Genomic DNA, 72,089 nt, shown 5'->3' on the forward strand with positions numbered 1-72,089 from the left:
ACTACCATGAAAGCATGTTCTAGTTTTGTAATTTCTCCTATTTGTAAAAGGGAATCCAACTTCCCCCTGATACGCTGTTTGAACTCCTGTGTGGGATTACGATTGAGTTTATTATAGAAGATCGTATTGCTCAATTGTCTCTGAATTTCACCATCATATGCTGTCCGGTCCATGATGACAATAGCACCTCCCTTATCTGCGCTTTGGATCACCACTGACTTGTCGTTTTTTATAGAGTTCAGTTCCATCCTCTGATCTTTAGACAGGTTATTGACTACCTTATAATCCCTCTTTTTGCCTAATAGGAGGGAAACATCCTTCTCCACTAATCTGCAGTAAGTATCTATTGAAGCATTTCTTTTATGAGGAGGAATAAAGGTGCTTTTACCTCTAAAGGGAGTCCTTGGTCCAGCAGGAAGCCTGGAGCTTAGTTCACTCTCCCGTTCTAACGCCACTAGTAAGTCATCTGGGTCCTCCGTACCCTCCATCACAGTGACCGCAGAATTGGAAGGGAACTTATTATGATTACTAAAAAATTCCCTAAGTCTCAACGTTCGAAAAAACTTATGAAGATCTACAATTGTATCAAAATCTCGGCAATGTGTGGTGGGAACAAAAGAGAGCCCTTTACTTAAAGCAGTCAAGCAAGTGTCAGATAATGGTTTGCTAGATAGGTTAATCACATTTTGTACCTGTACCGTTTCTGTGTCTGGCGTGTCCGATATGGCTCTCTGGCGGGAGGCGTTCTTCCCTCGCCTGCATTTTTTCTTGCTCCAGTATATGGAGGTTTCGGTTCGTTTCTTCTCACATCGCCTAAAAAAGAGCCACTTGTCTGAGAGTAGGCGCTAGATTCTGAGTCATATTCCAGGTCCGTTGTTGACTGGTGTAGATTATCCTTACGGATATTGTGTCTTGTGTGCTTTCCGCGTGTGTTGCCGCTCTCAGGCCTGGATCCACGACTTCTCCACGAAGGCGGGTTTCTCCATTGATAGATTCTCCCACTATCGTAATCAGCAGCGTCTCTCTCAAATTTCTTTTTCTTCGAAGCCGTGATTTCTTTAACCAACTCATTTTTATGATATTCACACTCGTCAAGGAGCTGTTTATATTTATCCGGATCTGTGTGCTCGCTCTCTAGTTGTTGTTTAACTGTAGTTATCTCCTCGCGCACTATCGCGAGATTGGCAGACGCTTCCTGGATGGTTAGAGCCATTAGATCAAAAGAGCATTTATTGAGTATTTCACTCCAGCGATCGCAAAATGTGTCCTTATCTTTGCTGATAATAGGACCTTTGTTGATCCTGAGGCCCCTTGGGATTCTCTTTGCCCGCATATAGTCGCTGAGTGTGACAGCATGTAAATACAAGCGTGTCTCTCTTTCTTGTAATCTCTCCAGTGTTCTGGACGACACTCCAGCAGGTTCTCTTGTTGAGCCGCTGAAGAGTGAGTCTTTAAAGATGATACGTGAGTAGTCTTCTCTTTTACCTAGTCTTCAGTGTCACATGATCCTTCAAAAAAATCATTCTAATATACTGATTTGCAGCTCAAAAAAACATTATTATTATTATTATTATTATTATTATTATTATTATTATTATTATTATTATTATTAAATCATCATTATCATGTTAAAAACAACCAAGTCAAAAAATTTGTAGGTTTCTTTGATGAATAGAAAAAAAAAACCTGTTTTAAATATTATTGATAATAATCATCATAATTATTATTATTATTATTAATCATCATATTAAAAACATGGTGTTGGTAACACTTTCTATGAAGCCCTATTTATAATACATTATAAGTGTATTTCTAAGGCATTATAATGAATGCATAATGCATTAAAACCTTATAATATGTTATATCATCTCATATAATCATAACAACAATTATAATACATTATAATACTTGAGTATTTGAGGTTATAACTTTTAAGATTATGATTATTTATAACACACAATGGACGCCATATTAAATCTATTTCATTTATAATGGACTATATCTGTCATAGTTCTGTCTGTTTTGGTCTTTGGTTTCTCCCATCTCCCATGATAATCGTTTGATGGCAACGTGTGTGGATGTTCTTCGTGTTCCTGCCTGTTATTCCAAGAAGATATTAAAATATAGTGTTTATTGTAATCTTGTCTTTCGCCTCGTCCGTCCAGCACGTCACACCCATAACAATATCATATTACATTTATTTTTTACATTATATTATGTTTTATTTTGCTGGTTCCCATTAGTCTATTTATTATAAGCTTACAGTCAACAGTCAACTAACACTCCTTAGAGCATTAGTAGACTTAGGTTAAGGTTAGGCTATAGGTAGAAGATTGATGTACGTGCAAAGTTACTTATAATATAATATAATAGTTTGTCTTTTGGGGAAACATGTGTTGCATATATTTAGCATACTACTAATAATGATTACTGCTAGCGGACATGGAGTTGCAGAGTTACTTATTAAAAGCTGTCTAAAGGGTACCATCAAAATAATCAAACTGATAATACAAATGTGTCATTTTACACATTCATCTGATCTGTTGCATGATTTTCTTTGGGAAATATTATTATTGTTACTTATACAATAAGTGGTATTTGTATGCTTTAAGTAAAGTGACATGAGTAACATGGCAAGATATGAGACTAATAATACATTATAACTATGAGGAGGTTATCATACTCTTAAAAGCTATAATCACAAATAAGTAAAAATTATAATAGAAAAACTGTTATTATGAATACTCATGAGATGATATAACATATTATAAGGTTTTTATAATGCATTATGCATTCATTATAATGCCTTAAGAATACCCTTATAATGTATTATAAATACGGGCTTCATAGAAAAGGTTACCAAATGTTTTTAGGATTCTTTGATGAATAGAAAAAAATCCTGTTTTAAATATTGATGATAATAATAATCTTTGTTCAATAATTCAATATTTCAATCAAATGAAATAATGTTTCTTGAGCAGCAAATCAGTATATTAGAATGATTTCTGAATGATCATGTGACACTGAAGACTGGATAGTAAAAATATATTTTAAAATATTACGGGTTTTCTTTATTTTGGAGCAAATAAATGCAGGCTTGGTGAGCAGAAGATACTTCCTTAAAAACATTATCTTACTTTTCAAAAACTTTTTAAATAGTAGTGTATGTAAGCTACAACAACAGAAAGGAAGAAACAACACTTTACAACATTTTGCAAAAAGTAAAAACAGTTTTACAAAAACAATTTACAAAAGAGTAAAATAGTCATTATTAAGTGCAACAATCTCTGACAATAGGCTGCAAACAGAACTAACCTTCAGATGAACTAACATTCAGACTTCTTTTGAGTGTAATACCTCGGTTTATCATGAAATCTCAGATGTTTTGTACTGACTGGTTTTTCAGTCCAGGCTCTTCAGCTTTTTTGCACTGAAGACATTAGGATTTAGAAGCCAAATGTCCTTTGGCGATATGCGCTTGAAATATTTAATCACAGCGGCAACTTCTGCTTTTGGCCACACCATCCTTCTCTTCCTAGTGTTCTCAGGATGTCCAACACTTCCAGCCACTAAAAACAAACAAACAAAAAAAGTACTGTAAACTGCTGTCATTAACTTTTACAATTTGCTTTATACAATGTTAATGAGTGCATGTAATGAAATAAGTCATGCACAGTTTAGAGGTTTTAAAAAATGCTTACAATAAAAGTCAGAGAAACAGGATTATAAGCTGGCTGCTTTTAATGAAAAACAAACAAACAAAAAAATGTGCTAAGCTTCACTCTGAAAACTGTTAAAATGAAAGCTTGATGGTAAAAATCAAGATGTAAATATAAGTATTGCAATTTTAGTTTAACTGTACAATTTATACAGTCTGTATATATATTTTATTATTTTGCTGTGTAATAGTATTACAATGGATTTATTACTGTCTGATACTTTAAATAATTTATTTCAAAGAATCACAGCTGTGCTGATATACAGCCATACATTATGTTTATATATATATATATATATATATATATATATATATATATATATATATATATATATATATATGGTCCTGTGTGAAAAAGTGACTCCATCATAAAAAAAAAACTGGGCAAAAATTGACGATTTACAGTGCCTTGCGAAATTATTCATACCCCTTCATTTTTTTTCACATTTTGTTATGTTGCTGCCTTATGTTAAACTACTTTAAATTACTTTTTTCCCACATCAATCTACACTCCCTACTTCATAATGGCAAAGCAAAAATTTGGTTTTTAACATTTGTGCACATGTATTAAAAATAAAAAACTGAAATGATCCTGTTGCATAAGTATTCATACCCCTTTCTGGGACACTGGAAATTTAGCTCAGGAGCATTCATATTGCTTCTAGATGTTACTACACTTCGAGTGGAGTTAAACTGTGGCAAATTCATTTGAATGAGTCTGAAAATGCATATCAGAGCAAAAACCAAGTCCTGAGGTCAAGATAACTGCCTGTAGAGCTCAGTGACAGACTTGTGTTAAGGCGATGATCTAGAGAAGAGTTCAGAAACAAATCTGCTGCATTGAAGGTTGACAGAAGCATTCTCCATAATGGAAGACGATTGGAACAACTAGGACTCTAGAAAATGTCTGGCAGCCCCCATCCAAGCTGACAGAGATGGAGAGGTGAAAAGGTGAGGCAAAGAATGGCAGATAATTGCCAAATGCAGATGTGCAAAGATGGTCACATCAGACCCAAAAAGACTTGAGGCTGTAAAGGTGCTTCAACTAAGGGTATGAATACTTATGCAATGTACTTATTTTAGTGTTCTATTCTTAATAAATTTGTAAAATTTACACTCCATACACCATAATAATGACAAAGCAAAAACCAGATGTGCAAATTTTACAAATTTATTAAAAATAAAACACTGAAATAAGTACATTGCATAAGTATTGTAGTAACATCTAGAAGCAATACGAATGCTCCTGAGCTAAATTTCCAGTGTCCCAGAAAAGGGTATGAATACTTATGCAACGGGATCTTTTCATTTTTTTTATTTTTAATAAATTTGCACAAATGTTAAAAAACAATTTTTTTGCTTTGCCATTATGGAGTAGGGAGTGTAGATCGATGTGGGAAAAACAAGTAATTTAAAGTAGTTTAACATGAGGCAGCAACATAACAAAATGTGAAAAAAAATGAAGGGGTATGAATAATTTCACAAGGCACTGTAGTTCAGTTCAGGGCTGATATGGATTTAGACCTTGAACCAGCTCTGTGTTCTCTGGTGTCACGGTTTAACTGGTAGCTGTGTTATCTGGTAAGTTTCTGCCTGTCCTCTGCAAAGTCTGTTTGGCACGGGTTTTCGAACACGCGTTAAAAAAGCCAAGTTGTGAAGCAACAGAAAAGCACTGAGCTATCAACCCGAACAGATTAAGCCACAGATTTTTGAATTGAAGTCAGGATTTGTGACCCGTTATGAAAACCAACCATAGTTTTATTATAGTAAAATGTATATTAAATTTTATAGTTTATGATGTTAACTTGCATTTCATGGAGTCTCAGACAATAGTAAACTCGAGGCTACTATGGTTTCATAAAAAAAAAACTATAGTAAAAACACGGTACAAATTCTTCAGAGACTAGCTGATGTCTCATTTGATTCATTTAAAAACTTAACGTTATTTCCACATTGTTTTCACCACTATTTCCTACTTGAAATACATTGGAAACATGATTTCATTTCTCATTTGACTGTAAAAGTGAATGACATGTAAACGTTATATTCTAATGGAAACACTGCTTATTATACTTAATATAAACGTATTAAACTGTGCTTTTTGTTCACAGGCGATCATACCAATAAATTGTAATCTTTACAAGAATCTGCCTTTTTTTTTTTTTAAATTTAATATCACGTCAGTTTTTGCTTTCAGAATCAGCGAATATGCTGTGGTCATTCCAATCCATCTGGAGCGGAGGAACAGGCAGGAACTATGTCACCAGATAACACAGCTACCAGCTAAACCATAACACCAGAGAACACAGCTGGTTCAAGGTCTAAATGCGTATCAGCACTGAGCTGAACTAAATCATCAACTACACGTTCCAAATGAAACAGAAGGTAGTCGCTTGGTGAATGATCTATATCTAGTAGTATCCTCAGTAGTACAGTCGTAATGATAGTGATCCTGTTTAACCAATCCTGCACTGAGCCTACCTTATTAACATATGGACACAGAAATACAGAAATAAGTAAATGTAGAAATAAATGTAGTATAACACAAATGGTACAAAAAAGCACAATTAAAAATTGCACTTTGACAAATTTATTTATATCTGCATTTATTTATTTCAGTATTCATTTATTGATTAATTTATGCATTTCTACATTTATTTATTTATTCCTTAATTTTTTATTTATTAATTTATTTAATCATGTATTTCTACATTTATTTATTTATGCATTTATTAAATTATTTATACTTTACTCATTTCTCGTCCTCCATGTCTCCGAGCAACACACACCTAAATTTAATTTCTTGATCCACATTTTGAATGAATTGGGTGAACCATTAGGCTTGTTGGATTTAAAGTGTCTTGCACAGACCGATTAGTGTATGTACTGCAAGAGTGATTCACAAAAAGTGTAAGTAAATTATTAATCAACTATTTAAATGTACATTCATACATATTTAGAAATATAGTAATAGCGTGTTAATAATTTTATAAATATAGTAATAGTGTGTTAAAAGATTTAAAAGCTCGGTGTGTGTGTGTATATATATATATATATATATATATATATATATATATATATATAAACAAAATTAATATACATCAACAAAATAAGCAACAACAAAAAAAAAAATAACTAAGATATTTTGCTGTAGTAAGGACATTTTCTTGTCTCTAGTTTCATGGCAGTTTTTAAATTCATTGCAAACAGTGAGTCACAAATACGTACCAAGTGTGGTAAATTTCAAATAAATTCTTTCAAACTGAAGACTCACAATTAGCTGGAACAGAAACATAAACTGTATATAAAACAAACAATAAAAAAAAATATTTTTTTTTTTAATTAGATTTCAGAGGATTAGGTTCATTACTGCTAAGTTATGTTTTTTGGAGGTGTACAGGAATTTTTTAATTTTCTGTGACATTGCAGAGGTTTATTTTTCATTTTATAACAAGTGTACAGTTTTTTTTTTTTTTTTTTGATTCTTGAGCCTTAAATCTGCTTTGTAAAAGTTTTATGAGGCATAAATGGTCTTCACTTTAGATGAGCTCAAATAATAGATACTGACAACAACTACCTGAATTAATCATGAACTACAGTAAGAATGTATTAATAAAGCATTTATTAACATGCTGAGTAACTATTATTACTATTATAGACACTATACTGTCTAAATATGTATAAATGTACACTTAAAGTTTATTAATCATTTAGTTGATCTTATGAACCTGACAACTCCTAAATAACTGGTCTGTTATTAATATAATATTTAATTTAGAAATTATAAATTGATCATTAATACATTATGAAAAATTCTTAAAAACATTACAGATATGCTTATAAATCAGGAACAAAACATTTATAGCTGCATTTATAAACTGCTTACTACTGTCTATTAATGTGGAGATAATGCTTTATAAATGAAGAATTGACTTTTTACTAAAGCTTTACTAATGGTTCATAGTGTATAGTTATTAGAAAGTGTTACAGAAATAATTTCTTATTACCATAGTAATAATAATAAAAATGATTAAAATATAGTTCACCCACACAAAAAATTAAAATGTTGTCATAATTTACTGTGTACTAAATGTTATATTGAATCAAACTGTATATTTTGTGCTGAAGCTACTTTTTGTAATGTCTGTTTGATGCTTTAGTCAACAATGAGTTTAAATTATCTTTCGGGAGTAATTTCTCAGCCAAATTTAATGTGTGATTAATTTGCGATTAAAGGGATAGTTCACCCAAAAATGATAATTTGATGTTTATCTGCTTACCCCCAGGGCATCCAAGATGTAGGTGACTTTGTTTCTTCAGTAGAACAAAGATGCAGTCTGTCAGTCATATAATGGCAGTCAATGGGCACAAAATCATGTTTCTCCTAAACATATAAAACATATTTGAACAATATGCTGTATAATAAAAAAAGAAATGGTATTTAAAAAAGTAAAGCTGACGCACATTACGCAACTCTTGCTTCAGGCAGTACTTATGCCACACACTGGAACAAACTGCAAGACAAAAGAAAGTTTATATAAATCAATATATCTAACTACTCCATATCTACTTTAGTTTCATGTTTGGTGAAACTAAAATGCCTATGGTTTCAATACAATGTCCTGGCAAACCATTCTGTCCTCACAATGCAGTGTGTTTTCTGGTTCATGTTTGGTGAAACTAAAATACCTATAGTTTCAATACAATGTCCTGGCAAACCATTCTGTCCTCACAATGCAGTGTGTTTTCTGTTAAACAGTGTGTAACTCTACCTCAAGTCTCTGTCAACTTTCTATTTTGCAGATATAAAGTAAGCACACTCAACCAAAATGACACTACCTGTTCTGAACTTGCTTCTGGGAAGGGTCTTGTCATCTCAGTAACGGTGTCTGCGTTCATCTGTAAAAGAGAGAATGAATGTACATAAATATTAATACCAAATATTTTCACAAGCTAAAAAAGAAAAAAAAAATACTGTGATTTCCTTTGAAACTTGCAGAATCTTAAAGTACTAAGATCCAGATTTTTTTTCCAACATTACTGTTGAAATACAAAATACTGCATTAAAAGGGGCTGTTTGAAAAGTGTTGTTTTATGTCTAACATCTGCTTCAGCATTTTCTGGTACAGAATTTTCAACCATGTAAAGCTTCAATGACCAAGCCTTATTGATGTCACTGACAGCACACTGCATTGAAAGGACAGAGCGGTTTATCAGTACATTATGACGGTTATAGTATCTCACAAAAGTTAGTATACCCAGTAACCATTTTAGTATAGCTTTTCAAGGGACAATACTATAGAAGTTAAACTTGGATATATTTTAGAGTAGTCAATGTTCAACTTGTATAGCAGTATAGATTTACTGTCCTCTGAATATAACTCAACATACAGCCATTATTGTCAAAATAGCTGGCAACAAAAGTGAGTACACCCTAAGTGATAACAGCAGTATGTTGTTTAACCATGCAAAGCCACATGTCCTATTCATCATGTTTATGTTTTTGTCTGTTTGACAGGACCATAAAAACTTGTGTATCTTGTATTAGAGCAGTTAAAATTAGGAGCTTTAAGTACAATTCTCTCATACTGACCACCATTGTTAATTTTGACAGCAAATTTTGATTTAGTTTTAGTCATATATTAGTCATATTTTAGTCATCTGAATTGTTTTTAATTTTAGTCTAGATTTAGTCAACTAAATATCATAAGATTTTAGTCAACTAAATCTAAAGTAGATTTAGTCAGCTAAAATTTAATGGGTTTAATTAAAGTGTAATGCATTTATTAAACATTTCTCTAAAATTACCAAACACATTATGTAGGTTTCATATTAAGGTTTTATCATGATAGACACAGATTTAACTGCTGTGATATGCATTTTATATTAAAATGAAATTAAACCACATATAGGCTAATTATGCATTCTTTATAACAACTGGTTTACCACATTCTTCATTCTTTCAATCAGACATTTAGTTATATAAATAAATTTAGATTAATCTTTATTAGGGCTACTAATGTGATTCAGCCAAGAGCAGTGAGTGATTTTCTGCCTTTCTTTAGATAACTGGGACAAACGGCCTTTGTGTGATACTGCACTAATTAAACAAAGACCCATACAGGCCATTTACAGTAAATATGTAAACACTTCATCAAAATGAAAACTTTTTTTTTTTTTCCTCTTTTGGATTATTTTGTAGGTCCTCTACATCTACTACATCTAATTTTTCTCCATGTTTCTTTAATAAACTTGTTTAATGTGAGTTAGCCATGTAGAGTTGTAAACCTAAAACTGGGGCTAAAAATGGCCCTGGACTTTCTGGCACGGAGCAGCGAACCACACCTGGTCCGCAACACACCACACCATAAACCCACCAGCTCATCATGCACAGAGCAATTTTTACCACTTACTAACATAAAAATATAACACAATGCAGAAATAAAATGCTATTTTTTAAAATGAAATTCTTATCATTAACATTAATGAATGACTGCTATACTTCTTTACATTAGAATTTGTCTTTCCTGGTGTATATGACAATTAGTAGATAATTTAGAAGAATTTGTACACCTCTCTTTTAGAGAGACAGTTTAATATCACTAAAGTTAAATACCTAACTTAATATCAGTCCATATAACACAATGCTCTGCTCTAGAAGACTTGGAGTGCAGAATGTGGGCTATATTTATGGTGCTTTTTTATTGTGCTATTATTTAGAAATCATTCTGATTTGCTGCTCAAGAAACATTTCTGACTGTTCTGAAGTGACAGTAAAGATATTTATACTTAATACAAATAATTTATATTCCAAATAAATGCTGTTAACTTTGTATTCATCAAATAATCCTGAAAAGGTTAAAGTATCACAGTTTCCACAAAAACATTAAACAAATGTTTTTAGTATTGATTATAATAATTAAGAACAATTAGTAATAACTGTCACAAGGAGAGTCAGACTGAGACGTGCGGATCCATTTGCAGCATTTATTAGAATCGTCAACAGGCCAGAATAATCACCAGAAAACAGGAACAACGTAGGTAATCCGGGAAACAGTTCGATAGACAGGGAATGGTCGCAATGGCAGGAAGCAGGAATCGTCAACGGGGTACACAGTCCAGAGTCATACACAGATAATCCAACACAGAGAAAAACGCTTAGAATTACGACCATAGGAACAATAAGACTTCGCAAGGTGGCTGTGTGTGTGAGTGGCTTAAATGCAGACAGTGTGATGAGGTGCAGCTGTGACCAGTAATCAGTAAAGTGAGAGCAGGTGAATGCAGTGATTAGAGCAGTGGCTTGTGGGAAATGAAGTCCATGATGTGTGGTGCAAGAGTTCATAATGACAGGATAGACCAGATACGTGACAGAGCCCCTCCCCAAGGAGCGGCTTCCAGACGCTCTAACCACCTAATACAACCTGGAGGGTGGTGGAGCGGAGGCGGAACAGGGGGAGGGATGGAGGGCCAGGTCCATGTAGGGGTACTGGAACCACGAACTGAGGCTGAGCCGACGGAGGGAGAAGCCATGGCGGAGGAAGGGTTGGCTCCTGCATGGGGCCGACCGACGGAGGTGGAGCCGGTGGAGCCCGAGGCGAAACTGGAGAGTCGATGGTCCTGGGCGACACAGAGGATCCGGAGGGCCAAGGCGGAACCCAAGGCTCTGGCGACCCCGGCGGAGATGGAGGTCCGGAGGTACGCAGCGGAGCCGGAGTGACAGAGGATCGAGGCTGTGCCCACGGGAGGGAGGAGGTCCACAGAGCCGGCAGGACGGAGTGACGAGGCGCAGCCGGAGGAGTAGAGTCCAGAGGCGAAGGTGGGGCGACGACTGACCGGGGCGGAGCCGGAGAGACGATGGAGCCCGGAGGAGCTGGTGGGCCGATGGCCGACAACGGAGACGAGGGAGCACAGAGCCGGGGTGGAGCCGCAGGGTCGGAGGGCCGAGGTGGAGTCCAGGACTTTGAGACTGGAGGTGATGGTGAGGGATCCTTCAGTCTGGACACCGATGGAGACTGGCAGTCCCACGGCAAGTCCTCTGCACCGAAGGTGGGATGTGGGTGAGCAGAGGGACTGTCAGGAGACAGAGGTGGCGGAACTGGAGCAGCAGGGAGGGTGGGTGGGAACAGTCCATGCATGAGCTCCGTGACCAGAACCGGGCAGACAGGAATCTCAGGACGACTGGATGGAACCAGCGGAGTCTCTGGAAGGCAGGGCTGAACCAGCGGAGTCTCTGGAAGGCAGGGCTGAACCAGCGGAGTCTCTGGAAGGCTGGGCGGAACCAGCGGAGTCTCTGGAAGGCTGGGCGGAACCAGCGGAGTCTCTGGAAGGCTGGGCGGAACCAGCGGAGTCTCTGGAAGGCCGGGCGGAACCAGCGGAGGCTCTGGAAGGCCGGGCCGGACCAGCGGAGGCTCTGGAAGGCCGGGCGGAACCAGCGTAGTCTCTGGAAGGCAGGGCTGAACCAGCGTAGTCTCTGGAAGGCAGGGCTGAACCAGCGTAGTCTCTGGAAGGCTGGGCTGAACCAGCGTAGTCTCTGGAAGGCTGGGCGGAACCAGCGGAGTCTCTGGAAGGCTGGGCTGAACCAGCGGAGTCTCTGGAAGGCTGTCTTGAGGAGCGGGCTCTGGACGACGCTCTTGTGAAGCGGGCTCTGGACGACGCTCTTGTGAAGCGGGCTCTGGACGACGCTCTTGTGAAGCGGGCTCTGGACGACGCTCTTGTGAAGCGGGCTCTGGAGAACTGGACGACCCCAGCGGAGATTCAGGAGGGCTGGGCGTCTCCAGCGGAGACTCTGGAAGAGCAGGCTCTGAGCGAGCGGTCACTGGAGGGCGCTCTGGCGGCGCAGTCACTGGAGGGCGCTCCGGCGGCGCAGTCACTGGAGGGCGCTCTGGCGGCGCAGTCACTGGAGGGCGCTCTGGCGGCGCAGTCTCTGATTTGATGGTAGCCATCTTGTGCCATGGCTGTGGAAGGGGGCCCATCTTGAGAGCAGACTCTGGAAGGGCAGCCATTTTGCGAACAGAGTCTAGAAGGGAGGTCATCTTGTCAAGAGACTCTAGAAGGGAGGCCATCTTGCTTACAGACTCATGCGGGTCCATATTGTGATGCTGGAGAATAAAGCTGCTGGATCCTTGTAGTGGCGAGGTCTTCTGTCACAAGGAGAGTCAGACTGAGACGTGCGGATCCATTTGCAGCATTTATTAGAATCGTCAACAGGCCAGAATAATCACCAGAAAACAGGAACAACGTAGGTAATCCGGGAAACAGTTCGATAGACAGGGAATGGTCGCAATGGCAGGAAGCAGGAATCGTCAACGGGGTACACAGTCCAGAGTCATACACAGATAATCCAACACAGAGAAAAACGCTTAGAATTACGACCATAGGAACAATAAGACTTCGCAAGGTGGCTGTGTGTGTGAGTGGCTTAAATGCAGACAGTGTGATGAGGTGCAGCTGTGACCAGTAATCAGTAAAGTGAGAGCAGGTGAATGCAGTGATTAGAGCAGTGGCTTGTGGGAAATGAAGTCCATGATGTGTGGTGCAAGAGTTCATAATGACAGGATAGACCAGATACGTGACAATAACTGAACATAAATTAGTAACTGATAATAATTAGGCAGCAAAACAGCATAATAGAATAACTTCTGAAGTGCTATACTATATTGCCAAAAGTATTTGCTCACCCATCCAAATAATCGGAATCAGGTGTTCCAATCACTTCCATGGCCACAGGTGTATAAAATCAAGCCCCTAGGCATGCAGACTGTTTTTACAAACATTTGTGGAAGAATGGGTCGCTCTCAGGAGCTCAGTGAATTCCAGTGTGGAACTGTGATAGGATGCCACCTGTGCAGTCCAGTCGTGAAATTTCCTCGCTCCTAAATATTCAACAGTCAACTGTCAGCTGTATTATAAGAACGTGGAATCATTTGGGAATGACAGCAACTCAGCCACAAAATGGTAGGCCACGTAAACTGACGGAGCGGGGTCAACGGATGCTGAGGCACATAGTGCGAAGAGGTCGCCAACTTTCTGCAGAGTCAATCGCTACAGACCTCCAAACTTCATGTGGTCTTCAGATTAGCTCAAGAACAGTGCGCAGAGAGCTTCATGGAATGGGTTTCCATGGCCGAAAGTTTGGAGCAAGAATCCAAGAAATACATCACCAAGTGCAATGCAAAGCGTCGGATGCAGTGGTGTAAAGCACACTGCCACTGCACACTGCTACTTTTACTTGTTTATAAAGCACTCAATGGCCTAGGACCTACATACATTGCAAATATGCTCACTGTATACAAACCTAACAGACAACTCCGATCACTAGGATCGAGTCAGTTAGTAATATCAAGGGTTCACACAAAACAAGGGGAATCCGCTTTTAGCTATTATGCCGCCCGCAGTTGGAATCAGCTTCCAGAAGAGATCAGATGTGCTAATACATTTGCCACATTTAAATGCAGACTCAAAACTCACCTGTTTAGTTGTGCATTTATTGAATGAGCACTGTGCTACGTCCGAACAGACTGCATTATTTTATGTATAAACATTTTACTGTGCTAATTAATTTCAAAATCAATTTAAATCATCTTATTACTATTTTAAATTTTTATGATTTTTATGCTTTTTATGTGATGTGATGTGATGTTCTATTGTGATTTTAATTCCTTTTTATGTCTGTGCTACGTCCGAACAGACTGCATTATTTTATGTATAATCATTTTACTGTGCTAATTAATTTTAAAATACTGTGTGATTGCATGGTTGGGCAAGACAGAGTATAGTCTGACTGTCTGATTAGTAATTACTGTTTGATTGCGTAGTAAGGTAAGACAGAGTATAGTCTGACTATCTGTACTGACGTAAGAATACCCTCAGCGAGAGGCTGGGAAGAGCGCTATACAAATCAAAATACTGTGTGATTGCATGATTAGGCAAGACAGAGTATAGTCTGACTGTCTGATCAGTAATTACTGTTTGATTGCGTAGTAAGGTAAGACAGAGTATAGTCTGACTATCTGTACTGACATAAGATGATTTTTATGCTTTTTATGTGATGTGATGTGATGTTCTGTTGTGATTTTAACTCATTTTTATGTACAGCACTTTGAATTACCATTGTGTATGAAATGTGCTATATAAATAAACTTGCCTTGCCTTGCCTTGCCTTGGACTCTAGAGCAGTCGAGAACTGTTCTCTGGAGTGACAAATGGTGCTTCTCCATCTGGCAATCTGATGGACGAGTCTGGGTTTGGCGGTTGCCAGGAGAACGGTACTTGTCTGACTGCATTGTGCCAAGTGTAAAGTTTGGTGGAGAAGGGATTATGGTGTGGGGTTGTTTTTCAGGAGCTGGGCTTGGCCCCTTAGTTCCAGTCCAGTGAAAGGAACTCTGAAAGCTTCAGCATATCAAGACATTATGGACAATTCCATGCTCCAAACTTTGTTTGGAGCTGGCCCCTTCCTCTTCCATGACTGCACCAGTGCACAAAGCAAAGTCCATAAAGACATGGATGACAGAGTCTGGTGTGGATGAACTTGACTGGTCTGCAGAGAGTCCTGACCTCAACCCGATAGAACACCTTTGGGATGAATCAGAGCAGAGACTGAGAGCCAGACCTTCTCGTCCAACATCAGTGTGTGACCCCACAAATGCGCTTCTGGAAGAATGGTCAAAAATTCCCATAAACACACTCCTAAACCTTGTGGACAGCCTTCCCAGAAGAGTTGAAGCTGTTATAGCTGCAAAAGGGTGGACCGACTTCATATTGAACTCTATGGATTATGAATGGGATGTCACTTAAGTTCATATGCGAGTCAAGGTAGGTGAGCAAATACTTTTGGCAATATAGTGTATGTGCCACCGAAGACTGACGTAATGATGCTGAAAATTCAGCTTCAATCACAGAAATAAATTACCTTTTAAAATGTCTATAGTACTTTGTTGTCTTTTACTGTATTTTAATCATATAAATTCAGCATTCTCTCTCTCAAAAAAAAGATAAATTTAAAGTCTTAATTATTTCAAATATTTGCCAGTTTGTATATAAAATAATGCATGTTGTAGGAATCTTGAGCGAACAACGTACAAAACAGAAATGGCCATATTCCAAAGAAACAAAAGGACCCTCTTTCTCAGCCACAAAATTGACACATGACCATCACATGACGATCACCAGACGCTAATTGTATGGACCGCTTTTGTCGAGATCTGCGTCTTACGCATCCTGAGAGGAAAAACGCTCTTTGTCTCAGAGCATCCAAGGCACATGATCCGTCCAGTTGATTCACATGATTTTTCGGATTTCCTGTCCCCCTCCCCTCTGACATTCCGAATCCAATGCAGTGTCTCAATTGAGTACACTGCAGAAACAATCTTTAAGAATCAATCAGCTTATCAACAGTACCATATGTTTTCATGTTTTCTTTTATGTTTGATGTGTTTTGTGATCATTGGAGTTTAATCTATGCATTTATATGCCTTTAGAAAAGGAAGTTGTCAAATGTATTAGCATGCAAGCAATATACCACTATTTCATATGCATTGAAAGATCATGATGAATGCAGCTTGTACGAATGAATGAGAAAATGATATTGTGTATACTTTATGCATTGCAATAGTTTATTGAAGTTAATAACAAAAAGTGCAGAGAAATTCGTATCCTAATAGGTCACGTACCAGAAGGAATTACAGGACGGGAAGGAGGGGCGAGACCCGCCCCTTTAGCAATGCCATTGGATCCCAGCACCATGAGGCGTGCTCAAGCGGCCTGTTTAAAAACCCATGACTCTAATAGTACGTTGCTTTTTGCTATTGGCCCGTGCCATTGCTTTTCGCCATCGCCTTTCGCCTGCCGTGGTTTGAGTGCTTTTCACCTGCGCTCGCCCGCTTGACCAAGCACGCGATTGTGCCCTCAAAACTCTACAGAACAAACTGAAAACTTCGCGACTGCCAAACTCTCGCAACGCAGAAGAGCTCTGAGCGCGTCAAACCGCGTAACCAGGCAACCGAAGACCGGCTCCAGCAACCCACTCCTCCACGTCGAGGGATCTCCCAAAGTACGTCATCGACCACCAACCAACCAGAACTTTCGCTCAGACGAGCCCCCGGAACCCCCGTTCCCGGCACAAACGCAAGTAACAAGATCTCTCTTTACTTCGCTGAAACTGGTGCAAAATACTCCCTAAGTAGTTAAAAGCTAAGTCTCTGCTTTTGTGATTTTCTAAGGTTGCGATTTAAGAACTAGTAGCAGATACTAGAACATTTGGGGTTCTCTTCAAATCAGTAATTTCTCATCTCCGGAACTGTATGAGTGTGAGTGTGAATGTGTGTGTGTGTGTGTGTGTGTGTGTGTGTGTGTGTGTGTGTGTATTTGTTTTTGTGACATATCAGGACACAAATTGGTGTAATAACATGGGTATGACATAGGTATTACAAGGAGAGGGTGACTTATGAGGACATTGCCCATGTCCCCACTTTTCAAAAGGCTTATAAATCATACAGAATACGTTTTTTTGAGAATGTAAAGATATGCACAGTCTCCTGTGAGGGCTAGGTTTAGGTGTAGGGCGATAGCAAATATCGTTTGTACAGTATAAAAACCATTAAGTTTATGGAATGTCCCCACAATTCACAAAAACAAACATGTGTGTGTGTGTGTGCGTGTGTGTGTGTGTGTGTGTGTGTGTGTGTGTGTGTGTGTGTGTGTGTGTGTGTGTGTGTGTGTGTGTGTGTGTGTGTGTGTTTGTGTTTTAGTAGAGTAGTGTTGTGTCTTAGAGTAGTTCAATAAATCATTGTTTCATTAAAAGAAGTGTCTTGACTTTATGTTCACAAAAGTTCTATCTGTGTTTAGATCAAGCTACCTCAGCTTTAAAATTTCCTAACGTAATATTTTGGTTTATTTGTGATCTTGGCCAGGATCATAATATAAACCTTTTTGAGTTGATACAGTATACTGAATTGACGACTTCGCCGGACGAATGGTCAAGAAGTGTAATCTATTAACTCTGAATCAATTTAATCAAGTTACGAATCTCTCGATTCGATTCATTTTTTGAATCATTATAAATTTGAGCTAATTAATACTACAATGTGGAATAGCAAATTATATTTTTATTATAGCCTAATGTGTCACTTTGAAAGCTAAAGTCTTCAGATTTACAATGATCCAGAGTCCATTTCAGGAATAATATTTTAGGCTCCCAGTTTTTTTTTTTTTTTTTTTTACATTTTCTTAGACACGTAAAATTACAGAATTACAGTTTAGCTACTATATTGCCTCAGCTCACATTCAAGTGCTGCACAGCTCAGCTCTGTGAATGGTAAATCAGGCCTGTAATTCTGATGAGCTGAAGGCCCGGGCAAGGTTGTTTGCATTTTGGTTGCAAATTTTTCCAACAAATTTTGGTTTAATATTTAACATTCTTATTTAAATGTATTATTTATTTGAAATTTATTTGTTATTTTAGTGGTAAAAATCTTCCACCATCACAGCCCTATAGCCATGCCGACTTATTTACATGTTGTGGTAAACACAGACTAAAAAAAATATCTTTTACGGTGGACCTGTCATACCACAGTAGCCATATATGCCATCATACCGCCCAGCCCTAGTGTAGCCTATGGTTTCACTTCAATGTCCTGGCAAACCACTCTGTCCTTACAATGCAGTGTGTTTTCTGGTTCATGTTTGGTGAAACTAAAATACCTATAGTTTCAATACAATGTCCTGGCAAACCATTCTGTCCTCACAATGCAGTGTGTTTTCTGGTTCATGTTTGGTGTAACTAAAATGCCTATGGTTTCACTTCAATGTCCTGGCAAACCATTCTGTCATCACAATGCAGTGTGTTTTCTGTTAAACAGTGTGTAACTCTACCTCAAGTCTCTGTCAACTTTCTATTTTGCAGATATAAAGTAAGCACACTCAACCAAAATGACAATACCTGTTCTGAACTTGCTTCTGGGAAGGGTCTTGACATCTCAGTAACGGTGTCTGCATTCATCCTTCAAAGAAAGAATGAATGTACATAAATATTGATATCAAATATTTTCACAAGCTAAAAAAGAAAAAAAATCATGTGATGGCCCGCGAAACTTGCAGAATCTTAAAGTACTAAGATCCAGGGGCCGTATGTATAAAACTTCTAAGAAATGCTCTTAAGAGTAGTCTTAAACTTTGACTTAAGTGTCAAAAAATTCTTAGTAAGAAGTAGGACTTTTTTAAGAGTAGGAGACTTTTATAAAGAATCTAAAAGCAACTTTCAGTAAAGTTTGAGACTGATTCTTAAGTTCTGACTTAAGTGTTGTAAATTAAAGACTACAATGATTGAAACACAAACTGGCCACCCTTGACCTCTGAATCAGCCAATAGTGAGCCTGCTCATGTGAGTCACAGCAGCACAACACCAATTATTTGATGTAACTACAACACAATCATTTAATTAAGACACTATTTAATATTTCAGTGTATTTAAACAAATGCTTTGCATTGTGGAAAATTATCACAAATTATTATTAATGCTTTGAAATCCATGTCTCCTCATTTACAGTTGGAGCAATGATGTGAACAGCTCCAAGAACTCAAAGAAAGCCCACAAACTTAAAAGTTTCTTATTTTGCAGCTTGGTTTGACGGTCAGTTGGAAAGTCAATAAACTGCCTTTAAGTTGTGGCCAAGAGAGAGAAAAAAGTGTTACTGATTTTGTAAGCATATTGCATATTTGCTTGGAGTCAATTGTTTTACTTTTATTTTATTTTTTTGATAATAATGCAGTAAAATGTGTCATATTTTTTGGCATTGCTGTCCTACAAAGAAATTGTAAACACATGCAAAAACAAGAGAGGACCAACACAAAATTAATAACTGATTATGTTGTATTCAATGTCAATGTTGACAGTTTAGTGATTTTGTCACTAGATTTGTTGACGTCCTTCCCCCTTTTGAGACTTAGAGACTAAACCTTATTTAGATTACAACACTCACTGATATATTTATATTATATAGATCAGTGAACTCACCATTATGTCATCATCCTCATCAGCTACATTGTGTGACTGTTTTAACTACTTTCAATTGAAAGCAGTTAGCAACATTGATCAGTGTTTTTTTTTTTCATATTTTGATGGTTTAAGTGAAATGTGAGGTCATTAAAACCCTCCACACATCACTTTGTCACTGATGTGTTTGGTGAGGTTAGTGTCACAATATTTAAGACCCTGCTTACTGTGTCATCACCAGTGCTTTGCTGCATTTTTACAATCTTTCAAATTTTCCAGTGAAAATAAATAAACAAACAAACATAATATTGCAGCTAGAGCATTGTTTTGTAGAGTGGATTAAGTTATTATGCTTATTACTTGGTCAATTACAAAAATAAATACATTAAAGAATGCTTGATGGTCACGATTGTATCAGTTTTATCTACTCCATATCATCATATGGTCACCGTGATTTTGCCAAGTAGGATGTGATCCTGGATTAACATGCTTTGTTGATCCTGGATCAACATTTCAATCAACCAATCACAACCTTCTGACGTCATTAGTGTGTGCCGACCAAGCCATCATCAATCCATTTTTGAATCTTTCCGACCGTTTTCCACACAGACAGACCCAAAGAGGTAAGTTATTCTATCTTCTTTGCTTTAAACGTCCTTGTAACCCAAAATTATAAATATATTTATTAAATAAAAAAAAATACATGACATTAAATACTTAAATAACATATATATTGCTGCACTGAACAACTGCATTCAAGCCTTTCCCTCGTTTTTTTTGCCAAAAAGTGAATGTATCTGCATGTTAACCGTATTTAGGAGTGCATACGCGAATACAAAGTAAATTCATAGATTATTATTATTATTTGTTAAATGTACGATCATAAACTGCTGAATTTAGGAGAGGGGGGGGGGGTAACCGCGATATGGATTTTAATTGTTCATGTGATTGTTGATTTTCATAAGGCTGTGATTAAATTAACCAAACGTGAGTCATGTTTAATAGTAAGGACGTTGCGCTATTGTGCGAGTTACAAGTTCACCGTTTCAATAATTTATGTGTGTTTGAATGAGCAGCAGGACGTTGGAAGACATTTCAAAATAAAAGTTCCATGTATTAACATGTTGATCCGGGACCATCATAATCATTTCAGTAAAGTCTAAATTTACTAATGTTGATCCTGTACCATCATAATCATTTCAGTATGGTCTAAATTTACTAATGTTGATCCTGGACCATCATAATCATTTCAGTACAGTCTAAATTTTCTAATGTTGATCCTGGACCATCATAATCATTTCAGTACAGTCTATGTTTTCTAATGTTGATCCTGGACCATCATAATCATTTCAGTATGGTCTAAATTTACTAATGTTGATCCTGTACCATCATAATCATTTCAGTATGGTCTAAATTTACTAATGTTGATCCAGGACCATCATGATCATTTCAGTACAGTCTAAGTTTACTAATGTTGATCCGGGACCATCATAATCATTTCAGTATGGTCTAAATTTACTAATGTTGATCCTGTACCATCATAATCATTTCAGTACAGTCTAAATTTACTAATGTTGATCCTGGACCATCATAATCATTTCAGTACAGTCTATGTTTTCTAATGTTGATCCTGGACCATCATAATCATTTCAGTACAGTCTAAATTTACTAATGTTGATCCTGGACCATCATAATCATTTCAGTACAGTCTAAATTTTCTAATGTTGATCCTGGACCATCATAATCATTTCAGTACAGTCTAAATTTACTAATGTTGATCCGGGACCATCATAATCATTTCAGTATGGTCTAAATTTACTAATGTTGATCCTGGACCATCATAATCATTTCAGTACAGTCTAAATTTTCTAATGTTGATCCTGGACCATCATAATCATTTCAGTACAGTCTAAATTTACTAATGTTGATCCAGGACCATCATAATCATTTCAGTACAGTCTAAATTTACTAAAGTTGATCCAGGACCATCATAATCATTTCAGCGCAGCAATTTTTAAGGGAACTATAGCGCTTGTTGGTATATTTGTATCTTAAACTGAATGTATTTATATTAACAGAATTGCTTTTTTTAATGAACACTGTTTGATTTATCATGACTGGTAAGTGTTTACATTCATTGTTTAATAAACATGTACATACCCTTTAGAAGTTTTATACTGTATTTGGTATTTCTAAAATAAATAATTCCATTCATCCATCCTTCCTTCTTTCCCTCCTTCCTTCCTTTTAAACACAGATCTCCAATGGGATTCTTTAGTGGGCTGTATTGGGCCATATAGCCTTTCTGCTGCCCATTTAAAATCATTGTACGAGCCTGGATACATACCAGATGTGGTAAGTTAATAATGCATTATTAATGGTAGATTCATTTTAGAATGTTATGCTTTTTGTTTTGTTCTGTTTTTTAAACCTGGGTTCTAACTATAAGTATTGTTAATAGGTAATCGATGCCCTCATGTCAATTACCTGCAAGGTATGAAATATATTACTTGTTATGAACCATTGTAATAATATTTTTTGGCACTATAAAGCCATTATTTTTCTCATTAAGAAATTTGAGGATGTGTACAGTGTTTGCACGCAATCGATGACCAAGATTCTGGCGGGATCACAGAGAGTCAAAAGCCAGTACTTTTGCAAGGTGCTGTAAATATTTTGTATACATACCCAATATTAGACATTTAAGAAATAAAGCTGTGACAGTAGCAATGCAAAATGGAACTCCGGAAACAAGTATCATTTCCAGTGGATTTTTGAATATAGGTCTTATTTTGGTTGAGCCAATGTAGCATATGATAAGGATATGTTTCCAGATAAAAATATAACTTTAATACCTACAATTCATTATAAATAATACATAGAAAATACATTGTTAAAAGAAGTACACATGATATTCCATATAATTTGATTTTATTAATCATTCTGTTTTTCCAGAAATGCTACTTAAATGCTACAGTAAAATTATTGGAGCCCACCTGGTAAATGGAAATCACTGGACACTTTTTGTGAGTAGGCCAAATCATAACATACTAGACTAAATGCAATAACTGACCATTTATGTTTTGTCCTGCAAGATATTTTGCTGCAGATAACAAAATATAGTGAAAACAATTTAACAAAGGCATTAGTTCACTATTAAGAGATTTAAGTTTATTAATACATATTTGACAACTTGTCATTTGACAGTTCTGACAACGTAAGTTGATGAATAATGAAAAAAAAATCTAATTGGTTCTAAACATTCATGTTTAAAATTATTCAACCCCCAAATGTCAAATTTGGTGCAGATTTTTTTATTCTTTAAAAACCAGCAATAAACACTGCTTGGAAGTGCCTACCCAGCAAACATTGGTCCGACGGCGACGTCCTGTCCCTGGCCAAAAATAGTCGCGGTAGGACGACAAAATACGCAAAAAAAATTAACACAAAATATTTCTTAAAAATGCATTCAGATGCATTTGTACATGTCTACAATTATATGTGGTTGCATGTAAAGTTGTTACTTTGACTTTTAGCTGAGTGTAGTTCAAAATATACCCGGTTGTGAAAGGACGTCCAGCAGGTGACGTCTTTTACACGTGCATTTATAGTCCATCGTCAACCTCTATAAAATCCTTATGAAATATGCAAAAGCAATTGTGCTTACATTCACATTCACATTGGCATACTACAGTAATTAATTTAAGTGCCCAAAGTAGTTTCTTAAGAGGTTGTTAATAGACGTCCACTGACGTCCTTTAAACGTTTAGTAAGACCCATGCAAACCAGCACGGAAATCTTTATTTAAAAAACTTCCATTTGTTTTACATCTTGTTTTATGTCAAATTCTATTCACAAATTGCTTGTTGTTAAGTGTGAAATCACTGCATTTACCCATTATTCCACCAGTTTCCCATACATTACAATATGATTTAATTATTTCGTTTTTAATGATTAAATATGTATAGGCTATATACATAAGTTATTCATAAATTCACAATTTAAAGTCTGAGCTGGATGCAAAAACTGCTGCCAAGATGTTGTTACAAATCTCGCGATATGGTATCTCTATAGCAGATTATCTCGCGATATGACAGTTTGTATACTCAATATTCCAGATCAATAGGTGGTGGTAATGCATCTTTTTATGCTGGTTTGGCAAAATCGCCAAAAACACCAGGGGCCTCATGTATCAACGCTGCGTACGCACAAAAACTTTGCGTACGCCAGATTTCACGCTCACGTTTGGATTTACTAACGATGAAATTAACGTGAGAATGTGCGTTGATCCACGCCAACTCCATGTCTGGCGGACGTGTATTTTTTGTGCGTGTGTTTGTTTTATTTCCCTTGGCGACTCCTAGAGGCAATTATTTTAAATTGCACACTACAAAGTATCGCACCAACACATGTGGAAAACATTGCTATTAATTTATAATTGATAAAATTGGTTAATTGAGACAATATTTTTCTACCAATTATGTGATTTAGAACATATAAAAGCATTTGCAAATGTATACATCCCTTAGTCTATGGCAATGGCAGTGTTGGCCTTATTGGAGGACATTGTCAATGGCCAAATCCGAAGGGAACGCGTTTTTAGGGATCACAGTGATTTTCTGGCCCACGATGATGACTGGCTTATAAGCTGTTTCAGATTTCCAAGAGCTATCCTCTTGGAGCTCTTTGCTGAGTTGGGTCCAAATTTGGAGACAGCGAGGAGCCACGCATTACCCGTTCCCTTACAGGTGCTGATAACGCTTGGTTTCCTGGCAAATTGTTCTTTCCAAAGGGAACTGGCAGATCGCTCGGGTTTAAGCCAGTCGTCTTTGAGCCGTGCAATGCCAGCTGTATGGGACGGGATCATCCGCATGTCTAGAAGGTATATAAGATTTCCATACCATGCAGTTGACCAGCCAAACAAAGCGCAATTTGCAGCGATCACCGGTTATCCTAATGTAAGCGCAAGCGATCGACTGCACGGACATTGCTATAAAGGCGCCATCTGAAGAACAATTTGGATACGTGAATCAGAAACAGCTAAGTTTTACTTTATTTTATTTTATTGAGCGTAATTATTTAACTGCATATCAGGAGACCGCGGTTATCCATTAAAGACGTGGCTGTTAACCCCCCTCAACAACCCACAAACTGACCAAGAGCGCAGATACAATGATGCCCATTCTCGCACTTGTAGAGCGGGCGATTGGGCAGCTGAAATGCCGGTGGCACCAGAGCCGTGCACAGACCTTTTGAGGGGCATGTTCTGAAACTGAAAAAAGGGCACCCCCCCCCCCCAACCCCTCCACCACCAAAAAAATAACACACAATAATATTCTTATTTTATATTTAATTAGTATTAATAACTTTTATACAGATAATATACATATAGAGGGTATGTAAATATCTTATAAGTTTACATAAGATATATATATCTTATGTAAACTTATTCAAACAACACTGCGATCCACTGGGATGTCCCTCTCAATGGCTATATAGGCTATATAATATGATGAAATGTTAATAAATTACATCATGTAATTTACAAGCATCAGCAAATTCAGCAGATAACCATAAAATCAAAATAGAAATTTCTTATAAAATATTTTACCTAGCCGACAAGGATCACTCGGTTGCTTTGTGTCAAACTAAATCACATTATGTCAACATCACACCGTGTGGTGAGGCATTATATGAACCTTTATAGACATAGGCCTACTATTGTTTATTTCATAAAGACAACGTTGCACTTAGTTTCTACTGGATTTTCTACTGGATTCTCTATCTTATTGTTAATTCTGCCGTTTTAAATTGATAGATATAGCTTAATTTAATTTCTGGTCTTATCCATCAAACTAATCTGACTAATTTGATTGTTCGCCTTACTCTATAATCACGAGTGCAGCACGTTAGCATTCCATAGCCGGTTAATTTGCCGCTCGCACTCCATTCACGCTTTTAACTCTTGTTTACTATTTTTAGCATTGCGCTGGCCGGTTAACTTGCCATCTGCGTTCCATTCACGTTTTTATTTATTTTTTCTCGTGTTTAATATCGTTAGTACTCTTTTAGCCGGTTCCGTTCCGTTTTTTCTCCCCCTGATCTGTTCTTCAGGAACTCTAACAACATTGGTAAGTTGAAATCATTCTACAATCACGGTGAGTAATGGCTTCTTCTCCTACAATTGTAGTCTGCACTGCTTGCCACATGTATAGCTTATCTATCTCTGTCAGCAGTGAGCCTTATACATGTGATAAATGCAGGAATATAGTCAGGCTGACAGAGAAGATTTCAGAACTAGAGTCACGCATCCAAACTTTAATGGAGGATAGTAAGAATGTGAGGGCCTTAGATACGGTTTTGGATGTGACTAGCTCAGAAAGCCCTGTACATTGTTCGGTTCCGGTAACAACGCCCATGCAGCAGGGCAATTGGGTGACTGTGAGGCGGCATAGTCGCGGGTCAAAACACCGCTCTTCCGTTCCGATCAGAACATCAAACAGGTTCTCCCCACTCAGTGAAGCACCCACTGAGAAACCTGATGAAAGTGCTCTAGTAATTGGCGATTCTATTGTACGGAACGTGAAAATAGAGACACCAGCCAACATAGTCCAATGTTTACCGGGAGCCAGAGCGCCTGACATCTTGGCAAATTTAAAAGTGCTGGCTAATGCTAAACGTAAATTCAGTAAGATTGTTATTCACGTCGGCGCTAATGATGTTCGACTTCGCCAGTCGGAGATCACTAAAAATAATGTTAAAGAGGTGTGTGAACTTGCAAGTACGATGTCAGACACTGTAATATGCTCTGGTCCCCTCCCGGCTTATCGTGGTGACGAGATTCACAGTAGACTGTGGTCACTCCATGGCTGGATGTCAAAGTGGTGCCCGCAAAATAACATAGGTTTCATAGACAATTGGACAAGCTTTTGGGGCAGACCTGACCTGTTGAAAAGAGATGGTCTTCATCCCTCCGGATGTGGAGCATCTCTTCTATCTAGAAATATGGCACATAGTCTTAGAGTTTGCACTTGACTCACTGGGGCCCAGGTCAGGAAGCAGACAGATTGGCTAAACCGACCGTCTGCTAGCCGCCTCACGTCACAGAAATCAGTTAATTCTCAGCACATAGAGACCCTTTCACCTAGATATCACTCTATAGAGACTGTGTCTGTTCCCCGAGCTAGAAAACACAAAAAACGCCTGAATCAAATCAAGACTAACAATTTAATTGATGTTCAACAAATAAAAAATATATATAATACAGAGAAACAATTGATAAAGCTTGGCTTATTGAATATCAGGTCCCTTTCTACGAAAGCACTTTTTGTAAATGATATGATCACTGATCATAACCTAGATGTGCTCTGTTTGACAGAAACCTGGCTAAAACCAGACGATTACATTATTTTAAACGAGTCCACCCCCCAAGATTACTGTTATAAACATGAACCGCGTCTAAAAGGTAAAGGAGGAGGTGTTTCTACTATTTATAGCAGTATTCTCAATGTCTCTCAGAGAACGGGCTTCAATTATAACTCGTTTGAAGTTATGGTGCTTCATATAGCATTATCCAGAGAAACAAGTACTAATGATAAATCCCCTGTGACGTTTGTGTTAGCTACTGTATACAGGCCACCAGGGCACCATACAGACTTTATTAAAGAATTTGCTGATTTTCTATCCGAATTAGTGTTGGCCGCAGATAAAGTCTTAATAGTGGGTGATTTTAACATCCATGTTGATAATGAAAAAGATGCATTAGGAACAGCATTTATAGATATTTTGAACTCGATTGGGGTTAGACAACACGTGTCAGGTCCTACTCATTGCCGAAATCATACTCTAGATTTAATACTGTCACATGGAATTGATGTTAATGGCGTTGAAATTCTGCAGCAAAGCGATGATATCTCAGATCATTATCTAGTCTCTTGTATAATCCAGATAGCTAAAACTGTTAATTCAATTCCTTGCTACAAATACGGTAGAACCATCACTTCTACTACAAAAGACTGCTTTGTAAGTAATCTTCCTGACTTATCTGAACTCCTCAGCATATCCAATAGCTCAGAAAAACTTGATGATGTAATAGAAACTATGGACTCTCTCTTTTCTAGCACTTTAGATACAGTTGCTCCAGTGCGCCTAAAAAAGATTAAGAAAAACAGTGTAACACCGTGGTATAACGATCATACCCGCGCCCTAAAGAGAAAAGCACGAAAACTGGAACGCAGCTGGAGGAAAACAAAACTAGAGGTTTTTCGTACTGCTTGGCGTGAATGTAATTTATCTTATAGGAAAGCATTAAAAACTGCCAGATCGGATTACTTTTCATCTCTCTTAGAAGAAAACAAACATAACCCTAGGTATTTGTTCAATACTGTGGTTAAATTAACTAAAAATATTGCAGCAACAGGTTTAGACATTTCCCAAAAGCACAGCAGTAATGACTTTATGACGTACTTTACCTCCAAGATAGACACTATTAGAGATAAAATTGTAACCATACAGCCGCCCGCTACAGTATCGCATCAGATAGTGCGTTGTAGATCTCCTGAGGAACAATTCCATTCATTCTCTATTATAGGAGAGGAGGAATTGTATAAACTTGTTAAATCATCTAAACCCACAACATGTATGTTAGACCCTATTCCATCTAAGCTACTAAAGGAGGTACTTCCAGAAGTCATAGATCCTCTTCTGAATATTATTAATTCGTCACTATCATTAGGATATGTCCCCAAAACCTTCAAAATAGCTGTTATTAAGCCACTCATTAAAAAACCACAACTTGACCCCTATGAATTAATTAACTACAGACCAATTTCGAATCTCCCTTTTCTGTCAAAGATACTAGAAAAGGTAGTATCTTCACAATTATGCTCCTTCTTAGAGAAAAATGGTATCTGCGAGGATTTCCAGTCAGGTTTTAGACCATATCATAGTACTGAGACTGCTCTAATTAGAGTAACAAATGACCTGCTATTGTCAAGCGATCGTGGTTGCATCTCTCTATTAGTGCTACTGGATCTTAGTGCCGCATTTGATACTATTGACCACAACATTCTTTTAAATAGACTTGAAAATTATGTAGGCATTAGTGGTAGTGCACTGGCATGGTTCAAATCGTACTTGTCTGACCGTCATCAGTTTGTGGCAATAAATGAAGAGGTATCATTTAGATCGCAAGTGCAGTATGGAGTACCTCAAGGCTCAGTGCTAGGGCCATTACTTTTTACGCTTTACATGTTACCCTTGGGAGATATCATCAGGAAACATGGTGTTAGCTTTCATTGTTACGCTGATGATACTCAGCTCTATATCTCTTCGCAGCCCGGCAAAACATATCCATTCGAAAAACTAACAGAATGCATAGCTGATATTAAAAACTGGATGGCGAATAACTTCTTACTGTTAAATTCTGAAAAAACAGAGGTATTAATTATTGGACCTAAAACCTCCACAAGTAATGACCTAAAACACAGTCTAATACTAGATGGCTGCTCTGTAAATTCGTCGTCATCAGTTAGGAACCTAGGCGTCCTATTCGATAGCAATCTCTCCTTTGAGAGCCACATTTCTAGCATCTGCAAAACAGCATTTTTCCATCTTAAAAATATATCGAAATTACGACCTATGCTATCAATGTCAAATGCTGAAACATTAATTCATGCGTTCATGACCTCAAGGATAGATTATTGTAATGCTTTATTGGGTGGTTGTTCTGCACGCTTAATAAACAAACTCCAGCTGGTCCAAAATGCAGCAGCTAGAGTTCTTACTAGAACCAGAAAGTATGACCATATTAGCCCGGTTCTGTCAGCACTGCATTGGCTCCCTATTAAACATCGTATAGATTTTAAAATCTTGCTTATTACTTATAAAGCCCTCAATGGTTTAGCTCCTCAGTACTTGAACGAGCTCCTATCGTATTATAGTCCTTCACGTCCGCTGCGTTCTCAAAATTCTGGCAATTTGATAATACCTAGAATATCAAAATCAACTGCCGGCGGCAGATCATTTTCTTATCTAGCGCCTAAACTCTGGAACAATCTACCTAACACTGTTCGGGAGGCAGACACACTCTGTCAGTTTAAATCTAGATTAAAGACACATCTCTTTAACCTGGCTTACACATAAAATCATTAACACATTTCTATAATTCAAATCCGTTAAAGGATTGTTAGGCTGCATTAATTAGGTCAACCGGAACCGAAAACACCTCCCATAACACCTGATGCACTCGTTGCATCGTAAAAAGAATGGCATCTACGCTAATATTAGTCTGTTTCATTCTTATTCCGAGGTCACCGTAGCCACCAGATCCAGCCTGTATCTGGATCAGATGGTCACTCCAGTCCCCCGGATCCAGTCCGTACCCAGCTTAGATCGTGGATCACCACCTAGAGATGACTTCAATAGCCGTGGATGTCAACCAGATGAGCTCCAAGGCAGATCATCAATAAAGACCTCGTCAACCTTGACGGCCATTGGCACTACACCACAGGATCCTGATGAGTTCTCTACAATCAGACATTGGTACAAACTGTTGTTTGGTCTGGCCAGAGGAGAACTGGTCCCCCGACTGAGCCTGGTTTCTCCCAAGGTTTTTTTCTCCATTTCTGTCACCTGTGGAGTTTTGGTTCCTTGCCGCTGTCGCCTCTGGCTTGCTTAGTTGGGGACATTTTCCAGCGATATCGTATACTATTTGAACTGAACTGACGATGATATCACTGAATTCATTGATGAACTGCCTTTAATCTGAAAATTGATTGTTACAATAATGCGTTACTTACACACTATTGTGCTGTTTAAATACTGTGCAGTTGCTTTGACACAATCTGTATTGTAAAAGGCGCTATATAAATAAAGGTGACTTGACTTGACTTGACTTATTCAAACAAGATATTTTACCGTTACAAGACAACGATGTTCATCTGCTTGCGCTCTATGACTCTGACTGATGCGCTGAAACGTAGGCTAAGTCGCGGCTGTTCTCCACCTGCACCTTTACATCGGACCATTTCTTTTTTAATTCGTTCACAGTGCGATGTTCAAACCCCACTGCGTTAACCGCGTCAGCTAAACTCTCCCACTCTATTTTTTTTTTTTTTTTTACAAACTTGCAAATAACAGTTTTTCTCCGGTCTACCGGTGAGGAGCACCTTCAAATCACATTCTGTTAAGTTTCTCTTGCTTGCTTTTTCGTTTGGTTTTGCCAAAGTGGAGTCATTACCATATTAATACGGGGGAGGAGGCAGGGAGGGGTTTTGCGCTCGTGCATGTGCGCTCAATTTCACGTTAATTCGGATGTACAAAGAGATATGCGTGGAATTCCGCGTACGCAGTATTTCATACATCTGATTTTTTTACTGCGTACGCACATTTACAGCTTTGTCCGTACGCAATGTTTTAGTAATAATTCAACGCAAGTCTTTGTACATGAGGCCCCAGAAGAAGAGGAGTGAGCCGTAACGTACACGAGGAGAGAGTTTTTTGAGTTTACAAATCATTAAAAATTCACCGATGGGTAAGTACATTTTGAGGTATTTTATTAATGTATTTTATTTTTACTTGTTTTACTCGGAGGAACCAAAAGCAAGTATAAGCACACTGTCAAGTTAAATTAAGTTGGGCTAAAGTTAGCTAGTATGCTAAAAGGTAATGTTTAATGCTAGGGCCTTTTTTAACCCTAAAAAGAAACTCATCTGTGGCAAAATAAAAAGTTTATGAAAATTAAAAGTTGAAGTAGCCAGCTTTCGAATATTTTTAAATTCTCAATTTGTTGTTTTATGTGTATCACAGAATGTTAAAGTGTGTTTGTGTTAATGACTTGTATGAGATATATGAAAAATTATATATTCAGTATACTATATGCATTGACAGTATACTATATGCATTGACACACACACACACACACACACACACACACACACACACACACATATATATATATATATATATATATATATATTTCTTTATTATTAGTCAAGCTATAAAAGGAAAAAAAAAAAACAATAGTTAAATGTATATATGTACTTTGATATCAATGACATGCAGCACATAAGAGCACATCGGTTGATTAAACATGTTTAAAGATTAAATTAAAAAGTACTACTCAGATGTAGCATTCTGAAAGTTTATTTCTGAAAATAAATGAAATGAAAGACTGTGATATGTTAAAACTGTAGGAGGAGCTCAGGAATAATTCACTGAAATCTGTAAATTAATTTGAGCATGGCTGACTTCAATAAGTGCTTTAAAAGTATTTTGTAATTTCAGATTTGCTAAACATGTCCTCTGACTATCAAAGAAAGTGGAGATGTTGAAAGGCAAGAGTTGATGCCTTAGCGGAAGAGGACAGCAGCTCAGAATCCGAGGGGACAGTGGAGCCTGCCTTGGTGTTTTACAATTTCAAATAGTTGGAACCAGATAATTACCCCATGCCATCAGCAAGTAAGGAATATTATATGGTGTTTGAAACGCAGGCCATTTATGGGAAATTCATCAAAGCAAAGTTTGCAAACAGTCAGTTTGTAAATCTTTTATTAGAGGTACAAGTAGTTGTTTATCGATAATCTAATGCCAATATCGATACCATTGTTTTTGTTTGCTGTCAATTCTGTCTTGCTCTTGAGTTTTCAAAACATTATTACATTATTTTGATTGTGGTGTCACTTTTAGGTTCAGCAACTGTCCAGAGTTGGCCGAATGTCAGTCAGAGACTGTGTATGAACAGGTATGTATTTACCTAGCATTGTTTGTGTGTTTTGCTGTGTCGTATTTCAGAAAAAAATGACAATAGTAACAGTATCCACAATAATAACCTCAACCTTTGGTAATACTATAATTCTGTCACACACTATATCTACTTATATAATTGCCTGTTTTTGTGTTGAAGTTGTAATGTCTGTGCTAAATCAGGTTGTTCGTAGGACTTAAAACAAGATATAAAAACATAATGTTAGTGTAAGAAATGAATGAGTCATTACTTGTCACAAAAACTTTGGATAGGGATAGAGCACTTATTACATGATAGAGAGTGGTTGTGAAAGTGTATGTTTTAACACTGCATGCAATTGGCAAGCTGCACAGTACTTACAATGCATTTTAATATTATGACTGAATCGTTTATTTCACAGAATCATGTCAAATGCCTTAATGGCAAAATTCAACATGCAGGGTGGTGGCCAGCTGGAAAAGGCTGCATTCAAGGCTACACCTTTATATAATATAATACAAGGTAATTTGTGACACATCGTATGTTCCTTGTGTCTTATTTAAAAGACCTGTTTTTATCAGAAATGTCCAAACACATAATTAACATGTTTTAGTCCCGGTGTTCTCATATGTGGACATGTATGAAATCAACATCCTGCATCACGAATTAAGTCGTCACTTTGTTTTGAAATGCATAACATTTTTCTGAGATGTTGATTCATGACACAGAGTTAAAAAATTAGACAAATTTAAATAATTACAAATTATCTTATTTCCATAACAGTGTCACTACATTACTTTTAGACTTTTTGAAGACTAAGGAGAGGGAGTGGTCCTGGTGAAACATTCAATCATTTGGTATCTCAGAGAAGCTCTCAATACTGTGACATGTAGAGTGTCAGAGAAATCCACTAAAATATAATGTTCTCATGTTACTCATATCACAGGTTAATGTGTTCATGAAATGGATGGGAAAAGTCTTGTTCGACTGCATTGTACAATTAGTTTGATAGATAAAAACACTTTCAAAATAAGTGCTTGTTTAACTTTTTGCTATTTACATTCATATTTTCTTCCCTCAGATGCTGTTAAGAGGTGGAACACCAATTCAACGGAATCGGAAATTGATGGCGCTATAGCTGAACATCTAAAACATGCTCCAGGAAGAGCAGGGGGTGGGGGTTATAAAAAATAAGTTTTCGGGTGAAAAAGATGTGGGAGATATTTGTGACAGCTCAATTCCTTAAATTTAGTTATGAAACTGAATTTGTTTCATGATGAACATGTTAATTTTTCCTGTTTCCCAGGTGAATTTGTATTAAAACCATAAAATAAATGTGATAAATAAATTGTGACTTTAGTTCATCCCGTTATCTTTGATCATTTGTAATGAACAACTAAAATGTTAATAATATAACACTTTATTTTACAGTGACCTTGTTACATGTAGTTACTGTAATAACTATAAATTATGCATAATTGCATGTATCAGACCTTAACCTTATATTCAGATGCAGTTAATTATATTAAGTACTTAAATGTATAAGTAAATAATGTGTTGTTTGATCTACACGTGATTATAACGTGTTCTATCTAGACGTTTTGGTATGACTGGGCCGATTTTGGCCCTTTTTAGAACCTTTGTCAAGTTTAGATGTGTAAACGTCAAAATCGCCTGTTTACGATTTAACACAATTAGTGTATGATTATTTTATATGCAGGCTTATATGCCTACACTTATGCATAAACACACCATATAAACATCCAGAAGAAGACTAATTCTGACGTCCAGGGACGCGCTGAAGAGACGTGGAATTCACGGCCAGAAGAGACGTGGAATTCACGGCCAGAAAAGACGTCGGTTCAACTTCCATTTTGGAACTATTTTTCAACCATGACGGGACGTGTCGGACGGACGTCTTTTCAACGGTCATTACACGTCCAAATGTTTGCTCTATAGAGGCTTCTGTCACCTCTCTCTTCTACTTTCTAAAGTAATAAAACTTTTGTGAGAGCTCATATATGTTACTCAAACTTCAGCACATGCATGGGCTAACTGAATGTATGTGTAACAGCTCAAGTTAATTATGTTTTCTAATAGAATTTCTAAAGTTTTGTGTTTTAATACAGTTTTGTTTCCCACCATAAAAATAAGTGACTAAAAACAGCAATGTTAAATAAAAACTGTATTGCAGTCTCTGGGAGGTTGAATAATGTCAAACTGTAAATAAATAAAACATTTAAGAATTAATAATGAGATGACTTAATGTCCTAATTGTCTGTTCTTATTTTGTAGTTCTGTGACATAAAAAAACAAGCAATCACATGCATGGATCCATTTGGTGAAGAAGAGGAAAAGAAAAAATGACATTCTGAAAAACTGGAGGTAGTAAATTTACAATTGGGGAGAAAATGTTAAGAATATGCCTTCGTTTGTTAGTAGATCCTTGCCTTAATGTATGTAATTGTAAAAGTGTGTTTATGGCTCAGAACTACTCTACAAAATTGTCCTGCTAGTGTTTTTTGTTTATTTGTGAAATGTTGCCTACCATAATTGACCTAGCATATGGCAAAAGAACATATGAGAACTACAATTATAATGTATACCTAAGAACTATTATAAAATAGTTTTATTTTTCAGTTCTTTTGCCACAGCTAAGGGGTGCACCTATAAATGGACATGGACTGATGTGCCCCATCCACGGCAGGAGGACGGACATTCATGTGGTGTCCATGTGTTAATGGTAGGCTTGTTTTTCCCTCTATATTTTATTTCATTTTTTATATTGTGTTTGCAGAGGTTAGTTTAAAACAAAAGTTAAAAGTTTTTTCCACCAAAAAAAGTCCAGTGTTGGTCATTTCCCATCCTCATTTTGGGAGGCAGTCATGGCCTAACGGTTAGAGAGTCGGACTTGTAACAAAAAGGTCTGGCAAGGATTGTAGGGGGGGTTGAGTGAATAACCAGCACTCTTCTCCACCCTCAATACCACGACTGAGGTGAGACCCCTGAGCAAGGGAACCCATTACACAAAACCCACTACTGTGTGTGTGTGCACTTGGATGGGTTAAATGCAGAGCACAAATTCCAAGTATGGGTCACCATACTTGGCCACACGTCACGTCATTTTCACTCTGTGGAAAAAAAAAAAAAACGGACGTAAAAGAGACGTTATGTCTTGTAGAAATTAAAGTAAATGCCACTGCTGTGATTGGCTAACTTCATCGCACCATAGTCACTCACGCCCTCCTTTACAGCATGTCATGTTTAGATATTCAAGATGGCAAGCAGTGTGATAGAGTTGTATATGTTTGAGCCTGAGGCAGAGGAAACTGAAACAACGCAAAACAATGATTGCAAGTTTGTTTTAGCATAGCAATTGCTGTTGCTTGCTTAATTTTTTGCTTTAATTATTGCTTTAAAAGTATTATTAGATAATACTTATTATTAGATCGTATTGCAAAAAACATTGCACATACATGACATGTATTGATTTTATTTTGAGTGACTTGTGCCACAGTAGACCTTCTGTTGGCTCGAACCAGATTGGATTTCCTTTTTTGGTCTCATACATCGATGGCACTTTGTGGCCAGTTGATGGTTTGTCCCTCCTCGGGCCACTATTGGTAAATTCTTACCACTACTGACCGGGACAAACCCACAAGCCTTGTTGTTTTAGAGATACTTTGACCTAGTCGCCTTGCCAAACCAACGTGACCCTTGTCAAAGTTGCTCATTTCTTTATTTCTGCCCATTTATCCTGCATTCAACACATTTATTTTAAGAACTGATTGTTTGCTTACCATCTAATCTACCCAGACCATAATACAGTATGTGGCCTTATAAGATGATCAACAGTATTCACTTAACTTGACTGACTAAACATAATGTAAATATCAAATTGTATGTGTAAATGTCAAAAACATTTTGATTCTCCATTTCATGACCACTTCAAAAATCACACTTAATTTATATTTTAGTTTGCTCAGGCCCTGCTTGACGGCAAAACTTTGGTGGAGGGATATACCTCAGCGGAGATACCCCAACTGAGGGCACAATTCTGCCACACTCTGTTTAGCTGTTTAGGTACTTGTATATAAAATATACAATTGTATAATTATACTTGTCATAAATGAAATTAGTAATTGTTTTTCCCCGTGCAGATAGAGCTATGAAGTGCACAGTGTGCTGGGGTGTCCTAATGAAAGACAAGGTAATTAGAAGTATACACTTGATGTTGTAATAAGCTGCAGAAACTCAACCATTGTTTCATTTTAGGTGTGCTGTCCCAAATGTGGTGTGCACAGTCAATTGAGATGCCAGCGAACACCTTGTGTCATCTGTGTGATCTGCAATCGTAAGTCATTTTAATTCCAAGAAGCAGCAGCTGTTCAACAGACTGTGTACTGTAACGTGTACAGGCTAAAAGAGCAAGTAGTTCAAACTCAAACAAATAGAAAACGTATTTAAAAAGGACTTAAAATTGACAGATTAAATTGGGGTAGTTTTATGTGCATGTTGTATGAGTTTCTGCAGAATCTCATGTTTTGTTGCAGTTTCCAGATTAAATGGCCACTGAGAAGCACTTAACCCTCATGTGGTGTTCATGTCATTTTTGACTGGAGAAGATTTTCTTTTTCCTGAAAATACTAGTTAATGTTATCGCATTGAACTGAAACTTAGTGACTTTGTTCACAGAGACTATAATAACTTGTCCACATTTTTTATTTTTATTTTTTTACTTTTTTGTGTTGTTTTTTTCACCTTGTGTCATACACCTATGGTGTTCCCGGTCAAAAATGACAGGCCTACACAAAATTGCTTATAAATCCCTCGTTATGCTATATTATCCCCAAAAATTGGATTCAATCTTTTTATCAACTTGTTTTCTTTCAATTAGGACTGGTTTTGTATTCAATTTTCAAACAGTTTAATTGTAGGAGTCATTTATCCGAGCTTATGCACCTCAGTTTTTTAGTGAAAAAAAGCATTATTGGTTAATAATTTTGGCAATATTGAGAAAAATATGAAAATAAATTGCACTGTTGATCACACTAGTCTACTTTAATGTTTAACCAGGACATTTCTTTTGAAATGCTTTTATTTTGTACAAAATGACACAGAGTCACACTTGTGGTGTTCCCGGTCAAAAATGACGAGCCTACACAAAATAGCTTATAAATCACTTGTTATGCTATATTATCACCCAAAATTGGATTCAATCTTTTTATCAACTTGTTTTCTTTCAATTAGGACTGGTTTTGTATTTCATTTTCAAACGGTTTAATTGTAGGAGTCATTTATCCGAGCTCCTGGTCATTGAAAGTGAATGGGGGAGACTGAAAATTAGAGAAAAATTTAGTTGTCATGTTTATCATGTTCACATATGTATATGTGTGCTTGCAGACATAGAGCCATTGGACATGTGCATGCATGGATACATGTATGCCACACACACACACACACACACACACACACACGCACAAACTATTTTCTGAAAGAAACATTCTTTTTCACAGTGATAAAATTTTTTTAAAATGCTTTTGTTAGTCATTTGCATGAGTTTACACAGAGACCTGGTGTTTGTCGTTTTGGTTAGTTCATAATTTGGAAAACTGAAAGAAGTGTTTGATTTGTGTTCTCTATATGACAGCGTTAATGTGTTCTTTCTTGTATGTCACAATGGTTAGATTTGTCAAGGAACAGCACAAGTGTTACTGTGCACCCCTTTTTCTCAAAATAAAAGCATTGCAAAATATAAGTGATGTGTTTTGTGATCTTCTACATTAACTTTTTAATGGCCGGTCATTTTTGAACAGGAACACCACAAGTGTGACACTGTGCCATTTTATACAAAATAAAATCATTTCAGTTAAACATTAAAGTAGACTAGTGTGATCAACAGTGCAGTTTTTAAAATATTTTTCTCAATATTGCCAAAATTATTAACAAATAATGCTTTTTTCACTCAAAAATTGAGGTGCATAAGCTCGGATAAATGACTCCTACAATTGAACTGTTTGAAAATTAAATATAAAACCAGTCCTAAATGAAAGAAAACAAGTTGATACAAAAATTGAATCCAAGGATGGGTGAAAATGTGGTTAAATGAGTGATTTATAAGCTATTTTTTATAGGCCTGTCATTTTTGACCGGGAACACCACAAGTGTGACTATGTGCCATTTTTTACAAAATAAAAGTTTTTCAAAACAAACTTCCCAGTGAACCATTAAAGTAGACTAGTGTGATCAACAGAACCAATATTTTTTCATATTTTTTTTAAATTTCCAAAATTATTCAAAAATAATGATTTTTTTACTTAAAAAATTAGATGCCTACTCTCAGATAAATGAGGCCCACAATTAATTAGATGCAAATAGAAATATAAAACCAGTCCTAATTGACAGAAAACAAGTTGACAAAAAGATTGAATCCAAGATTGGGTGAAAATGTGATTAAATGAGTGATTTATAAGCTATTTTTTATAGGCCTGTCATTTTTGACCGGGAACACCATAGGTGTAATAGGATTTTGAACACCACATGAGGGTTAAAGCTTTTAAATTCATTTGAAATTAGTCAATATTAGAGAAAGAGATTAGATAATAATACTGATCTGTATTATTTCGGAACTGGAACGAATATTGTATAGTATATCCCAGTACAGTGTCATATAGTTTAGTATGATGTTTTCTGTATTTTTTTTTTTTCTCCATGAAATTATTTTTCCATTATTCATATGAATGCTTTAAATAGCAGGTGGAGAAGGAAATGGTATGTTTCAACATCTACAAAATCAAGAAAGTAAGCATACAGAGGAAAGCACAAGACAAACTCCAGATGATAAGGATCAACAGGGAGGAGAGAACAGTGAAACTTGTAAAACAGACAAAGTGGAAGTAAAAAAAGACCAATCAAAGGGTAAAAAACGCAAGGCAAGTGATGCATCAAATAGGAAAGAATTGCAAGACTGCAAGGAGGAAAGACAGCGACAAAGTTTTGACACAGACAGTGATATGGGTCATGAAAGTGAGGAACTAGAGGCAAGTGACAGTGCAGGATGTTCACTGAATAACCCCACAGAGGACATTAAAGTTTTTGGACGCTTAGCCCTCACTGGCCAGAAAAAGACCCAGTATATTGTCACAGAAGAAGAAATTCAGCGCAGAATAAAAGGAGAGAACATGTCCTCTAATGTTTTTAGAGATCTGCTAGGAGTAAGTTTACAATCACTTTGATAAAATGGTTACTTTAAGATTAATGTTTTATATATATGTTTTACTATTCATTTATCTTTTTACTGTTCTAATTCACTGTTCATTCTTTATAAGGGCCGCAAGAAAAATTTGCCTGAAATAGTCCTCAACCTTCCTAAGAAAATGAAGACTAAGACAAGCATTTTTAGTGCTTTAACAGAGGGGGAGGCTTCAGACCTAGCAACTGGTCTAACCAAAAGCCTATGTCAAAATGTCAGTCCAGAATTGGTACGCAAGGACATAAGTGACCAGAGTGCAGAAGTGACCAGGTATAGTACATTTGCTTAAAACCCAAAAATGAAAATTGTCAGCATGTACTCTCCCACAAGTTGTTCTGAACCTGTATGAAATTCCATCTTCTGTTGAACATAGAAGATGATATTTTAAAAACTGTTGTTGGTCTTCACTGACTTCCATTTTATTATTTTTTTGCTCATACTATGAAGTCAGTGGCTACTGTCAGCTGTTTAGTTACCAACATTCTTCAAATTATATTCTTTTGTGTTCAACAGAGGAAAGAAACAGGTTTGGAAAAACTTGACAGAGATAAGTGATGTCAATTTTTGGGTGAACTATTGCTTTAATGCACAGCTATGTATGTTGCTACTGATGTTGGCTGTTTTAATTTTTTCTTCATTAAAGGACAACTCTCACTAGTGTACGTGCCAACTTGCAATCAGGCCTAGATGCTGCATCACCCTTCAGATTGTTAACCCACACATTTGGTCCACAGGCAGTTGATGGAGTGTTAGGTTTCATCATAGAGAGTTTAAAATGAAATGCAGTAAGTGAACATGCTTTTACCACTAGCAGCACCAAACCTTTTGTGAATGTTCAGGTTAAATCAGAAACTATTGTTTTCAGTTTTATCTCTACAGATTATATTGTACTTATAGTTAATCTTCAGCATTCTCGATTGAGAAAAAAAATTATATAAATATTACGTGGGTCAACAAGATCCTGTTTGTCTAAAATGCTCTTGTTAATTTTATAAAAACATGCTCAGTGTTTTTCTTTTCTATTTTTTTTTTTTTTTTACTTCTGTAAAATGTGACAAATAATTAAAAATGTTTATTAAACAAGTGAAGTGGTTTCTCCTTTTGAACCTTAACACAACTGTACTACTGTAAATGTTTAGAAATTGTGATAGTCTATCCACATTTCAAAGGTATTTGTAATAATTCATCTGACATATATAAAATTTATGACAATTGCATTTTTCAAAAAACATATATGAAAAATTCTTTAAAAATAGTATTGTTTAGAAATTACCATCCAGTTCACCAAAAGACATTTGACAGAACTAAAATCAGCTTAACTTGATCACACATTTTCAAACAAACTCAGTCCTCTATTTGTGGTCTTTGGATTTTCTTGTTTTTGTTCTTCTTTTGAACCCTTCTGAATTTGTGTCAGAAATGCAGATTTTCCTTGATGCTGATAGTTTTTCAGTCTTTTTGCTGTGTTTCGGATTGCGTGGGAAGAGTGGCCGTATCTTCCTTGAAGTGTCATTGGTACAGAGCCTTTTTGACAGAAGACTTCTGTCTTCTTGTTGCACGTTAACGTAAAGATCATTTATTTGCCTCTTGATGTTCTCTGGAACAGTCTGCCATCTCTTGACTCTTTCAAGCACATCTTCTAGTTTCTGGAAGTCTGAACTGCTGTCTTGTTGCATGAAATCAAAATCAGCAGTGTCAGTTTGATTGACAGAACAGGACCTTTTTTCATTAATGGTCACACCAAACAGCTGTTGTGCTAAAATAAGGCAGGGACAAATTTCATGGTATGAGAAAGTGCAACAGGTACAAGAAAAGGTTTTCAAAGATGCATGGTATGGTCCTCTCTCACAAAGACTTTCCACACTGATTTCCATTTTTATGTCACAACAGACACTAAAGCGACCTTTGTCTTGTAAAGCTCTTGCGTGAGCTTCTAGCTGAAGAGCAAGTTCAGGGAATGAATCATTATCCTTATCTTTGACTACATCTAGCAATACCAAATGTTTGCACAATTGACCTCTCAAACCAACAGGGCAACTGCAGAAGCACTCTGCAGGGCAGGTCCTGTAGGAAAGTGAAGGGTCTTGTTCGGATGGTACATTGTACATGTATATTTCTGATGATTCTCTTGTAATGTTGTTAGACCACCCTTTTTCTACCATTCCTGATGCTTTGTTAAATGTTTCCTCCAACTTCATGGCAACAGAGTTTGGCATTCTTCCAGCTGACTGCAAGTGTTTTATCACCTGAAAGTAAGTCTCCGTCTTGCAAAGGAGGACATCAAGCAAGTCATCCAGTCGTCAATTTCTTATTCCAGATAAGAATTGGGATTTCAGTCGATGGAAAAATCTAAATAAAAAAGAAAAATAGTATTAAAACAAATGTATTCTGTAATAATGGGGGAAAAGAGACAATGACTGGATGTTATAAAGGCTTCTGCATTATATGGAGAAAAAAAAAAAAAAACTTTTATTAGTTGAATTCATGAAAGTAATTCCTATGCAATTTGTTACATTTTTATGTGTAGCTTTTTACTGTAGTGTATCGACTGCACACAATTTTATTTTCTTTTATGGAAAATATAATTTAAGTATGTGCTGATAGAAATTACCTTTCTATCAAATTGTTGGTCTCTGAATTCCCATGGTTATAACAACGTCCATAATCAGCCCATCTATGACTTATTGGTTCCCAGTACCTCTGGAAGTACTTGCAAACCTCTTGACAATGAGAAAAGTCATTCAGAAATTCTTCAGCCACTCTGTCAAAGTCAGTCTTCTGCAATGAACAAAAATAAGTATGAGTCTACAAGCAAAAAAGAAAAAAGGGCACAACATGAAACCTTAAAAACATTAATGGCAGCAATACTTTTCCTCTCTTTTTGTACAATTTTATTTTACATTTAAATGGACAATAGCGCAAAAAAATCAGCCTAATTTATTTGGGTGCATAAGGTAAAAAAAAATAAATAAAAATCAAACATTTAACTAGAAAATGTGTTGTCATATGATAAATATATATACACACAAGTACCGTAGCACAAGCTTTCATTTTTTTTGAAGGAATCAAGAATTTCTCTCCGGGTATTTGAGGAGTGAGGCCCATTAACGCCGGAATCTGACTTCATCAACCATCGAACAACCGCCTGTGAAGCAGAAGATAAGTAATGAATTATGGAAGTGTGTGTGTGTGTGTGTGTGTGTGTGTGTGTATATATATACACACACACACACACACACACACACACACACACACACACACACACACACACACACACACAGTGGCATGCAAAAGTACTTTTTATTTAGTACTGTCCTGAGTAGGATATTTTACATAAAGGATGATTACATATAGTCCACAAGACAAAAAAAAGCTGAAATTATTAAAATAACCCCCTTCAAGTTTGGGAACCCTTGGTTCTTAATACTGTGTGTGGTTACCTGGTTGATCAATGACTGTTTTTTGTTTAGTGATGGCTGTTCATGAATCCCTTGTTTGTTCTGAACAGTTAAACTGAGCACTGTTCTTCAGAAAAATCCTCTAGGTCCTGCAGATTCTTCAGTTTTCGAGCATCTTTTGCATATTTGAACCCTTTCCAGCAGTGACTATATGATTTTGAGATTCATCTGTTTACACTGAGGACAATTAAGGGACTCAAACGCAACTATTGAAAAAGGTTCAAACTTTCACTCATGATCCAGAAGAAAACACAATGCATTAAGAGCTGGGGGATAAAAACTTTTAGAATGTGAAGATCTAGGTAAATTGCACTTAATTTGTCCTCCGGGAACATGCAGAGTATCTTCTGTTGGTATTGCGGGGCAGTACTAAATATAAAAAAAAATTATATTTTAACAAAATAAGAAAAATTTGGACATCTTCATCCTGTTCAAAAGTTTACACCCCCCGGCGCTTAATGCATCACGTTTCCTTCTGGAGCATCAGTGAATGTTTAAACCTTTTTTTAATAGTTGTGTTTGAGTCTCTTAATTGTCCTCAGTGTGAAAAGATGGATCTTAAAATCATACAGTCACAGCTGGAAAGGGTCCAAATATGCAAAAGATGCTGGAAAACTGAAGAATCTGCAGGACCTAGAGGATTTTTCTGAAAAACAGTGCTCAGTTTAACTGTTCAGAACAAACAAGGGATTCATGAACAACCATCACTAAACAAAAAACAGTCATTGATCAACCAGGTAACCACACACAGTATTAAGAACCAAGGGTTCCCAAACTTTTGAAGGGGGTTATTTTAATAATTTCAGCTTTTTTTTTTTTTGTCTTGTGGACAATAGGTAAACATCTTTTATGTAAAATATCTTACTCAAGACAGTACTAAATAAAAAATAACATGCATTTTGTATAATCTCTCTTATTTTGTTAACATTATTCACATTTTCACAGATTCTGCAAGGAGTTCCCAAACTTTTGCATGCCACTGTATATATAAAAATATACTGACTGGAAAAAATATGTGTATGTATTCCTATTACAAATTCACATTACTTGGAGTACATGGTACCAGCAGAGAAGGACATCAGACTCGCAGAAAACTTCATTCAAAGCATTTATTTCACTCATGTCTTTGTCAACCATGAAGCACCTGTAAAGAAAAATAAAATAAGTGTTATGGTATTATAAACTGTTGATATAGTATGTAAAAAAAAAAAAAAAAACTATAATGGATGAATTCCTTAATAAATTACCTTGGTGGCTTAGGGAAAACGGGTCGTAACTTCTGAAGTGCAAACTTAAGGGTTTCTTGGGTCCCGCTGCTAGTTATTATGTACGCTACAGGAAGACCATGACCATGGTCATCTCTCACAAGCAATGTAAAAAGTGGAAAGTAGTATTGATTTACACAGTGTGTGGCGTCAAAAAACACAATGTTACTCCCATGGTTCAGTAAGTCTTTTCTCATTAACTCAGTTTGAAGAACAATAATAAGGTTCTGGTCCTTCCCTAGAGGCTGATAAAATATGACATCATCTTTGAAAGGACCAGTTAATAGTTTGTCAGTACTCTTACAGTCATCTTTATCAAGGTGTTTTTCTCGAAGCATACTTGTACGAATATTATGTATATCTTCTGGGGTAACAAAGAATTCTCTGGAATGATAATTAACTTCTCCTTGAGCTCTTGACCACTCATTAGCTTGAAGAAGGATGACATCTGGATTTACTCCTAATGTGATCCACTTCTTGATCTGATCAACCAGCTGAGGGTGAATCTGCTGAAAATGGCCATCTTTTTCAGAAGAGTCATGTCCATTGTGTTGGGCAAATATTCTCTGCACAACAACCTTGTGACCTTTCCAGTCATTCCTTACTTTAAAAGAGATGTATGCTTTACATCCGACTGCTCTGTGGGTTCTTTCAAAAACATCTCCAGATCTTCTGCAATGGTAAATATAATATCCTCTTTTTTGGTCTTGCAAACTAGAACAATTTGTGGTCCTGAATGATTTTTTGTATTATTTGTTAATTATTTCTGTGATAAAGTTCATTTCTGGGTCATCTGGTTTAAGAACATGCACCTTCAGTTGTACGTTTTTCAGTCTTGTTTTTCTCCTCTCCTCAGTTTCTACAGTCTTTTTGATAAAATCCTCCATCATGGGACATTGCTGAAATGCACAAACACAAAACACATTTTGTTAACAAACAAACTGAAAAAAAAGTAAATTCTGAAAAAGAGCTGATTGGCTGAGACTGGTGATTCAATGATTCTAACATACTGACAATGACAATTATTTTTCACACAACATGAATTTTACCTAAAACTATACTGAAATGATTATGATGGTCCTGGATCAACATTAGTAAATCTGAAATGATTATGATGGTCCTGGATCAACATAAGTAAATCTGAAATGATTGTGATGGTCCAGGATCAACATTAGTAAATTTAGACTGTACTGAAATGATTATGATGGTCCTGGATCAACATTAGTAAATATAGACTGTACTGAAATGATTATGATGGTCCTGGATCAACATTAGTAAATCTGAAATGATTATGATGGTCCTGGATCAACATTAGTAAATATAGACTGTACTGAAATGATTATGATGGTCCTGGATCAACATTAGTAAATCTGAAATGATTATGATGGTCCTGGATCAACATTAGTAAATATAGACTGTACTGAAATGATTATGATGGTGCTGGATCAACATTAGTAAATCTGAAATGATTGTGATGGTCCAGGATCAACATTAGTAAATTTAGACTGTACTGAAATGATTATGATGGTGCTGGATCAACATTAGTAAATTTAGACCATACTGAAATGATTGTGATGGTCCAGGATCAACATTAGTAAATTTAGAATGTACTGAAATGATTATGATGGTGCTGGATCAACATTAGTAAATTTAGACTGTACTGAAATGATTATGATGGTGCTGGATCAACATTAGTAAATTTAGACTGTACTGAAATGATTATGATGGTGCTGGATCAACATTAGTAAATTTAGACCATACTGAAATGATTGTGATGGTCCAGGATCAACATTAGTAAATTTAGAATGTACTGAAATGATTATGATGGTGCTGGATCAACATTAATAAATTTAGACCATACTGAAATGATTATGATGGTCCTGGATCAACATTAGTAAATCTGAAATGATTGTGATGGTCCAGGATCAACATTAGTAAATTTAGACTGTACTGAAATGATTATGATGGTGCTGGATCAACATTAGTAAATTTAGACCATACTGAAATGATTATGATGGTACAGGATCAACATTAGTAAATTTAGACCATACTGAAATGATTATGATGGTCCTGGATCAACATTAGTAAATTTAGACCATACTGAAATGATTATGATGGTCCTGGATCAACATTAGTAAATTTAGACCATACTGAAATGATTATGATGGTACAGGATCAACATTAGTAAATTTAGACCATACTGAAATGATTATGATGGTCCTGGATCAACATTAGTAAATCTGAAATGATTGTGATGGTCCAGGATCAACATTAGTAAATTTAGACTGTACTGAAATGATTATGATGGTTCTGGATCAACATTAGTAAATTTAGACCATACTGAAATGATTATGATGGTCCTGGATCAACATTAGTAAATTTAGACCATACTGAAATGATTATGATGGTACAGGATCAACATTAGTAAATTTAGACCATACTGAAATGATTATGATGGTCCTGGATCAACATTAGTAAATTTAGACCATACTGAAATGATTATGATGGTACAGGATCAACATTAGTAAATTTAGACCATACTGAAATGATTATGATGGTACAGGATCAATATTAGTACATTTAGACTGTACTGAAATGATTATGATGGTGCTGGATCAACATTAGTAAATTTAGACTGTACTGAAATGATTATGATGGTCTTGGATCAACATTAGTAAATCTGAAATGATTATGATGGTCCTGGATCAACATTAGTAAATTTAGACCATACTGAAATGATTATGATGGTACAGGATCAACATTAGTAAATTTAGACCATACTGAAATGATTATGATGGTCCTGGATCAACATTAGTAAATCTGAAATGATTGTGATGGTCCAGGATCAACATTAGTAAATTTAGACTGTACTGAAATGATTATGATGGTGCTGGATCAACATTAGTAAATTTAGACCATACTGAAATGATTATGGTGGTCCTGGATCAACATTAGTAAATTTAGACCATACTGAAATGATTATGATGGTACAGGATCAACATTAGTAAATTTAGACCATACTGAAATGATTATGATGGTCCTGGATCAACATTAGTAAATTTAGACCATACTGAAATGATTATGATGGTACAGGATCAACATTAGTAAATTTAGACCATACTGAAATGATTATGATGGTACAGGATCAACATTAGTACATTTAGACTGTACTGAAATGATTATGATGGTGCTGGATCAACATTAGTAAATTTAGACTGTACTGAAATGATTATGATGGTCCTGGATCAACATTAGTAAATCTGAAATGATTATGATGGTACAGGATCAACATTAGTAAATTTAGACTGTACTGAAATGATTATGATGGTACAGGATCAACATTAGTAAATTTAGACTGTACTGAAATGATTATGATGGTACAGGATCAACATTAGTAAATTTAGACCATACTGAAATGATTATGATGGTCCAGGATCAACATTAGTAAATTTAGACTGTACTGAAATGATTATGATGGTACAGGATCAACATTAGGAAATTTAGACCATACTGAAATGATTATGATGGTACAGGATCAACATTAGTAAATTTAGACCATACTGAAATGATTATGATGGTCCTGGATCAACATTAGTAAATCTGAAATGATTGTGATGGTCCAGGATCAACATTAGTAAATTTAGACTGTACTGAAATGATTATGATGGTGCTGGATCAACATTAGTAAATTTAGACCATACTGAAATGATTATGATGGTCCTGGATCAACATTAGTAAATTTAGACCATACTGAAATGATTATGATGGTACAGGATCAACATTAGTAAATTTAGACCATACTGAAATGATTATGATGGTCCTGGATCAACATTAGTAAATTTAGACCATACTGAAATGATTATGATGGTACAGGATCAACATTAGTAAATTTAGACCATACTGAAATGATTATGATGGTACAGGATCAACATTAGTACATTTAGACTGTACTGAAATGATTATGATGGTGCTGGATCAACATTAGTAAATTTAGACTGTACTGAAATGATTATGATGGTCCTGGATCAACATTAGTAAATCTGAAATGATTATGATGGTACAGGATCAACATTAGTAAATTTAGACTGTACTGAAATGATTATGATGGTGCTGGATCAACATTAGTAAATTTAGACCATACTGAAATGATTATGATGGTGCTGGATCAACATTAGTAAATTTAGACTGTACTGAAATGATTATGATGGTACAGGATCAACATTAGTAAATTTAGACTGTACTGAAATGATTATGATGGTACAGGATCAACATTAGTAAATTTAGACCATACTGAAATGATTATGATGGTCCCGGATCAACATTAGTAAATTTAGACTGTACTGAAATGATTATGATGGTACAGGATCAACATTAGTAAATTTAGACTGTACTGAAATGATTATGATGGTACAGGATCAACATTAGTAAATTTAGACTGTACTGAAATGATTATGATGGTCCCGGATCAACATGTTAATACATGGAACTTTTATTTTGAAATGTCTTCCAACGTCCTGCTGCTCATTCAAACACACAGAAATTATTGAAACGGTGAACTTGTAGATCGCACAATAGCGCAACGTTCTTACTATTAAACATGACTCACGTTTGGTTAATTTAATCACAGCCTTATGAAAGTCAACAATTACATGAACAATTAAAATCCATATCGCGGTTACCCCCTCCCCTCTCCTAAATTCAGCAGTTTATGATCGTACATTTAACAAATAATAATAATAATCTATGAATTTACTTTGTATTCGCGTATGCACTCCTAAATACGCTTTACATGCACATACATTCACTTCTGGGCACAAAATCGAGGGAAAGGCTTGAATGCAGTTGTTCAGTGCAGCAATATATATGTTATTTAAGTATTTAATGTCATGTATTTTTTTATTTAATAAATATATTTATAATTTTAGGTTACAAGGACGTATAAAACAAGGAAGATACAATAACTTACCTCTTTTGGGTCTGTCTGTGTGGAAAACGGAGGGAAAGATTCAAAAATGGATGGAGGTCGGCTTGGTCGGCACACACTAATGACGTCAGAAGGTTGTGATTGGTTGATTAAAATGTTGATCCAGGATCAACAAAGCATGTTAATCCAGGATCACATCCTACTTGGCAAAATCACGGTGACCGTTTCGGCGCAGAACAAAGTTGGTTCAGGCAATGCAAGCTGAATCTCTGTCCCACTTTAACTTTGCAGTCTGTGCATGAATAAAACCTATTTTGCAACACAGAGAAACATATCTGAAGGTGTTAGAAGTGTTTTGCATGATTTTTGAAGTTAGACCCTGAAATGTCAGAAAACAGCGTTTCGGCGCAGAACAAAGTTGGTTCAGGCAATGCAAGCTGAATCTCTGTCCCACTTTAAATTTACACTCTGTGCATGAATAAAAGCTATTTTGCAACACAGAGAAACATATCTGAAGGTGTTAGAAGTGTTTTGCATGATTTTTGAAGTTAGACCCTGAAATGTCAGAAAACAGCGTTTCAGCGCAGAACAAAGTTGGTTCAGGCAATGCAAGCTGAATCTCGGTCCCACTTTAACTTTGCAGTCTGTGCATGAATAAAACCTATTTTGCAACACAGAGAAACATATCTGAAGGTGTTAGAAGTGTTTTGCATGATTTTTGAAGTTAGACCCTGAAATGTCAGAAAACAGCTTTTCAGCGCAGAACAAAGTTGGTTCAGGCAATGCAAGCTGAATCTCTGTCCCACTTTAAATTTACACTCTGTGCATGAATAAAAGCTATTTTGCAACACAGAGAAACATATCTGAAGGTGTTAGAAGTATTTTGCATGATTTTTGAAATTAGACCCTGAAATGTCAGAAAACAGCTTTTCAGCGCAGAACAAAGTTGGTTCAGGCAATGCAAGCTGAATCTCTGTCCCACTTTAAATTTACACTCTGTGCATGAATAAAACCTATTTTGCAACACAGAGAAACATATCTGAAGGTGTTAGAAGTGTTTTGCATGATTTTTGAAGTTAGACCCTGAAATGTCAGAAAACAGCGTTTCAGCGCAGAACAAAGTTGGTTCAGGCAATACAAGCTGAATCTCGGTCCCACTTTAAATTTACACTCTGTGCATGAATAAAAGCTATTTTGCAACACAGAGAAACATATCTGAAGGTGTTAGAAGTGTTTTGCATGATTTTTGAAGTTAGACCCTGAAATGTCAGAAAACAGCTTTTCAGCGCAGAACAAAGTTGGTTCAGGCAATGCAAGCTGAATCTCTGTCCCACTTTAAATTTACACTCTGTGCATGAATAAAAGCTATTTTGCAACACAGAGAAACATATCTGAAGGTGTTAGAAGTGTTTTGCATGATTTTTGAAGTTAGACCCTGAAATGTCAGAAAACAGCGTTTCGGCGCAGAACAAAGTTGGTTCAGGCAATGCAAGCTGAATCTCTGTCCCACTTTAAATTTACACTCTGTGCATGAATAAAACCTATTTTGCAACACAGAGAAACATATCTGAAGGTGTTAGAAGTGTTTTGCATGATTTTTGAAGTTAGACCCTGAAATGTCAGAAAACAGCTTTTCAGCGCAGAACAAAGTTGGTTCAGGCAATGCAAGCTGAATCTCTGTCCCACTTTAAATTTACACTCTGTGCATGAATAAAACCTATTTTGCAACACAGAGAAACATATCTGAAGGTGTTAGAAGTGTTTTGCATGATTTTTGAAGTTAGACCCTGAAATGTCAGAAAACAGCTTTTCAGCGCAGAACAAAGTTGGTTCAGGCAATGCAAGCTGAATCTCTGTCCCACTTTAAATTTACACTCTGTGCATGAATAAAAGCTATTTTGCAACACAGAGAAACATATCTGAAGGTGTTAGAAGTGTTTTGCATGATTTTTGAAGTTAGACCCTGAAATGTCAGAAAACAGCTTTTCAGCGCAGAACAAAGTTGGTTCAGGCAATGCAAGCTGAATCTCTGTCCCACTTTAACTTTGCAGTCTGTGCATGAATAAAACCTATTTTGCAACACAGAGAAACATATCTGAAGGTGTTAGAAGTGTTTTGCATGATTTTTGAAGTTAGACCCTGAAATGTCAGAAAACAGCGTTTCAGCGCAGAACAAAGTTGGTTCAGGCAATGCAAGCTGAATCTCTGTCCCACTTTAAATTTACACTCTGTGCATGAATAAAACCTATTTTGCAACACAGAGAAACATATCTGAAGGTGTTAGAAGTGTTTTGCATGATTTTTGAAGTTAGACCCTGAAATGTCAGAAAACAGCTTTTCAGCGCAGAACAAAGTTGGTTCAGGCAATGCAAGCTGAATCTCTGTCCCACTTTAAATTTACACTCTGTGCATGAATAAAAGCTATTTTGCAACACAGAGAAACATATCTGAAGGTGTTAGAAGTGTTTTGCATGATTTTTGAAGTTAGACCCTGAAATGTCAGAAAACAGTGTTTCAGCGCAGAACAAATTTGGTTCAGGCAATGCAAGCTGAATCTCTGTCCCACTTTAACTTTGCAGTCTGTGCATGAATAAAACCTATTTTGCAACACAGAGAAACATATCTGAAGGTGTTAGAAGTGTTTTGCATGATTTTTGAAGTTAGACCCTGAAATGTCAGAAAACAGCGTTTCAGCGCAGAACAAAGTTGGTTCAGGCAATGCAAGCTGAATCTCTGTCCCACTTTAAATTTACACTCTGTGCATGAATAAAAGCTATTTTGCAACACAGAGAAACATATCTGAAGGTGTTAGAAGTGTTTTGCATGATTTTTGAAGTTAGACCCTGAAATGTCAGAAAACAGCTTTTCAGCGCAGAACAAAGTTGGTTCAGGCAATGCAAGCTGAATCTCTGTCCCACTTTAAATTTACACTCTGTGCATGAATAAAAGCTATTTTGCAACACAGAGAAACATATCTGAAGGTGTTAGAAGTGTTTTGCATGATTTTTGAAGTTAGACCCTGAAATGACAGAAAACAGCTTTTCAGCGCAGAACAAAGTTGGTTCAGGCAATGCAAGCTGAATCTCTGTCCCACTTTAAATTTACACTCTGTGCATGAATAAAAGCTATTTTGCAACACAGAGAAACATATCTGAAGGTGTTAGAAGTGTTTTGCATGATTTTTGAAGTTAGACCCTGAAATGTCAGAAAACAGCGTTTCGGCGCAGAACAAAGTTGGTTCAGGCAATGCAAGCTGAATCTCTGTCCCACTTTAAATTTACACTCTGTGCATGAATAAAACCTATTTTGCAACACAGAGAAACATATCTGAAGGTGTTAGAAGTGTTTTGCATGATTTTTGAAGTTAGACCCTGAAATGTCAGAAAACAGCTTTTCAGCGCAGAACAAAGTTGGTTCAGGCAATGCAAGCTGAATCTCTGTCCCACTTTAAATTTACACTCTGTGCATGAATAAAACCTATTTTGCAACACAGAGAAACATATCTGAAGGTGTTAGAAGTGTTTTGCATGATTTTTGAAGTTAGACCCTGAAATGTCAGAAAACAGCTTTTCAGCGCAGAACAAAGTTGGTTCAGGCAATGCAAGCTGAATCTCTGTCCCACTTTAAATTTACACTCTGTGCATGAATAAAAGCTATTTTGCAACACAGAGAAACATATCTGAAAGTGTTAGAAGTGTTTTGCATGATTTTTGAAGTTAGACCCTGAAATGTCAGAAAACAGCTTTTCAGCGCAGAACAAAGTTGGTTCAGGCAATGCAAGCTGAATCTCTGTCCCACTTTAACTTTGCAGTCTGTGCATGAATAAAACCTATTTTGCAACACAGAGAAACATATCTGAAGGTGTTAGAAGTGTTTTGCATGATTTTTGAAGTTAGACCCTGAAATGTCAGAAAACAGCTTTTCAGCGCAGAACAAAGTTGGTTCAGGCAATGCAAGCTGAATCTCTGTCCCACTTTAAATTTACACTCTGTGCATGAATAAAACCTATTTTGCAACACAGAGAAACATATCTGAAGGTGTTAGAAGTGTTTTGCATGATTTTTGAAGTTAGACCCTGAAATGTCAGAAAACAGCTTTTCAGCGCAGAACAAAGTTGGTTCAGGCAATGCAAGCTGAATCTCTGTCCCACTTTAAATTTACACTCTGTGCATGAATAAAAGCTATTTTGCAACACAGAGAAACATATCTGAAGGTGTTAGAAGCGTTTTGCATGATTTTTGAAGTTAGACCCTGAAATGTCAGAAAACAGTGTTTCAGCGCAGAACAAATTTGGTTCAGGCAATGCAAGCTGAATCTCTGTCCCACTTTAACTTTGCAGTCTGTGCATGAATAAAACCTATTTTGCAACACAGAGAAACATATCTGAAGGTGTTAGAAGTGTTTTGCATGATTTTTGAAGTTAGACCCTGAAATGTCAGAAAACAGCGTTTCAGCGCAGAACAAAGTTGGTTCAGGCAATGCAAGCTGAATCTCTGTCCCACTTTAAATTTACACTCTGTGCATGAATAAAACCTATTTTGCAACACAGAGAAACATATCTGAAGGTGTTAGAAGTGTTTTGCATGATTTTTGAAGTTAGACCCTGAAATGTCAGAAAACAGCTTTTCAGCGCAGAACAAAGTTGGTTCAGGCAATGCAAGCTGAATCTCTGTCCCACTTTAAATTTACACTCTGTGCATGAATAAAAGCTATTTTACAACACAGAGAAACATATCTGAAGGTGTTAGAAGTGTTTTGCATGATTTTTGAAGTTAGACCCTGAAATGTCAGAAAACAGCTTTTCAGCGCAGAACAAAGTTGGTTCAGGCAATGCAAGCTGAATCTCTGTCCCACTTTAAATTTACACTCTGTGCATGAATAAAAGCTATTTTGCAACACAGAGAAACATATCTGAAGGTGTTAGAAGTGTTTTGCATGATTTTTGAAGTTAGACCCTGAAATGTCAGAAAACAGCGTTTCGGCGCAGAACAAAGTTGGTTCAGGCAATGCAAGCTGAATCTCTGTCCCACTTTAAATTTACACTCTGTGCATGAATAAAACCTATTTTGCAACACAGAGAAACATATCTGAAGGTGTTAGAAGTGTTTTGCATGATTTTTGAAGTTAGACCCTGAAATGTCAGAAAACAGCTTTTCAGCGCAGAACAAAGTTGGTTCAGGCAATGCAACCTGAATCTCTGTCCCACTTTAAATTTACACTCTGTGCATGAATAAAACCTATTTTGCAACACAGAGAAACATATCTGAAGGTGTTAGAAGTGTTTTGCATGATTTTTGAAGTTAGACCCTGAAATGTCAGAAAACAGCTTTTCAGCGCAGAACAAAGTTGGTTCAGGCAATGCAAGCTGAATCTCTGTCCCACTTTAACTTTGCAGTCTGTGCATGAATAAAACCTATTTTGCAACACAGAGAAACATATCTGAAGGTGTTAGAAGTGTTTTGCATGATTTTTGAAGTTAGACCCTGAAATGTCAGAAAACAGCGTTTCAGCGCAGAACAAAGTTGGTTCAGGCAATGCAAGCTGAATCTCTGTCCCACTTTAAATTTACACTCTGTGCATGAATAAAACCTATTTTGCAACACAGATAAACATATCTGAAGGTGTTAGAAGTGTTTTGCATGATTTTTGAAGTTAGACCCTGAAATGTCAGAAAACAGCTTTTCAGCGCAGAACAAAGTTGGTTCAGGCAATGCAAGCTGAATCTCTGTCCCACTTTAAATTTACACTCTGTGCATGAATAAAAGCTATTTTGTAACACAGAGAAACATATCTGAAGGTGTTAGAAGCGTTTTGCATGATTTTTGAAGTTAGACCCTGAAATGTCAGAAAACAGTGTTTCAGCGCAGAACAAATTTGGTTCAGGCAATGCAAGCTGAATCTCTGTCCCACTTTAACTTTGCAGTCTGTGCATGAATAAAACCTATTTTGCAACACAGAGAAACATATCTGAAGGTGTTAGAAGTGTTTTGCATGATTTTTGAAGTTAGACCCTGAAATGTCAGAAAACAGAGTTTCAGCGCAGAACAAAGTTGGTTCAGGCAATGCAAGCTGAATCTCTGTCCCACTTTAAATTTACACTCTGTGCATGAATAAAACCTATTTTGCAACACAGAGAAACATATCTGAAGGTGTTAGAAGTGTTTTGCATGATTTTTGAAGTTAGACCCTGAAATGTCAGAAAACAGCTTTTCAGCGCAGAACAAAGTTGGTTCAGGCAATGCAAGCTGAATCTCTGTCCCACTTTAAATTTACACTCTGTGCATGAATAAAAGCTATTTTGCAACACAGAGAAACATATCTGAAGGTGTTAGAAGTGTTTTGCATGATTTTTGAAGTTAGACCCTGAAATGTCAGAAAACAGCGTTTCGGCGCAGAACAAAGTTGGTTCAGGCAATGCAAGCTGAATCTCTGTCCCACTTTAAATTTACACTCTGTGCATGAATAAAACCTATTTTGCAACACAGAGAAACATATCTGAAGGTGTTAGAAGTGTTTTGCATGATTTTTGAAGTTAGACCCTGAAATGTCAGAAAACAGCTTTTCAGCGCAGAACAAAGTTGGTTCAGGCAATGCAACCTGAATCTCTGTCCCACTTTAAATTTACACTCTGTGCATGAATAAAACCTATTTTGCAACACAGAGAAACATATCTGAAGGTGTTAGAAGTGTTTTGCATGATTTTTGAAGTTAGACCCTGAAATGTCAGAAAACAGCTTTTCAGCGCAGAACAAAGTTGGTTCAGGCAATGCAAGCTGAATCTCTGTCCCACTTTAAATTTACACTCTGTGCATGAATAAAAGCTATTTTGCAACACAGAGAAACATATCTGAAGGTGTTAGAAGTGTTTTGCATGATTTTTGAAGTTAGACCCTGAAATGTCAGAAAACAGCTTTTCAGCGCAGAACAAAGTTGGTTCAGGCAATGCAAGCTGAATCTCTGTCCCACTTTAACTTTGCAGTCTGTGCATGAATAAAAGCTATTTTGCAACACAGAGAAACATATCTGAAGGTGTTAGAAGTGTTTTGCATGATTTTTGAAGTTAGACCCTGAAATGTCAGAAAACAGCGTTTCAGCGCAGAACAAAGTTGGTTCAGGCAATGCAAGCTGAATCTCTGTCCCACTTTAAATTTACACTCTGTGCATGAATAAAACCTATTTTGCAACACAGAGAAACATATCTGAAGGTGTTAGAAGTGTTTTGCATGATTTTTGAAGTTAGACCCTGAAATGTCAGAAAACAGCTTTTCAGCGCAGAACAAAGTTGGTTCAGGCAATGCAAGCTGAATCTCTGTCCCACTTTAAATTTACACTCTGTGCATGAATAAAAGCTATTTTGCAACACAGAGAAACATATCTGAAGGTGTTAGAAGCGTTTTGCATGATTTTTGAAGTTAGACCCTGAAATGTCAGAAAACAGTGTTTCAGCGCAGAACAAATTTGGTTCAGGCAATGCAAGCTGAATCTCTGTCCCACTTTAACTTTGCAGTCTGTGCATGAATAAAACCTATTTTGCAACACAGAGAAACATATCTGAAGGTGTTAGAAGTGTTTTGCATGATTTTTGAAGTTAGACCCTGAAATGTCAGAAAACAGCGTTTCAGCGCAGAACAAAGTTGGTTCAGGCAATGCAAGCTGAATCTCTGTCCCACTTTAAATTTACACTCTGTGCATGAATAAAACCTATTTTGCAACACAGAGAAACATATCTGAAGGTGTTAGAAGTGTTTTGCATGATTTTTGAAGTTAGACCCTGAAATGTCAGAAAACAGCTTTTCAGCGCAGAACAAAGTTGGTTCAGGCAATGCAAGCTGAATCTCTGTCCCACTTTAAATTTACACTCTGTGCATGAATAAAAGCTATTTTGCAACACAGAGAAACATATCTGAAGGTGTTAGAAGTGTTTTGCATGATTTTTGAAGTTAGACCCTGAAATGTCAGAAAACAGCTTTTCAGCGCAGAACAAAGTTGGTTCAGGCAATGCATAGCTTCATAGCTTCTCTGAGATACCAAATGATTGAATGTTTCACCAGGACCACTCCCTCTCCTTAGTCTTCAAAAAGTCTAAAAGTAATGTAGTGACACTGTTATGGAAATAAGATAATTTGTAATTATTTAAATTTGTCTAATTTTTTAACTCTGTGTCATGAATCAACATCTCAGAAAAATGTTATGCATTTCAAAACAAAGTGACGACTTAATTCGTGATGCAGGATGTTGATTTCATACATGTCCACATATGAGAACACCGGGACTAAAACATGTTAATTATGTGTTTGGACATTTCTGATAAAAACAGGTCTTTTAAATAAGACACAAGGAACATACGATGTGTCACAAATTACCTTGTATTATATTATATAAAGGTGTAGCCTTGAATGCAGCCTTTTCCAGCTGGCCACCACCCTGCATGTTGAATTTTGCCATTAAGGCATTTGACATGATTCTGTGAAATAAACGATTCAGTCATAATATTAAAATGCATTGTAAGTACTGTGCAGCTTGCCAATTGCATGCAGTGTTAAAACATACACTTTCACAACCACTCTCTATCATGTAATAAGTGCTCTATCCCTATCCAAAGTTTTTGTGACAAGTAATGACTCATTCATTTCTTACACTAACATTATGTTTTTATATCTTGTTTTAAGTCCTACGAACAACCTGATTTAGCACAGACATTACAACTTCAACACAAAAACAGGCAATTATATAAGTAGATATAGTGTGTGACAGAATTATAGTATTACCAAAGGTTGAGGTTATTATTGTGGATACTGTTACTATTGTCATTTTTTTCTGAAATACGACACAGCAAAACACACAAACAATGCTAGGTAAATACATACCTGTTCATACACAGTCTCTGACTGACATTCGGCCAACTCTGGACAGTTGCTGAACCTAAAAGTGACACCACAATCAAAATAATGTAATAATGTTTTGAAAACTCAAGAGCAAGACAGAATTGACAGCAAACAAAAACAATGGTATCGATATTGGCATTAGATTATCGATAAACAACTACTTGTACCTCTAATAAAAGATTTACAAACTGACTGTTTGCAAACTTTGCTTTGATGAATTTCCCATAAATGGCCTGCGTTTCAAACACCATATAATATTCCTTACTTGCTGATGGCATGGGGTAATTATCTGGTTCCAACTATTTGAAATTGTAAAACACCAAGGCAGGCTCCACTGTCCCCTCGGATTCTGAGCTGCTGTCCTCTTCCGCTAAGGCATCAACTCTTGCCTTTCAACATCTCCACTTTCTTTGATAGTCAGAGGACATGTTTAGCAAATCTGAAATTACAAAATACTTTTAAAGCACTTATTGAAGTCAGCCATGCTCAAATTAATTTACAGATTTCAGTGAATTATTCCTGAGCTCCTCCTACAGTTTTAACATATCACAGTCTTTCATTTCATTTATTTTCAGAAATAAACTTTCAGAATGCTACATCTGAGTAGTACTTTTTAATTTAATCTTTAAACATGTTTAATCAACCGATGTGCTCTTATGTGCTGCATGTCATTGATATCAAAGTACATATATACATTTAACTATTGTTTTTTTTTTTTCCTTTTATAGCTTGACTAATAATAAAGAAATATATATATATATATATATATATATGTGTGTGTGTGTGTGTGTGTGTGTGTGTGTGTGTGTGTCAATGCATATAGTATACTGTCAATGCATATAGTATACTGAATATATAATTTTTCATATATCTCATACAAGTCATTAACACAAACACACTTTAACATTCTGTGATACACATAAAACAACAAATTGAGAATTTAAAAATATTCGAAAGCTGGCTACTTCAACTTTTAATTTTCATAAACTTTTTATTTTGCCACAGATGAGTTTCTTTTTAGGGTTAAAAAAGGCCCTAGCATTAAACATTACCTTTTAGCATACTAGCTAACTTTAGCCCAACTTAATTTAACTTGACAGTGTGCTTATACTTGCTTTTGGTTCCTCCGAGTAAAACAAGTAAAAATAAAATACATTAATAAAATACCTCAAAATGTACTTACCCATCGGTGAATTTTTAATGATTTGTAAACTCAAAAAACTCTCTCCTCGTGTACGTTACGGCTCACTCCTCTTCTTCTGGGGCCTCATGTACAAAGACTTGCGTTGAATTATTACTAAAACATTGCGTACGGACAAAGCTGTAAATGTGCGTACGCAGTAAAAAAATCAGATGTATGAAATACTGCGTACGCGGAATTCCACGCATATCTCTTTGTACATCCGAATTAACGTGAAATTGAGCGCACATGCACGAGCGCAAAACCCCTCCCTGCCTCCTCCCCCGTATTAATATGGTAATGACTCCACTTTGGCAAAACCAAACGAAAAAGCAAGCAAGAGAAACTTAACAGAATGTGATTTGAAGGTGCTCCTCACCGGTAGACCGGAGAAAAACTGTTATTTGCAAGTTTGTAAAAAAAAAAAAAAAAATAGAGTGGGAGAGTTTAGCTGACGCGGTTAACGCAGTGGGGTTTGAACATCGCACTGTGAACGAATTAAAAAAGAAATGGTCCGATGTAAAGGTGCAGGTGGAGAACAGCCGCGACTTAGCCTACGTTTCAGCGCATCAGTCAGAGTCATAGAGCGCAAGCAGATGAACATCGTTGTCTTGTAACGGTAAAATATCTTGTTTGAATAAGTCAAGTCAAGTCAAGTCACCTTTATTTATATAGCGCCTTTTACAATACAGATTGTGTCAAAGCAACTGCACAGTATTTAAACAGCACAATAGTGTGTAAGTAACGCATTATTGTAACAATCAATTTTCAGATTAAAGGCAGTTCATCAATGAATTCAGTGATATCATCGTCAGTTCAGTTCAAATAGTATACGATATCGCTGGAAAATGTCCCCAACTAAGCAAGCCAGAGGCGACAGCGGCAAGGAACCAAAACTCCACAGGTGACAGAAATGGAGAAAAAAACCTTGGGAGAAACCAGGCTCAGTCGGGGGACCAGTTCTCCTCTGGCCAGACCAAACAACAGTTTGTACCAATGTCTGATTGTAGAGAACTCATCAGGATCCTGTGGTGTAGTGCCAATGGCCGTCAAGGTTGACGAGGTCTTTATTGATGATCTGCCTTGGAGCTCATCTGGTTGACATCCACGGCTATTGAAGTCATCTCTAGGTGGTGATCCACGATCTAAGCTGGGTACGGACTGGATCCGGGGGACTGGAGTGACCATCTGATCCAGATACAGGCTGGATCTGGTGGCTACGGTGACCTCGGAATAAGAATGAAACAGACTAATATTAGCGTAGATGCCATTCTTTTTACGATGCAACGAGTGCATCAGGTGTTATGGGAGGTGTTTTCGGTTCCGGTTGACCTAATTAATGCAGCCTAACAATCCTTTAACGGATTTGAATTATAGAAATGTGTTAATGATTTTATGTGTAAGCCAGGTTAAAGAGATGTGTCTTTAATCTAGATTTAAACTGACAGAGTGTGTCTGCCTCCCGAACAGTGTTAGGTAGATTGTTCCAGAGTTTAGGCGCTAGATAAGAAAATGATCTGCCGCCGGCAGTTGATTTTGATATTCTAGGTATTATCAAATTGCCAGAATTTTGAGAACGCAGCGGACGTGAAGGACTATAATACGATAGGAGCTCGTTCAAGTACTGAGGAGCTAAACCATTGAGGGCTTTATAAGTAATAAGCAAGATTTTAAAATCTATACGATGTTTAATAGGGAGCCAATGCAGTGCTGACAGAACCGGGCTAATATGGTCATACTTTCTGGTTCTAGTAAGAACTCTAGCTGCTGCATTTTGGACCAGCTGGAGTTTGTTTATTAAGCGTGCAGAACAACCACCCAATAAAGCATTACAATAATCTATCCTTGAGGTCATGAACGCATGAATTAATGTTTCAGCATTTGACATTGATAGCATAGGTCGTAATTTCGATATATTTTTAAGATGGAAAAATGCTGTTTTGCAGATGCTAGAAATGTGGCTCTCAAAGGAGAGATTGCTATCGAATAGGACGCCTAGGTTCCTAACTGATGACGACGAATTTACAGAGCAGCCATCTAGTATTAGACTGTGTTTTAGGTCATTACTTGTGGAGGTTTTAGGTCCAATAATTAATACCTCTGTTTTTTCAGAATTTAACAGTAAGAAGTTATTCGCCATCCAGTTTTTAATATCAGCTATGCATTCTGTTAGTTTTTCGAATGGATATGTTTTGCCGGGCTGCGAAGAGATATAGAGCTGAGTATCATCAGCGTAACAATGAAAGCTAACACCATGTTTCCTGATGATATCTCCCAAGGGTAACATGTAAAGCGTAAAAAGTAATGGCCCTAGCACTGAGCCTTGAGGTACTCCATACTGCACTTGCGATCTAAATGATACCTCTTCATTTATTGCCACAAACTGATGACGGTCAGACAAGTACGATTTGAACCATGCCAGTGCACTACCACTAATGCCTACATAATTTTCAAGTCTATTTAAAAGAATGTTGTGGTCAATAGTATCAAATGCGGCACTAAGATCCAGTAGCACTAATAGAGAGATGCAACCACGATCGCTTGACAATAGCAGGTCATTTGTTACTCTAATTAGAGCAGTCTCAGTACTATGATATGGTCTAAAACCTGACTGGAAATCCTCGCAGATACCATTTTTCTCTAAGAAGGAGCATAATTGTGAAGATACTACCTTTTCTAGTATCTTTGACAGAAAAGGGAGATTCGAAATTGGTCTGTAGTTAATTAATTCATAGGGGTCAAGTTGTGGTTTTTTAATGAGTGGCTTAATAACAGCTATTTTGAAGGTTTTGGGGACATATCCTAATGATAGTGACGAATTAATAATATTCAGAAGAGGATCTATGACTTCTGGAAGTACCTCCTTTAGTAGCTTAGATGGAATAGGGTCTAACATACATGTTGTGGGTTTAGATGATTTAACAAGTTTATACAATTCCTCCTCTCCTATAATAGAGAATGAATGGAATTGTTCCTCAGGAGATCTACAACGCACTATCTGATGCGATACTGTAGCGGGCGGCTGTATGGTTACAATTTTATCTCTAATAGTGTCTATCTTGGAGGTAAAGTACGTCATAAAGTCATTACTGCTGTGCTTTTGGGAAATGTCTAAACCTGTTGCTGCAATATTTTTAGTTAATTTAACCACAGTATTGAACAAATACCTAGGGTTATGTTTGTTTTCTTCTAAGAGAGATGAAAAGTAATCCGATCTGGCAGTTTTTAATGCTTTCCTATAAGATAAATTACATTCACGCCAAGCAGTACGAAAAACCTCTAGTTTTGTTTTCCTCCAGCTGCGTTCCAGTTTTCGTGCTTTTCTCTTTAGGGCGCGGGTATGATCGTTATACCACGGTGTTACACTGTTTTTCTTAATCTTTTTTAGGCGCACTGGAGCAACTGTATCTAAAGTGCTAGAAAAGAGAGAGTCCATAGTTTCTATTACATCATCAAGTTTTTCTGAGCTATTGGATATGCTGAGGAGTTCAGATAAGTCAGGAAGATTACTTACAAAGCAGTCTTTTGTAGTAGAAGTGATGGTTCTACCGTATTTGTAGCAAGGAATTGAATTAACAGTTTTAGCTATCTGGATTATACAAGAGACTAGATAATGATCTGAGATATCATCGCTTTGCTGCAGAATTTCAACGCCATTAACATCAATTCCATGTGACAGTATTAAATCTAGAGTATGATTTCGGCAATGAGTAGGACCTGACACGTGTTGTCTAACCCCAATCGAGTTCAAAATATCTATAAATGCTGTTCCTAATGCATCTTTTTCATTATCAACATGGATGTTAAAATCACCCACTATTAAGACTTTATCTGCGGCCAACACTAATTCGGATAGAAAATCAGCAAATTCTTTAATAAAGTCTGTATGGTGCCCTGGTGGCCTGTATACAGTAGCTAACACAAACGTCACAGGGGATTTATCATTAGTACTTGTTTCTCTGGATAATGCTATATGAAGCACCATAACTTCAAACGAGTTATAATTGAAGCCCGTTCTCTGAGAGACATTGAGAATACTGCTATAAATAGTAGAAACACCTCCTCCTTTACCTTTTAGACGCGGTTCATGTTTATAACAGTAATCTTGGGGGGTGGACTCGTTTAAAATAATGTAATCGTCTGGTTTTAGCCAGGTTTCTGTCAAACAGAGCACATCTAGGTTATGATCAGTGATCATATCATTTACAAAAAGTGCTTTCGTAGAAAGGGACCTGATATTCAATAAGCCAAGCTTTATCAATTGTTTCTCTGTATTATATATATTTTTTATTTGTTGAACATCAATTAAATTGTTAGTCTTGATTTGATTCAGGCGTTTTTTGTGTTTTCTAGCTCGGGGAACAGACACAGTCTCTATAGAGTGATATCTAGGTGAAAGGGTCTCTATGTGCTGAGAATTAACTGATTTCTGTGACGTGAGGCGGCTAGCAGACGGTCGGTTTAGCCAATCTGTCTGCTTCCTGACCTGGGCCCCAGTGAGTCAAGTGCAAACTCTAAGACTATGTGCCATATTTCTAGATAGAAGAGATGCTCCACATCCGGAGGGATGAAGACCATCTCTTTTCAACAGGTCAGGTCTGCCCCAAAAGCTTGTCCAATTGTCTATGAAACCTATGTTATTTTGCGGGCACCACTTTGACATCCAGCCATGGAGTGACCACAGTCTACTGTGAATCTCGTCACCACGATAAGCCGGGAGGGGACCAGAGCATATTACAGTGTCTGACATCGTACTTGCAAGTTCACACACCTCTTTAACATTATTTTTAGTGATCTCCGACTGGCGAAGTCGAACATCATTAGCGCCGACGTGAATAACAATCTTACTGAATTTACGTTTAGCATTAGCCAGCACTTTTAAATTTGCCAAGATGTCAGGCGCTCTGGCTCCCGGTAAACATTGGACTATGTTGGCTGGTGTCTCTATTTTCACGTTCCGTACAATAGAATCGCCAATTACTAGAGCACTTTCATCAGGTTTCTCAGTGGGTGCTTCACTGAGTGGGGAGAACCTGTTTGATGTTCTGATCGGAACGGAAGAGCGGTGTTTTGACCCGCGACTATGCCGCCTCACAGTCACCCAATTGCCCTGCTGCATGGGCGTTGTTACCGGAACCGAACAATGTACAGGGCTTTCTGAGCTAGTCACATCCAAAACCGTATCTAAGGCCCTCACATTCTTACTATCCTCCATTAAAGTTTGGATGCGTGACTCTAGTTCTGAAATCTTCTCTGTCAGCCTGACTATATTCCTGCATTTATCACATGTATAAGGCTCACTGCTGACAGAGATAGATAAGCTATACATGTGGCAAGCAGTGCAGACTACAATTGTAGGAGAAGAAGCCATTACTCACCGTGATTGTAGAATGATTTCAACTTACCAATGTTGTTAGAGTTCCTGAAGAACAGATCAGGGGGAGAAAAAACGGAACGGAACCGGCTAAAAGAGTACTAACGATATTAAACACGAGAAAAAATAAATAAAAACGTGAATGGAACGCAGATGGCAAGTTAACCGGCCAGCGCAATGCTAAAAATAGTAAACAAGAGTTAAAAGCGTGAATGGAGTGCGAGCGGCAAATTAACCGGCTATGGAATGCTAACGTGCTGCACTCGTGATTATAGAGTAAGGCGAACAATCAAATTAGTCAGATTAGTTTGATGGATAAGACCAGAAATTAAATTAAGCTATATCTATCAATTTAAAACGGCAGAATTAACAATAAGATAGAGAATCCAGTAGAAAATCCAGTAGAAACTAAGTGCAACGTTGTCTTTATGAAATAAACAATAGTAGGCCTATGTCTATAAAGGTTCATATAATGCCTCACCACACGGTGTGATGTTGACATAATGTGATTTAGTTTGACACAAAGCAACCGAGTGATCCTTGTCGGCTAGGTAAAATATTTTATAAGAAATTTCTATTTTGATTTTATGGTTATCTGCTGAATTTGCTGATGCTTGTAAATTACATGATGTAATTTATTAACATTTCATCATATTATATAGCCTATATAGCCATTGAGAGGGACATCCCAGTGGATCGCAGTGTTGTTTGAATAAGTTTACATAAGATATATATATCTTATGTAAACTTATAAGATATTTACATACCCTCTATATGTATATTATCTGTATAAAAGTTATTAATACTAATTAAATATAAAATAAGAATATTATTGTGTGTTATTTTTTTGGTGGTGGAGGGGTTGGGGGGGGGGGGTGCCCTTTTTTCAGTTTCAGAACATGCCCCTCAAAAGGTCTGTGCACGGCTCTGGTGCCACCGGCATTTCAGCTGCCCAATCGCCCGCTCTACAAGTGCGAGAATGGGCATCATTGTATCTGCGCTCTTGGTCAGTTTGTGGGTTGTTGAGGGGGGTTAACAGCCACGTCTTTAATGGATAACCGCGGTCTCCTGATATGCAGTTAAATAATTACGCTCAATAAAATAAAATAAAGTAAAACTTAGCTGTTTCTGATTCACGTATCCAAATTGTTCTTCAGATGGCGCCTTTATAGCAATGTCCGTGCAGTCGATCGCTTGCGCTTACATTAGGATAACCGGTGATCGCTGCAAATTGCGCTTTGTTTGGCTGGTCAACTGCATGGTATGGAAATCTTATATACCTTCTAGACATGCGGATGATCCCGTCCCATACAGCTGGCATTGCACGGCTCAAAGACGACTGGCTTAAACCCGAGCGATCTGCCAGTTCCCTTTGGAAAGAACAATTTGCCAGGAAACCAAGCGTTATCAGCACCTGTAAGGGAACGGGTAATGCGTGGCTCCTCGCTGTCTCCAAATTTGGACCCAACTCAGCAAAGAGCTCCAAGAGGATAGCTCTTGGAAATCTGAAACAGCTTATAAGCCAGTCATCATCGTGGGCCAGAAAATCACTGTGATCCCTAAAAACGCGTTCCCTTCGGATTTGGCCATTGACAATGTCCTCCAATAAGGCCAACACTGCCATTGCCATAGACTAAGGGATGTATACATTTGCAAATGCTTTTATATGTTCTAAATCACATAATTGGTAGAAAAATATTGTCTCAATTAACCAATTTTATCAATTATAAATTAATAGCAATGTTTTCCACATGTGTTGGTGCGATACTTTGTAGTGTGCAATTTAAAATAATTGCCTCTAGGAGTCGCCAAGGGAAATAAAACAAACACACGCACAAAAAATACACGTCCGCCAGACATGGAGTTGGCGTGGATCAACGCACATTCTCACGTTAATTTCATCGTTAGTAAATCCAAACGTGAGCGTGAAATCTGGCGTACGCAAAGTTTTTGTGCGTACGCAGCGTTGATACATGAGGCCCCTGGTGTTTTTGGCGATTTTGCCAAACCAGCATAAAAAGATGCATTACCACCACCTATTGATCTGGAATATTGAGTATACAAACTGTCATATCGCGAGATAATCTGCTATAGAGATACCATATCGCGAGATTTGTAACAACATCTTGGCAGCAGTTTTTGCATCCAGCTCAGACTTTAAATTGTGAATTTATGAATAACTTATGTATATAGCCTATACATATTTAATCATTAAAAACGAAATAATTAAATCATATTGTAATGTATGGGAAACTGGTGGAATAATGGGTAAATGCAGTGATTTCACACTTAACAACAAGCAATTTGTGAATAGAATTTGACATAAAACAAGATGTAAAACAAATGGAAGTTTTTTAAATAAAGATTTCCGTGCTGGTTTGCATGGGTCTTACTAAACGTTTAAAGGACGTCAGTGGACGTCTATTAACAACCTCTTAAGAAACTACTTTGGGCACTTAAATTAATTACTGTAGTATGCCAATGTGAATGTGAATGTAAGCACAATTGCTTTTGCATATTTCATAAGGATTTTATAGAGGTTGACGATGGACTATAAATGCACGTGTAAAAGACGTCACCTGCTGGACGTCCTTTCACAACCGGGTATATTTTGAACTACACTCAGCTAAAAGTCAAAGTAACAACTTTACATGCAACCACATATAATTGTAGACATGTACAAATGCATCTGAATGCATTTTTAAGAAATATTTTGTGTTAATTTTTTTTGCGTATTTTGTCGTCCTACCGCGACTATTTTTGGCCAGGGACAGGACGTCGCCGTCGGACCAATGTTTGCTGGGTAGGCACTTCCAAGCAGTGTTTATTGCTGGTTTTTAAAGAATAAAAAAATCTGCACCAAATTTGACATTTGGGGGTTGAATAATTTTAAACATGAATGTTTAGAACCAATTAGATTTTTTTTTCATTATTCATCAACTTACGTTGTCAGAACTGTCAAATGACAAGTTGTCAAATATGTATTAATAAACTTAAATCTCTTAATAGTGAACTAATGCCTTTGTTAAATTGTTTTCACTATATTTTGTTATCTGCAGCAAAATATCTTGCAGGACAAAACATAAATGGTCAGTTATTGCATTTAGTCTAGTATGTTATGATTTGGCCTACTCACAAAAAGTGTCCAGTGATTTCCATTTACCAGGTGGGCTCCAATAATTTTACTGTAGCATTTAAGTAGCATTTCTGGAAAAACAGAATGATTAATAAAATCAAATTATATGGAATATCATGTGTACTTCTTTTAACAATGTATTTTCTATGTATTATTTATAATGAATTGTAGGTATTAAAGTTATATTTTTATCTGGAAACATATCCTTATCATATGCTACATTGGCTCAACCAAAATAAGACCTATATTCAAAAATCCACTGGAAATGATACTTGTTTCCGGAGTTCCATTTTGCATTGCTACTGTCACAGCTTTATTTCTTAAATGTCTAATATTGGGTATGTATACAAAATATTTACAGCACCTTGCAAAAGTACTGGCTTTTGACTCTCTGTGATCCCGCCAGAATCTTGGTCATCGATTGCGTGCAAACACTGTACACATCCTCAAATTTCTTAATGAGAAAAATAATGGCTTTATAGTGCCAAAAAATATTATTACAATGGTTCATAACAAGTAATATATTTCATACCTTGCAGGTAATTGACATGAGGGCATCGATTACCTATTAACAATACTTATAGTTAGAACCCAGGTTTAAAAAACAGAACAAAACAAAAAGCATAACATTCTAAAATGAATCTACCATTAATAATGCATTATTAACTTACCACATCTGGTATGTATCCAGGCTCGTACAATGATTTTAAATGGGCAGCAGAAAGGCTATATGGCCCAATACAGCCCACTAAAGAATCCCATTGGAGATCTGTGTTTAAAAGGAAGGAAGGAGGGAAAGAAGGAAGGATGGATGAATGGAATTATTTATTTTAGAAATACCAAATACAGTATAAAACTTCTAAAGGGTATGTACATGTTTATTAAACAATGAATGTAAACACTTACCAGTCATGATAAATCAAACAGTGTTCATTAAAAAAAGCAATTCTGTTAATATAAATACATTCAGTTTAAGATACAAATATACCAACAAGCGCTATAGTTCCCTTAAAAATTGCTGCGCTGAAATGATTATGATGGTCCTGGATCAACTTTAGTAAATTTAGACTGTACTGAAATGATTATGATGGTCCTGGATCAACATTAGTAAATTTAGACTGTACTGAAATGATTATGATGGTCCAGGATCAACATTAGAAAATTTAGACTGTACTGAAATGATTATGATGGTCCAGGATCAACATTAGTAAATTTAGACCATACTGAAATGATTATGATGGTCCCGGATCAACATTAGTAAATTTAGACTGTACTGAAATGATTATGATGGTCCAGGATCAACATTAGAAAATTTAGACTGTACTGAAATGATTATGATGGTCCAGGATCAACATTAGTAAATTTAGACTGTACTGAAATGATTATGATGGTCCAGGATCAACATTAGAAAACATAGACTGTACTGAAATGATTATGATGGTCCAGGATCAACATTAGTAAATTTAGACTGTACTGAAATGATTATGATGGTACAGGATCAACATTAGTAAATTTAGACCATACTGAAATGATTATGATGGTCCCGGATCAACATTAGTAAACTTAGACTGTACTGAAATGATCATGATGGTCCTGGATCAACATTAGTAAATTTAGACCATACTGAAATGATTATGATGGTACAGGATCAACATTAGTAAATTTAGACCATACTGAAATGATTATGATGGTCCAGGATCAACATTAGAAAACATAGACTGTACTGAAATGATTATGATGGTCCAGGATCAACATTAGAAAATTTAGACTGTACTGAAATGATTATGATGGTCCAGGATCAACATTAGTAAATTTAGACCATACTGAAATGATTATGATGGTACAGGATCAACATTAGTAAATTTAGACTTTACTGAAATGATTATGATGGTCCCGGATCAACATGTTAATACATGGAACTTTTATTTTGAAATGTCTTCCAACGTCCTGCTGCTCATTCAAACACACATAAATTATTGAAACGGTGAACTTGTAACTCGCACAATAGCGCAACGTCCTTACTATTAAACATGACTCACGTTTGGTTAATTTAATCACAGCCTTATGAAAATCAACAATCACATGAACAATTAAAATCCATATCGCGGTTACCCCCCCCCCCTCTCCTAAATTCAGCAGTTTATGATCGTACATTTAACAAATAATAATAATAATCTATGAATTTACTTTGTATTCGCGTATGCACTCCTAAATACGGTTAACATGCAGATACATTCACTTTTTGGCAAAAAAAACGAGGGAAAGGCTTGAATGCAGTTGTTCAGTGCAGCAATATATATGTTATTTAAGTATTTAATGTCATGTATTTTTTTTTATTTAATAAATATATTTATAATTTTGGGTTACAAGGACGTTTAAAGCAAAGAAGATAGAATAACTTACCTCTTTGGGTCTGTCTGTGTGGAAAACGGTCGGAAAGATTCAAAAATGGATTGATGATGGCTTGGTCGGCACACACTAATGACGTCAGAAGGTTGTGATTGGTTGATTGAAATGTTGATCCAGGATCAACAAAGCATGTTAATCCAGGATCACATCCTACTTGGCAAAATCACGGTGACCATATGATGATATGGAGTAGATAAAACTGATACAATCGTGACCATCAAGCATTCTTTAATGTATTTATTTTTGTAATTGACCAAGTAATAAGCATAATAACTTAATCCACTCTACAAAACAATGCTCTAGCTGCAATATTATGTTTGTTTGTTTATTTATTTTCACTGGAAAATTTGAAAGATTGTAAAAATGCAGCAAAGCACTGGTGATGACACAGTAAGCAGGGTCTTAAATATTGTGACACTAACCTCACCAAACACATCAGTGACAAAGTGATGTGTGGAGGGTTTTAATGACCTCACATTTCACTTAAACCATCAAAATATGAAAAAAAAAAACACTGATCAATGTTGCTAACTGCTTTCAATTGAAAGTAGTTAAAACAGTCACACAATGTAGCTGATGAGGATGATGACATAATGGTGAGTTCACTGATCTATATAATATAAATATATCAGTGAGTGTTGTAATCTAAATAAGGTTTAGTCTCTAAGTCTCAAAAGGGGGAAGGACGTCAACAAATCTAGTGACAAAATCACTAAACTGTCAACATTGACATTGAATACAACATAATCAGTTATTAATTTTGTGTTGGTCCTCTCTTGTTTTTGCATGTGTTTACAATTTCTTTGTAGGACAGCAATGCCAAAAAATATGACACATTTTACTGCATTATTATCAAAAAAATAAAATAAAAGTAAAACAATTGACTCCAAGCAAATATGCAATATGCTTACAAAATCAGTAACACTTTTTTCTCTCTCTTGGCCACAACTTAAAGGCAGTTTATTGACTTTCCAACTGACCGTCAAACCAAGCTGCAAAATAAGAAACTTTTAAGTTTGTGGGCTTTCTTTGAGTTCTTGGAGCTGTTCACATCATTGCTCCAACTGTAAATGAGGAGACATGGATTTCAAAGCATTAATAATAATTTGTGATAATTTTCCACAATGCAAAGCATTTGTTTAAATACACTGAAATATTAAATAGTGTCTTAATTAAATGATTGTGTTGTAGTTACATCAAATAATTGGTGTTGTGCTGCTGTGACTCACATGAGCAGGCTCACTATTGGCTGATTCAGAGGTCAAGGGTGGCCAGTTTGTGTTTCAATCATTGTAGTCTTTAATTTACAACACTTAAGTCAGAACTTAAGAATCAGTCTCAAACTTTACTGAAAGTTGCTTTTAGATTCTTTATAAAAGTCTCCTACTCTTAAAAAAGTCCTACTTCTTACTAAGAATTTTTTGACACTTAAGTCAAAGTTTAAGACTACTCTTAAGAGCATTTCTTAGAAGTTTTATACATACGGCCCCTGGATCTTAGTACTTTAAGATTCTGCAAGTTTCGCGGGCCATCACATGATTTTTTTTCTTTTTTAGCTTGTGAAAATATTTGATATCAATATTTATGTACATTCATTCTTTCTTTGAAGGATGAATGCAGACACCGTTACTGAGATGTCAAGACCCTTCCCAGAAGCAAGTTCAGAACAGGTATTGTCATTTTGGTTGAGTGTGCTTACTTTATATCTGCAAAATAGAAAGTTGACAGAGACTTGAGGTAGAGTTACACACTGTTTAACAGAAAACACACTGC

At 36.5% G+C, this 72,089-nt stretch overlaps 2 long non-coding RNA genes across 2 annotated transcripts; one reads left to right on the forward strand and one right to left on the reverse strand.

Moving 5' to 3' along the window:
• Positions 1-31,798: 31,798 nt before the first annotated feature.
• On the forward strand, positions 31,799-33,634 carry LOC141312715 (uncharacterized). The gene is made up of 4 exons (XR_012349261.1): positions 31,799-32,168; positions 32,397-32,451; positions 32,855-32,955; positions 33,515-33,634. It is a non-coding gene; the product is annotated as an uncharacterized lncRNA (long non-coding RNA).
• Positions 33,635-57,695: 24,061 nt separating this feature from the next.
• LOC141312714 (uncharacterized) lies at positions 57,696-58,848 on the reverse strand. The gene is made up of 3 exons (XR_012349260.1): positions 58,483-58,848; positions 58,200-58,254; positions 57,696-57,796 (listed from the first exon to the last, which is right to left on the reverse strand). It is a non-coding gene; the product is annotated as an uncharacterized lncRNA (long non-coding RNA).
• Positions 58,849-72,089: the final 13,241 nt, after the last annotated feature.

This window comes from Garra rufa, unplaced genomic scaffold, assembly GCF_049309525.1.
Source record: "Garra rufa unplaced genomic scaffold, GarRuf1.0 hap1_unplaced_004, whole genome shotgun sequence".
NCBI lineage: Eukaryota > Metazoa > Chordata > Actinopteri > Cypriniformes > Cyprinidae > Garra > Garra rufa.